The 72089-nt window shown below is 47.9% G+C and overlaps 1 long non-coding RNA gene across 2 annotated transcripts; it reads left to right on the forward strand.

The window, feature by feature from the left end:
• The first annotated feature begins 23479 nt into the window (after positions 1 to 23479).
• On the forward strand, positions 23480 to 56878 carry LOC147709656 (uncharacterized). 2 transcript variants are annotated; one of them, XR_015296712.1, is made up of 3 exons: positions 23521 to 23787; positions 50912 to 51093; positions 56627 to 56878. It is a non-coding gene; the product is annotated as an uncharacterized LOC147709656 (long non-coding RNA). The 2 variants fall into 2 exon arrangements; XR_015296711.1 differs by lacking the exon at positions 56627 to 56878 and having other exon boundaries at positions 23480 to 23787; positions 50912 to 56039.
• Positions 56879 to 72089: the final 15211 nt, after the last annotated feature.

Here is a 72089-nt window from a genome sequence, read left to right on the forward strand (position 1 = left end):
TGGGGCGAAATCACAGTTAGGTGATAGTCCCATTTGTCCAGCATTAGGGAAAAAATGCACAAAATGTGGAAAAATGGGTCATTTTTACAGTGTGTGTAAAAGTAAACGAATAATCAGAGTCAGTTCTCTAGATACTAAAGATATTTCAAATGTAAAGTGTACTGAGCATAGTCACATTCTCTCAAATAGTATGGAGAGAATGATGCTTTCTGTTGATACTGAAAATGTAGGTACTTCTGAGGAGAATGTCAAGGAACCACTGGGTGAATTTATTATAGGTGATCTAAAAATAGAAATGATGGGCGATTCTGGAGCACCAGTTACTATCATTTCAAACATACTATTTGAGAAACACTGGTCAGGTAAAAAAGTTGGAAAAATTAGACATTATTCCTAATGGTTATGGGGGTCAAAACATTCAAATGTATGGCTATTTTACTGAGTTTGTTTCATGTTTGGGAAGAAAAATTTCAACAAAAGTGTATGTAGCACATGAAGGTAAGCACATTATTGGCTGGCAGGATCTAGCTAAAATGGGGTTAAAGTTAGTTCCAGGTGCAGATAATCCTATTCAAATTAATAACGATGTTTCTATTGCCGTTATTGCTGATACAAAAGAAACTAATGTATCATGTTTTACAACAACAATTCTTAATGAATTTCCAGAGGTTTTTACAACACGCATTGGAAAGATTACAAAGGTGGAGCATTTCATAAAGTTAAAAGAGAATGCTATTCCCATTGTACATAAGGCCAGGCCCATTCCTTTAAGTGTAAGCAGTGATCTGAAAGTGTTACTTGATAAATTAGTGATAGTGAAAGAAGGGATCATAACTCCTACTGAGTCTTCTGAATGGGTAAGTCCTATTGTAATTGTGTGGAAAAAGGATAATTCGATTCGTTTGTGTGCTGATTTACGCTCACTGAACAAAAAAATAATAGTAGATTGCCATCCTTTACCGAAAATTCAGGATCTGTTATCTAATATTTCTGGTGCCACGTGTTTCTCCATCCTAGATTTAAAGTCGGCGTATCATCAAATTCCTTTAGTCACATCTTCCACTGACCTTACCACCTTTATTACACCTTTTGGTGCATACAAATACCTTAGGTTACCCTTTGGTTTGGCTTCTGCGGCAAGCGTGTTCCAGAGGTTTATGGATCACATGTTAGCAGGCATTGTCTCAGTTCAGGCTTACCAAGATGACGTGTTGATTTACTCAAAAGACAGAAGTGAACACATTCTTACTCTAAGAAAAGTACTTGAAAAATTCAAAGAATTTGGAGTCACACTAGGTGCAGATAAGTGCAAATGTATGGTACAATCACTTGATTATTTAGGGCACACCATTTCAGCTTCTGGAATCAGCCCAAAATGTTCTCTTACAAAAGCAATTGATGAAGTGGTAGTTCCTCAAAGCAAAGATCTACTTAGGTCATTTCTAGGTATGACAACAGAATACTATTCTAGGTTCATATCAAATTATGCACAAGTTGTTTAACCTCTACGTGTCATGTTAAAAAAAAATACTATTTTTCATGGAATGATGAAGCACAGAAAGCATTTGAATTAGTAAAAAAATTAATCCTTCAGGCTCCTGCTTTAGCTCCATTTTCACCTGGTCACAAATGTATCCTATCTGTGGATGCGAGCCAAAAAGGATTAGGGGCAGTACTATGTCAATGGGTAAATGGAAAGGAGAACACAGTGGGTTTCTCTTCAAGATCTCTCTCTATTGCGGAATCAAACTACAGTACAATAGAGAGAGAGGCTTTAGCATGTACCTGGGCTGTGGAAAAGTTTAGAACTTTTATTTGGGGTACACATTTTGAAATCTTTTCAGACCACAAACCTTTAATCCATTTATTATCAGGTAATGGCACAGGTAAAGCGTCATAAAGGTTGGTAAGATTATTGTCACGTTTGCATGAATATAATTTTAATATTAAGTATATACCAGGTGGTCGCAATGGAAGAACAGTCAAGGTTATCATTAAAGGATAACTATTTACCATCAAGATTTGATGATGTAGAATGCGTGGTTGCCACAAATGAGGATGTCATGACCTCTCTACCTCATGTAACAAAAGATGATTGGCTTAAAGCCTTTGCAGAGGACTCTACTCTTCAGGCTGTTAAAAACATGATTGTGTGTGGGTGGCCTAAAGAAAGGTCCTTACCTTCCCCTTTGAAGTTTTTTGCACAAGTGAGTGAGGAACGTTCTATAGCGGTGGGTTTAGTCATGCGTGGAGATTTGGCGGTTCCTCCATCGTCATTACGAACAAGCATTTACAATGCAACGGTTTCGCCTTTGGAAAAGTTAGAGCTATTGGCATTGTAAATGACAAAATTTGTATTTATGTGTTGGTTTTGAAAACAGATAAATAAATGGCATTGTCATTTACATTGCCAATAGCTTAAACTCTCGCAAATGTGAGAGTGAGATAAAGAAGCTGGGACTGCATGGTGGTGGATGAAGCAAGCATGAGGTTCAATCAATATGCAGCCTCTGTATTTGGTAATCTGACCTTCAATAGTACCAGACTAGAATTCTGAAGAAAACTTTGGGTTTCAGCACTTATTCTTTTACAAATATGCACTGAGTGAAAGTAGGAGTGGGACATAATATGTTGCTGAGCGGTAGAAATGATCGAAGAGGGAAAGATTTGTGAAGCTGAAAAGGTGGTGAACGAATGACAGCTAGAGATGAGAGAGGCAGACTCAGAAAGATGGAACTGAGAAGTTTGAGAGATAAAGGATGAGTAACAAGGTTCATTGGTGCATTGCGAATTGACTTTTCAGGAGCACAAAGGCGGCACTTTTGATCACTGCCATCTTTGATATTGTCATACACCTACGTCGGAGACTTGGGATCCCTCCAGATACAAGCAATGTGTACTTTTGGAGTACCTAAACCCACATTGTGTAAAGCAATAACACCAGATGACTGGATGACGCGTCAATGAAAATTCTGCTGATGCTGTGAGTAGTGTGCAAGAGGGGGGGGGGTGCTTGAAAGCGGTCGGTGGTGGGGTGATAGAATGTGGAGTCCCCCTCCAAGACCCTTCCAGGGGGCCTCATGAGATTTCGTTCATCCCTCTCAGGCCCTTGCGTGCACGCTCTCAAAGCGCCCTTGCCCCACAATGCTTCGCACACAAATTAACCTGACTTCATCAACCTTGACTGATACCAGTTTCACTTGACTGTATAAATGTCTCGATGGGCTACAGTTGGAGGTCGTCTCTGCAATTCAGTGCTACCTATATGCACGCACACATTGCGACCCCCCTCAATATAGCCCTAGTGCACTTCCTACCCGCAGATTCATGCCCTGATCATGTAAACCACCCCCCCCTCTGATACATTCCCCAGCAATGTCCCTTTTCCCAACAGCGTAACTATGCAAAGCTCTCACCCAACTCTGCATACAGGACTCACCAACCAAACCATAACATTTCCCACCCATAGATGGGTGCACCCGGACCTCGCTGAAGGCAAGGAATATCACTTCAGGGTAACACTAGAGGAAGCAATGTACTTCATACATGATGACAATCGCCTCTACCAAGGTGTGATGTACCCTAAAGTGGTGGAACTAATGCACTAGAGCTGATGTGATGCTACAGTATTATCATGTACATATGATAGCGCATCATTTTCATTTGTATGGCCTTCTAGCGCTTTTAGTGATCAAGTGGTGCCCCTCCCCTCCCCCGTGGTGCCCTCCGTGCAGATGGAAGCTTTCTCACTGACCGAAGTCACACGCATTACAGTACAGGTAATCGGATCATGTATGGGTGGGTCTCTTCGGTGACGTGGTATAGCTACTCTCTAGTATGTGTGGGATGCTACTGCCAGTCCCTATATGATAGGTGTGAAGTAGTAGCGCAGCGAGGCCCGGGGATAGGTGTGGGGAGTTGCAGCTGGTTGTTTCCATACAGGTGTCATGTGGCACAGGGGTGTCTTATGAGCAGTTCTGACGTGGTGCGAGCAGACCGCTCTGGACACGGATGATATGGTACAGCTAGTCCCTTCCGGGTAGGTTTGACGTAGTGGTGCTCCTGTCCAGGCACCTCTGATGAGGTAACACTGGACCCATCTAGTGTGAGTCTGGTGTGATGGAGCACAGGTGGTCATCGCTGGATAGGCGTGTGCTGGTACACGTTGTACCCTGCGGGAGGTGTGTTGTGATAGAGGTACCCGGTGTTGTGATGGGTCCTTTCCTCACACGCAGATGTCTGCCATGGTCATGCTGGTGCACTTCAGGTGTGATTAAAGCTTCTCGCCCGCAGACAGGTATGACCTGGTCGCGCTGGTTCCCTAGGGTAGGTGTGACGTGGTACAGCTGGTGCCCCAAGGTGACTGTGCCCTATGGTAGTTGTGGTATGCTATTGGTCTGACCTGGTCGCGCTGGTTCCCTAGGAAGTGTGTGATGTGTCTCCGCTGATGCTTGGGAGTGCTGGGGGGGGGACAAGCGGTCACAGTCCAAGCCGGTACACTGGTGGTGTGTGTCGGCCACCATCACCCCCTCTGTATCAATGCCCCCCTTCAAGGAGGGTCCCGTGCTCCAGGTTTGAGCAGCCTTCGCCCCGTGAGAACCTCCGATCCCTTTTAATATCGTCAGAATGAAGTTCGAACTCAAGCGTCCGGCACCAGAGAGAGGTCTCTACGGCTGGGTGGATGCAGGCACACCAGTCAATCCTCTAGCATAAGGGATGGATGCGGTCCCGATTGGCGTAGCTAGCAATAGTGCACCAGGTGCAGTGGCTCTGGGCTCAAGGGTATTGAGGGATTTACAGCATCCCGGTTAGTAATTGTATTTGCTACCAAACCAGGTGTGCATTAGGGCCACACACCCAGCCTCACCCTAGTGCTGATAGAAGTCAGGGCTTGACGCAGGTGATCTGAGAGCTCTGTTGCGGAACAAGGGCCAGACTGAGTCAACCATTTTGTTTTACCTTCACCCAACTCAGTGCGCTAAGTCCGGGGCGTCGAGAAATCCCAAAGCTGCTTCTCTGTGTACACCGCACCAGCCCAAGAGCTGGGTACCATGAATGTGGAAGAGCTTTGACCGATACTTTCTATAGGCCGAGGCTCACAGCTGAACATTCGTTAATTTAACTATTATTTATTTATAGCATTTGTCAAGCACAACTGTCAGGATCGAACACATAACGTTCATGATAGAATACACTGAGCCTCGCTACGCCAGACACCACATTCATAGACCGGAAAGGAACCTGGAGCAACCTCGTGACCCCCGCTGCGAGCTTTCTGCCCCGGACGCCCCCGCTGCGAGTTTTCTGCCCCGGACGCCTCACCTTTGTCGTCCACAGCTTGAGATGCGAGAAGTCGACGGGCCCCGGCGCCATCTTTGGCAGAATGACCAAAACAAACCTCTGAAGAAAAAAAAAAAAACAACCTCCCACCGCCGCAATGACGTGCTAAAAGGGGCAGGATGAGAAAAAAATCGCCGGAACGCCCACGAATCTCCTCGCACAATGACGGACGCCTCTCTCTTCCAATGGCTATCCTCAATTTATGGAGCTAGCCAATGGAAGACAGAGGCGGGACAAAGCCCACATACTATTCTCATAAGATTTCACCTGCGTGAAACGCTGCTGCGCAGCTTTCGACAGGCGAAACCTAAAAAGGATTTTTGACATAGCACATGAGGGGCATCTAGGCATAGGTGCGACAGTCAGGAGGTTAGAAGAAAGTTTTTGGTGGCCTGCTTTGGAATCAAATGTTACCAATTGGATAAATGAGTGTAGTACATGTCTTATATCAGACAAGCATGGAAAAAATTCCAAAACTTCCTTTATACAATGTACCAACACCAGAAAAAGTATGGACAAAATTAGCACTAGATTTTGCAGGTCCGTTTGATCTACTCACTAATGATAAAAAATAAATTTTGGTTTTGGTTGATTATTATTCAAAATGGGTGGAATTTGAATTTTGTTCTTCAGCCAATTCTACTTCTGTGATCAACTTTTTGTCAAGAATCTTTAATACTGAGGGCTTTCCTAAAGAGTTGGTCACAGAGAATGGTTCACATTTTACTTCGACAGCTATGGAGAAATTTTTCTTTACTCATGATATTAAACATTTAAAGGTTGCATTATACTCTCCAGCAGCCAACGGCTTAGTAGAACGAATGAATAGAGTCATCAAAGAAGGAATGCAGACCGCTTTAGCTGAAAAAGTACCTGTTGATATATTTCTAAAAAAGAAGCTTTGGGCATACCTTATTACTCCACACATGACATCCGGAATTTCTCCTTTTAGGCTTTTAAGGAAAAGAGATCCTAATGGTACTTTGTGTCCTTCATGGATTAAGAACTTAAGAAAAAGTGACAACTCATGTATGGTTTGCACAGATAAAGAGAACATGCTTAAAAGTGTTTCTGTTAAACAAGCTGTTCAGAAGAAAAATTATGATGGTAAGAATTGCAATAATTATTGTGATTTTGAAATAGGAGACTGGGTTTTGATTAAATCTCCAATGAGAGTTAAGAAAGGTTTGTCAAGGTTTTCGCTTCCTGTACAAGTTTTGAAAATGTCAAAAGGATCCTTATTCCTTGGTCAAAAAGGTTGGTGGAGCAAGAGAATGTTGGTGAAATTATCACCAGAACAAGCTAGAAAAATTAATGATAAAAAAGAAATGTTACAAGATGAGTTACACTTTTCACATTTTTTGGATGATTTGGGCGTGCAAAAAGAGTTTTCTATTTGTTTGGATATTCAAACTCAAAGTGGTCAAAATCAAGATTCAGAAAATTCTTTTACTAATTCAATAGTGCCAAGTAATTCGCTATGTGATGATGTTACATGCTCTAGTACTGAAACTGTAAGACCAACACGTAATTGCTCTTTTCCTTCAAGGTACAGACACTTTTATGTATCTTGATCTTGTTTATTTGTTTGAAAGGGGGAGGGTGATGTAATATGTTGTACTCGTGTTCACGCGCCTATACACGCGCTTACCTTTGATGCACATGTGCTCATTGCGCGCACTTGTTACCGCTCGCACATGTTATGTTATGATTTTGACTTCATGCGCACTCTCATTGTTAGGTGCGCATGGAGTCTAATGGTAGTTTACAGATTGTTATTTATTAAATGTGTATTCTCGTGGATGCAGCCTGACTCTCTTGCATGGACGGTTAAACATTTCAGTTTGCCGTTTATGCTTCAGAGAGGAAGGACGCACTCCTGTGGTGTTGTAATCTTTTACTGGAATAAATCTGGTTTCGACTAACGTTTGTTTCCTGAGGATTATTTATTCCCTTTTTACCAACTTTACAGCGCACTAACAGACAGTTGCCTGTGCAGGTAGCCCAGGGCTGCACTCACTCTCGGCCATGGCCAAGTGTCTCAGGGCCTGCGGTCCCTCTGGTCCCCAGAAGACGCCAGCCCTGGGGAGACGAGCTCCAGTGATGGCCTTTCTGCGCTTAGTGAACCAGTGATGGAGGAGTGGACCCGTGCTGGCCTTTCAGGGGCTGGAGGTATCCCACAGAAAGAGGGTGTTTTGCCAGCATTTTGCAGTCCTGGCTCCACAGCTCTGTGGGTCTGGGCTCTGTTCCTCGGAGTTCCATTGCTCTTGCCTTGTCTGCCCTGCTGATGCTGTCATGGAATGTTCTCGCCCCTGTCTGTGGAACGCATGGACGTCATCACTGGGTTCTGATCTTGGTGCAGCTGGTGATGAGTGAGAGGCTGATAACAACATACTCCTGGTGGGGCTGATAACAACAAGAACGGTGATGGATTAAACCAAGATCTTTTGACTGGGTGTGAGTGCTTGATTGATTCAGATGCTCCGTCCATCACCACCCCCTTTTGTACCGCTTTTGGCCGCCATAAGTGTGGCAGGGTATGCTCAGACGTGAGTCGCTTGCTCACTTTGCCACTGGATTCAAGCAAGCCTGGCTGAAGACGGCCGGAATGCCAGAAACCGGTCCTCGGAAGCTTGTTTCCGGTCAAGGGAAGACATGGCTTGGCAGTTCGGGCTGGACTGTTCCCATGAGGCACAGGGTCAGACTGATTTGCATATGGGCATGTCTGAGCTGGGATGGCAGAGTGGGCTAAAGAACGGTGATGGATTAAACCAAGATCTTTTGACTGGGTGTGAGTGTTTGGTTGATTCAGATGCTCCGTCCATCACCACCCCCTTTTGATAATGAGAGAGCGCAATTTGAATGAAAAGTATATCTGTACCATATTCACAAGCATATCGCATAAACGTAGCACTTGTAATGTAAAGTTAGAACTTGTAGCGTAAAGTTAGCCGATGTAACCAATGTAATAGGAAATGTACTTGTATTTACATTAGAATACATTAGTATTAGAAAGGCCCGTATACATATAGGATGGGCTAATATAGAAATGTGTAGAAATGTTTACGAACAGCAGAACGTGCTAAACGGAATATATGTGTGTAATTATAAAGTGGAGAAAGAAGACGAAATGCAAAGTAAAGAAATGTGCAGACTATATAGCACTGTATAAGAATAAGAGTATAACGTTGTATTTTATGGATTCAAGTATAATCAAATGATTTGCTAATTCAAATATATGTGTGTTAAAAGTCATACTGTGTAGAAGAGTTTGTAGGAATGTTAGCATAGTGTGGTCATGTGTGATTTTAACCTAACTGACCAAGAGTTCGCAGGAGTGTAGTCCGCTGTATATAATTTAGTGGGCTCACAGGAATAGGGGATAGCCTTGATCTGTACGTGCGAGCCAAGAGTCAAAGGTCTTGTTAAATTTAAGGTGACAATGCTAGACGAAGTTTATGGCCTAAGTGAGATAAGAGACGCTTGGAATTTGGAGTCTTGTTTTAAGTGACCATTCACAGGACCAAACGAGGTTATGATCACAAATGTAATGAATAGAGTTCTGATGAGGTGATAGACTTTGCTCTGAAAGTGTCAACTGGAATGTCAATGAGGTTACCAGCAAGAAGATGAAGATGGCGCCTGAGAAGCAAGGTCAACTTAACGGACGACGCAAAGAGACGAAGCTATGGAAAGAACTAGAATGAGATCATGTGAATGTGTATGTGGTGGGCGTCAAAGGGGCGTTCCACCTATACTGTGATTGTGTATTTAGGGACAGCACCCAGGGGAGAAGAGCAGCACAAGAGCTCAGCGCAGAACAGAAGAGAGATAGCAGAGCGCAAGAGAGCAGTAGGCCGAGGACCCTTAGAGAGCGGATGGGTAGGCAGAGAGGGTACTGCGTCTCGACATAGGTTACCATTAGAGGCTAAGAGAGTTTGAACTTCTTTTGGAAGTCAAACTGCTGACACCTTTTTAGGGTAAAAGGATTTGCTAGTAGGGATGTCACCTAGCATAGAGTAGGGACAGATTTAACTTGTTTATTCTCTTTTTGTAGATGATGCAACGGATCCACTTTGTGTCTATGCTTTTTAATCTGTTGATTCTGGAATTGATTTTAATCGTTTTCTTTTGTAGACTTAGGTTCTTTAGGGAATTAATGTTCCTTTTAGTTCCTGTATATTTGTTGAATCTTATCCTGAGAGGATTGTATATGCACTTGATTTTGATTTTATATTAAACTTTTAAACTTCATCAGTCGTAAGTGGTTCTTCAGAGTTGCGTCAGTCTATGGGGTTGATTTAACCTATGGGGGTTTGCCTTTTACTCAATGACAGATAATAATCGATCCAAATTAGAAGAATGAGATGGGTATCTAGGTAATCAGAAAAGGTATCAAAATCTCATTCCCCGCAGTTGGTAGCAGAGAAAGATGGTTTTCTTCTTGAGGAAGGCAACCTAGGTCAGGTCTAGATTACCCCAAGGCCCCTAGTCATCGACGACCAGAAGAAGAATTCCTGCCGAAGAAGGTGCTGACGGTGCGAGAGAAAAGCAGCAGAGTTGGTCGAGAGTGAGTATAAGGGTCATGCGTTGCCAGATTGCGGTGTTTTATGTTGTACCTGTGTTGTAATGTCAAGCGGAGTTGAATGCCTGTAGTGTGATTGAGGGAAGGTTGTGAGCGCGCGCAACCGGATAAAATCTTAAGTCCAGAGAAGGGCTTAAGTGGTTCGGGTGTATCGAACACCCAGAGTAATTGTCTACCATTGTAAAGGGGGTCATGAGGTACCATTGATCGCCCGCAGGACCGATGATAGGGGGAATGTTTGAGTGAGTGTATGAGTAACGGACGCTGGTCGTACGTTTACTGTGTGTAAGTAACCTATCAGTTAAGGTGAGCGTCTGAAGTGAGAGGAAGACGTCTCGTCAGTTGAGGTGACAATTACAGTTAGACTGTGGACGTACAGTCAAGAAAAGTGATCGCTTGGACGGAAGTAGTCATTTTTCGGTGTATGAATGAGACGTATGCAAGACCGCGAGGCAAGCTGAGAAAGGAGGGGAACTGCTGCAGAGGGGACGAGTGACGTCAGCGTAGAACCGCGCTGGGATTGGCCGGTCAGCGTAGAACCGCGCTGGGATAGGCTGGTTAGCGAGAGCCGCGCAGGGATTGGTGGTTTGTTATCGGGAAGTAAATAAGGAAGAGAAATAAGGAAAATCGTAGATTCTTGAAAATGAAGTGTTTTAAGCGTTTAAGGGCGATCTTTAAGAGAGATAGAGGAAACTCGTATGCAGGGGAAGAAGCCCCACCAGAAGGCACACCAGCTTATTATATGGCAGTGAATGTAGGCTTACACTCAATACTATGGATCTCCGAGTGGAGTAAGCTAACAGAAGGAAATGAGGAACTGACGTTCCCGAGATACGGGACGTTTAGGGTAGAAGCATTGAACCAACTGAAAGCGGTAATGCTCGCAACGAGACCTCTACCGAGGCCAACACAGTTCGAAGCCCTTAGTGCGTGGTTTAGAGTGGCACACGATAAGAGCTTGAATAGACGCCAAGAAAGAGTGAGACGATCGGTAAAAGCAGTGCAGGATGCTAAATGGGACGATGAAGCTAAAAAGTGGAGGGTGCAAAAGATAGAAGCAGACAAATTGTACCCAATGCTAGAGGCTACGGGAGAAAAGAAACCTCTAGAAGAAGATGAGGATAGCGAGCCGGATGAGGATCTGATAGAGAGGCTATTATTAGATAGACCACCTCCGTACAACAGAGAAGCCGAAAGTCCTGAACTACAGCAAGGGGACGGAGCTAGGTGGGGGGAATATAAACCGCTCCCCACATCAGAGTGGGATCCCAAGAAAGGTGAGGAAGTACCTCAATTTAGTCCCGTACAGAGAGTAGTAGGACGACTTGTGGTCCAGAAGATGCCAGAAACGGAGCATGCAAGGTCGTACCAATTGCCGGATGCTCTACAAGTACCTGTTACCATAGGTCCTATAGTGTCAATCTACAACCCAGAGGGAGCCCAGCAGGAGGAACAGGCACGATGGGACAGGGAAAGGGCAGAGATGGAAAGTAGGAATAATACGATCAATTCCCAAAGGCAGTTGCTAGCACCAAAGAGTAGGAGTACCCCATTGGATTCGGCAACGGGTCCCTGGATAGAACAGGGGGGTCAGAGAGGACATATGGATTTGAGGGGACCGAAACCGAAATCCTTTAAGGAACTAAGGGAATACTTGAAAGAATGGGATGCTGCCGTAGAGACTCAGAATAAAAGAATAGAAACAGAAGCAGAATGGAGAGATCAGGATAACAGGATCCTCTCTCACTGCGGAGCTGGCGAAAGCAGCCCGGAGTGGGAGGGAGGGAGTCAAGGAAGCAAAGGAGATACTTGCCATACCATCAGTGGCAATAGACAAATGTGTGAAGACAAGAGCACAGGATGTGGGGGAGTGCCTCGCCCCATCCTTAGTGAGGGAGAAAGAAGGACACAGGAGTACCGAGATAGTTACAGGTGCCCTCACCATGCCCCGGACGAAAATGTGCGACATTGGAATCACGAGAGTATAGGGAGTCGCGAAGGGTCTCGCCATACATCCGGTGATCACGGACGAGATCGCGGGAACATGGAGGACCGTGAAGGACCTTATCGTTTATTGAGCGACACCAGACAGCAAGGGAGTTGCAGTGATATAGAACAGAACGGAGGATCCTATCTCGCACCTAAGGAGTCCGAACCGAAAAGACAGGATGCAGTGATGGGAAATAGATCATTGTTCCACCATACCCCAAGGGAAGATGGGAAAGCTTGGGATCTAGAGTGGTGGGAACAAAGAGAAGCAAGAAGAACTCCTCATAACTCACCTGTACCTAGACGTAGGACTCGTAGTGGGGGTGAGAGGGATGTAAAAGAACCACCTAGGAGTGAGGTACTGAGAGCTGAGATAAAAGCAAAACGGCTTGATGTAATGAGTTTAAAATCAGATTTAGAGGAAATAATAGACGGCACATTACCAATGGAAAGGATAGAGCTGTACGAACCGGATGAAATACTGTTTATGTCTAAGGACGTTACTCGGAAAGCGAGGTCAGTTCATGAAAAATTATCTGAGTTGACAAACAGGTATATGATAGACCTATCACGAACTAAAGCTTTACAGGGTAACCATAGGCTAAATTGCACGGATCAGGATCTAGATGAGCGTAGGACGATTGGGCTGAAAATACACATAAAGGAACTGATCCTGAGTATCAGATTGTGGAGGAATTTGGATAAATGGGAGGAAAGATGGTCTAAGAGGGGATCCGTCAGAAGGAGTACACTTACGAGGTCCCCAGATGGAGAGCTAATGCGAATGGAAGCTTTCCCTTTGCGAGAAATCGCGAACGGAAGCTACGTGCATGTGCCCTGGAGTAGGGGGGATTTAGCGGCATTTACCAATTCCTTTCCAAAGCTAAGGGAGAACCCCGTTGAGTGGTATAAGCAGGTAGAGAGGTTCGTGAAGATCTCTAAGGTGCTGTGGGTTGACTTGAACACCCTGTTTGACATTGTAGTACCCGGAGATTTGTGGACGGCGTGCAAACTTAATGTCGAATGGCCCATTTGTGAACCCGAGAGGGATCCCCGGACAAATGGTCCATCAGAGAGAGTCATGGAAAAGTACGAGAGGGTAATTGCATGGTTAAAAGAGAAGGTGCCGTTGCAGGACATAGACTGGGTTAAGATAGATCGAACAACTCAGGAACCTAAAGAGACCGTTCACGAGTTCTATGAGAGATTGCTGAAAGCATTCAAACAGTACAGTGGATTGGACGTGATGGATCCTAAGGACATAGGACAGTTTGTGTCGAAGTTTGTCCTAGGATTGAGACCAGACATATGCTTAATGATTCAACAGCATTTGATCTGTTGGCAAAACAAACCTTTAGATGAGATTCTGAGGTATGCGAGGTACTGTAGCGATGAAATAGATTCAAAAGCAAAGAAACTTAAGGAGAAGCTGATGCTGGTGCAGATGCAATCAGCGGGAAAGGGTGGACAGCGACAACAGGGAACAGGAACACTAGGAAAGAAACAGAATAATCAAAGCAGAGATGAGGAGGAAAGACCGAGACCGAGGATAAATATCGCGACGCTGAAAAAGACAACGAGGTGCCATCAGTGTAACGAGGTAGGACATTGGAGACGCGAGTGTCCTTATAATGTCGAGACGGGGGAATTAGAACAGGAGGAGGATGAGGTTCAAACCAGCATGGTAAAGGGAACGGGAGTCCCGAAGGGAAAGTTTATCAAAGGGGGGACTCAGACTCCTCGAGCCCCATTCCCTCAACCGCCTCGCATTGCAAATGGAGGGAAAACCTATAGACAACTGCCACTGTTCGTAGGAGGAGAAGAATGCTACTACGTTGATCCCCTTACGGGACAACGAGTGAATAGAGAAGAAGACTGTACTCTAGGAGCAGCCCTGGAGGTAGATCAGAGAGGACCATACGTAGAAGCTGAAGTAGCTGGATGTCCTACGACCTTTTTGGTGGATACGGGGGCCACTCGATCCACTTTGAGATCAGCGGTAGTCCCAGGTCTGCCAATGTCGGGAGAGACGATTCAGGTGGTAGGAGTCGCAAATAGGAGAATGACGAATCCTCTGACAGAACCAGTGTCAGTGAAGATAGGAAATTACAGTGATGAACATCAGTTTGTGATTTGTGATTCTAGCCCTGTGTGTCTGTTAGGAAGAGATCTGTTGTGTAAATTAAACTGCACAATATATTGCACACCTGGAGGAGTAGAAGTGCAGACTAACGACGATGATGCCGATTTTAAGGTTGTAAACTCGCAGGAATGCGTGGAACTATATCCTACCTTAACGGTGGAGGAGCTTCCACAGGATTTGAAGGAGACTGTGTCAGCTGAGGTGTGGGATTTTACTGGAGAAGAAATAGGACTGATCAAAGGAGTAGAACCGGTAAAGATCATGGTAAAGCCCAACGCCGAATATCCAAGAACACCACAATATAAGTTGACACCGGAGACGATTGCAGGAATAAAGCCTGTGATCGAATCCATGATTAAACAGGGAATACTGAAGGAGATCGTGGGAAGTCCATGTAACTCCCCGATTATGGGTTTGCAGAAGCCTAGTGGAAAATACAGAATAGTGCAGGACCTTCGAAAGATTAATAATATCGTTGTTTCATGTTGTCCAGTGGTACCGAATCCATCAGTGATATTGTTTCAGATACCGTTCCAAGCTGAATGGTTCACAGTGATAGACTTGTGCCAGGCTTTCTTTTCGATTCCTTTAGATGAGGAGAGCCAGTATCTGTTCGCTTTTAAGCTGGAAAATCGCGTTTTAACATGGTGTCGTATTCCCCAGGGGTATACAGAAAGCCCATCGATTTTTAACCAGCTGCTGAAGAAAAATCTTGAAAGTCTAGTACTGCCTATGAACTCGGTTCTGGTCCAGTACATAGACGACCTACTTGTGGCGTCAGAAACTGAGGAAGCTTGCAAAACAGACACCATCACCTTACTAAATCACTTGGCCGAGAACGGACACAAGGTGTCTCCAAGTAAATTGCAGTATTGTCTGACCGAAGTGCAATACTTGGGCCATAGGATTGAAAAGGGAAAACGGAAGGTGTCTCCAGACAGAATAGAGGCGATCATGAAAATGAATGCGCCTAAGACACAAAGAGAAGTCAGGATGTTCCTAGGCATGGTAGGTTATTGTCGACAGTGGATAGCCAACTTTTCACTGAAGGCAAAATCTTTACTAAAACTGACGCACAAGGGGGTGAGTGATCCGGTACCATGGGACAAAGATTGTTTGATGGCATTTTTGCAGCTGAGGGAGGACTTGTGTCGTGCCCCGGCTTTGGGAATGCCTGACTATGAGAAACCATTCTTGCTTTACTGCTGCGAGAGAGAAGGTTGCGCTTTAGCAGTTTTGGCCCAGATACACGGAAATGCGCGTAGGCCAGTTGCGTATTTTTCGGCTACATTAGATCCAGTAGCCGCAGCGTTGCCTGGATGTCTCAAATCCGTTGCTGCAACAGGTGTCAGCATTGAAAGATGTGAAAATGTGGTTATGGGACATCAGTTAGTGGTGTACGTACCGCATTCTGTGGAATTGTTAATGACCAGGACCAAGACTCAGCATCTGACGAATAGCAGGCTCACACGCTACGAGCAAGTCATATTGGCTGCTGAGAATGTGACCCTGAACAGATGCTCTGTTTTGAATCCTGCTACTTTGATGCCACTTCCAAATGATATTGATGATGAAATTTGTACAGATCATGACTGCCTTGATGTGACTGAACTATGCACCAAACCGAGACCAGATATCGTAGATGAGCCATTGACTGACCCCGATGAAATATTCTTTGTTGATGGTTCATGCGTAAGAGACGATATCGGTCAGCTGAGAGCAGCATATGCAGTTTGTACAATTACGGGAGTTGTGGAAGCCGCCTGCCTGGAAGGAGTACATTCCGCTCAGGTAGCTGAAATCATTGTTTTGACCCGTGCCTGTTTGGCAGGCAACAAAATTCGAGTCACCATATACACCGATAGCCAGTATGGTTTCGGGGTAGTTCACGACTACGGGCAGTTGTGGTCTCAAAGAGGTTACATGACCTCCTCGGGTTCTCCCATTAGGAATGGAGAATTCGTGAGATTATTGTTAGAAGCATTACAAGGACCAACAGCTATTGCGGTTGTCAAATGCGCCGCGCACACAAAAAATAAAGACTTTGTGTCGCAGGGCAACCGATACGCAGACGAGGTAGCACGTTATTGTGCAGAACAGGGGTATTCTCACACCAATGTAGAAGTGGGGGGAATACAAGAAAGAACTGATTTGACTATGTTGTTAGACACTGTAGATACGTGGGATGAACTGAAGTGTGTTCAGGAAAATGCACCAGATGTTGAGAAGAAAGCATGGGAAACAGCAGGTTGTACCAAAAGTGAGATGAATTTTTGGATTTCTGCAGATGGGAGAGCAGTTTTACCAAACGAACTTGTTAGTCCAATGGCAAGGAGATTGCATGGACCAGCACACATAGGTAGAGATGCCATGGTGAGAGTATTCAGACAAACGTGGTATAATCCGAAGTTTAGAGTAGCGGCAGAAGCAGTATGTCAGCGTTGTGCGATCTGTCAGCAACTAAACGTAGGGAAAAGAACACCAGTCACATTGAGTCACATAGGGAGGTCTGGGGGGCCTTTCAATAGAATGCAGCTGGATTTTATTGAAATGCCCAAATGCAATCGACTCAGATACGTTTTAGTGATTGTCTGTATATTTTCCAGATGGGTTGAAGCTTATCCTACACGTAGGTGCGATACACTCACAGTAGCAAAATTGTTGCTTAGAGAGTTAATACCGAGGTTTGGGGTGCCATCCTCTTTGGAATCGGACAGAGGAACTCACTTCAACAGCGAAATAGTGAAGATGCTATGTTCAGCCTTGAGCATAGACCAGAAGCTCCATTGTAGTTATCGACCAGAAGCTTCGGGGATTGTAGAACAAATCAACAGCACAATAAAGTCCAGACTTGCCAAAGTTTGTTCATCGACATCCCTGAGTTGGCCTGATGCACTTCCATTGGTTCTTATGAGCATACGTAGCACACCAGATAGAAGAACAGGTCTCTCTCCACACGAAGTGCTAATGGGGAGAGCTATGAGACTGCCATCGGTTCCGACTGCAGCATTGTTGAACATCACCGATGATTTGATCTTGGACTACTGCAAGGGACTATCTGATGCCATTCATTCTGTGTCCCTCCAGGTCCAGGCTGCAGAGGTTCCATCAGCACAAGACCTGTGCCATGACCTGTGTCCAGGGGACTGGGTCCTTGTGAAGAAGCATGTCAGGAAGAACTGTCTAGACGTGCGCTGGCGAGGACCATTCCAAGTCATACTGGTTACGAACACTGCAGTAAAGTGTGGAGGCTTGCCCAATTGGATACACGCCTCACACACCCGAAGAGTTCCAGCACCTCTGGAAGAAACAGCTCCTCTCTCGGATGAAAATCCAGCAGAAAGCGGAGAAGCCACAGAGTGGGAAAGTCAAGCTGTAGAGGTGATTGAAGAGGCTGAACCTGTGTCGGAGCAGGCTGATGACGGTCAAGACACCAGTGAGACCGAAGCTGTCTCAGAAGAGGAAAGTAGCTGGGAGTTCGAGTCAGATACCGAACAAGCTATAAGTGATCAAGAGACGAGTCCAAGAACAAGGAGCAGGAGGACAAGGAATGGAGAAGCTAGTTGGCCGGAAAGAAGGAGAAGGTCAACCTTGAGAGCAGATCCAGAGAGCACCCTTGTCCCGATCGCTGAAGATTCAGATCAAGACGAAGAAGCTGCGGATTCAGGTTCTGAGAGTCCGAGAAGATCAAGGAGGGTACGTGTGCCCTGCAGAAGATACGCCACCCCAGAGTGGACTTATCTAGCAGATGTCTTGGGGACAGAGATCTGGGAGAGTGAGAGAAGTGCAGGTGATCAATCTCGATCCAATTGTGGCAGTGGAGATATGGATGTTGACGCCTGGAATCGAGACTGAGGGGTTACTGACTTTCACACTTCCCATTCCCCTTTACCTAAGTCGGATCAAAGATCTAGTGCTGAATCGATTAGAGTTTCCGACTTTGGGTCATCAAATACCAGCACAAGAAGAAAAAGTCATTCGTTTGGAACTATTGGAACATGTTATTAGAGCTGCAGGTACGAGAATAATTTTAGATGCATAAAGACTTTTGTGTTTAAGCTATAAAGAAGAAGATAACCTAGCGCCGAGTGGAAAGAAGAATAAAATTAGGGATTACATTTAGAGGACGGAGAAGGGTTAGGGTTGTCTGTTGCTAAAAGATAAAGAGACATTGTTGTGAAAAAGAGACTTTTGTTGATTAAGAACGCTTCACAGACTGAGAAATCAAACAAAGAAAATAAAGACTTGAAAAAGAAAACTTTTCTTCGAAAAAGAAAGAGCTACATTGTTTGATAACATGGAGAACGGCAACCCAAACCGAAAAGCCAAATGCATAATAGGTACACTAATAGCAGTAGTAATTTTTCTTATCATTACAGTAGTTACCATATCATACATAGTAGGACATACAAGCGTAAAGGAGACAATAGATGTAAAGCCTGTAACGACTTTGAAACCTGCTCTTGTTGAGAAGAAGGAGGAGAGCAATGTAAACCGTGAAAAGGCGTTACTGGCAGATGAAGTTCGTAGATTACACGTAGACGAGTCGCAGGGAAATTTTAGATCAAATGCATATGCCAAGCTATTGTATGAGTATATCGATGCCATGGAGGCCAAAGATTGTTACGTTTGTATGCAATTGCCGGCTTCTGTAGATGAAGGTATCAGATATCATCATCTCCCACTGACATATGGGATAACATGTAGTTTATTGCTTAGTATATTTTATGGTAGAGAAGGGTTTGAGTACTACTTTTCAAATTATGATTCGGTACTGCCTGAAGTCCCGAATTATAAACAAATGAATAAGTGGGACTATTATAAAAAGGAAGATAGACTAGCAAAATTCTTTCTTCCTTGGGATACGTTAGATACTTCATATGCACGCAGAAATAATCTGACTTGCAAAGTGTCAGAGATTGAGAAGAAATTCATTGGACAAGTAGATGACAGATATAGGAGGCAGAAGATTCTAAAAATGTCAGGACAATGGAAAACTGATTGGACCGAAGAAGAAAAAGCACATAAAAAGAAAGGTAGCAATGGTCCAATAGCTTTGGATAGAACGCAGAAAGGAAAGTTATGTTTAACTCGAAGCAAGACATATTATGAGAGTGTATTTGTAGGTGAAGTTAATTGTGAACATGCCTTTAGGTTAGAGTATTATACGAAAGATTTTATGAAAGAGATGCAAGCGATTCCTAATGTATATTTTGTATGTGGAAGAAATGCCTATGTAAAACTGCCTGACAATTGGTATGGTTCGTGTTATTTGGCAATTGTCTTCCCCAAAATATATCATGCAAAGGATTTAGAGATCATAGAAGGAAAGGCTTCGACAAGAGCGAAAAGGGAAGTAGGAGATGCTGAGGTAGTTGGAGACATATTTGGAGCAATGTTTCCTATTTTAGGTTTGGTACTTAACGATGTTAAAATCAGGAGACTAGCTACAGTTGTGGATAGACTGTCTGCAAGTACTGCAAGGTCATTGATGCTAGTAGAGGGAGAGATGCAGTCGATTAGAGCAATGGTTCTTCAGAACCGTCTTGCTTTAGATGTTCTGCTAGCAAAAGAGGGCGGAGTCTGCAAGGCTTTGAAGGTCCAAGAATGTTGTACTTACATTCCAGACAATTCAAAACCACTTGAGAAAGTCATACAGAACATTACAGAGATACATCAAGAAATCGAAGATTTAACAAAAGTAAATGTTTGGGAAAAAGTAGGTCATGGAGTGGGAAAGGTTGGAAGTTGGTTTGCCAATCTAGGTAAAAGTGTTGTGTGGTATATATTGAATTGTTTAAACAATTAGAGCCTCACCTATATATAAACACATCCACATCAAAAACCACCAGGAGTAGGGACCCCTCCTTGTTAATGTCCCCAGGGATTTGTCAATGACATAGATCCAAAGGTTAGGATGTGTGTAAATACCAAAAATCACACAGGACCACTCTTACTTCATCCACCAAAAAAGTGTGAAAGATAGAGAGAGTACCTCACGGTAGCACCACCCGAGGGGGTTCCCGGTTAGTAATTACCGGTATACCCACTTCTCATCATTGGCCACTCTCTCTATGTGAAAAGACAAAAGTGCACTAAGAAAGATAATAGTGCAGACGTGAGAATAGTGATGTGAAAAAACACAAATAGTGACAAACGTCTCACCACTAACACATAATTTGCAGTGTACAGAGAAGATGTACAGACCCCTAACCAAACACACAAATAATATATAAAAGTGTGGTAGGGTTATGCTTGCTTTACCGTTTTATTCTGATGCAGCAGAACCCCACTTCTTAAAAATGGTAAATATGTACCATAACTCTTTTCAATCTCAAGCCGACATGTTTCATCGCTGCTAATTTAGCGATTTCATCAGGGCAATGAGGGGTACAAAGTTCTCAGTCTTTTCATGAAGTTTATGGACCTGTGTGAGGAATAAAAAGGAGAGACGCAGAAAGTGCGTCATTCAAACCCCTACATATGGGGCATCACTGGAGCAGATTGTTAATGACACGCAATTTAAAGTAAATTTACCTTGAGGGTGCTACGTTAGCACATACCAGCACCACTCAAACGGGGGCACCGTGTTAAGCATCCACGTGTCCCAACATGTGACCGACAATAATCACAGCCACCTGTACACATGGGGAAACAAAGATTGCACACGTTCACCCTGATGTTTCCATAGATACAGGTTGCTGTCACGTTATAGCCAGTGTGGAATAAGCTACTCTAGTCTTAATAAACACGACCACTTGGTCCACCACCCATTCCAGGGGAGAAATATCCGTATGCCAACAAGGGTTGTTAGAGGGAAGCTCCCGCTTAATGCTCTATTTGAAATTAGAACTTCAATTGTGCGGTATATATTGAAACCTGTATTAATAATATTGATTTGCATAATTACATTGTTGGGGTTAGTGAAACTGTACAAATGGTATAGGACGAACCGGTTACAAAGATCCATGAGAGAGCAAGAAAGGAGATTAGCTGCTTTACAAGATCAACAGTATAAAAGTTTAAGAGCTCTCGAAACGATAAAAAGAGGGAAACTTGTAACTAGTTCTGTGTAATGCAACATTCAAATTGCAATTAGTGATGACCCCTAGAGGTCATCAAAGGGGGGAACTGAGAGAGCGCAATTTGAATGAAAAGTATATCTGTACCATATTCACAAGCATATCGCATAAACGTAGCACTTGTAATGTAAAGTTAGAACTTGTAGCGTAAAGTTAGCCGATGTAACCAATGTAATAGGAAATGTACTTGTATTTACATTAGAATACATTAGTATTAGAAAGGCCCGTATACATATAGGATGGGCTAATATAGAAATGTGTAGAAATGTTTACGAACAGCAGAACGTGCTAAACGGAATATATGTGTGTAATTATAAAGTGGAGAAAGAAGACGAAATGCAAAGTAAAGAAATGTGCAGACTATATAGCACTGTATAAGAATAAGAGTATAACGTTGTATTTTATGGATTCAAGTATAATCAAATGATTTGCTAATTCAAATATATGTGTGTTAAAAGTCATACTGTGTAGAAGAGTTTGTAGGAATGTTAGCATAGTGTGGTCATGTGTGATTTTAACCTAACTGACCAAGAGTTCGCAGGAGTGTAGTCCGCTGTATATAATTTAGTGGGCTCACAGGAATAGGGGATAGCCTTGATCTGTACGTGCGAGCCAAGAGTCAAAGGTCTTGTTAAATTTAAGGTGACAATGCTAGACGAAGTTTATGGCCTAAGTGAGATAAGAGACGCTTGGAATTTGGAGTCTTGTTTTAAGTGACCGTTCACAGGACCAAACGAGGTTATGATCACAAATGTAATGAACAGAGTTCTGATGAGGTGATAGACTTTGCTCTGAAAGTGTCAACTGGAATGTCAATGAGGTTACCAGCAAGAAGATGAAGATGGCGCCTGAGAAGCAAGGTCAACTTAACGGACGACGCAAAGAGACGAAGCTATGGAAAGAACTAGAATGAGATCATGTGAATGTGTATGTGGTGGGCGTCAAAGGGGCGTTCCACCTATACTGTGATTGTGTATTTAGGGACAGCACCCAGGGGAGAAGAGCAGCACAAGAGCTCAGCGCAGAACAGAAGAGAGATAGCAGAGCGCAAGAGAGCAGTAGGCCGAGGACCCTTAGAGAGCGGATGGGTAGGCAGAGAGGGTACTGCGTCTCGACATAGGTTACCATTAGAGGCTAAGAGAGTTTGAACTTCTTTGGAAGTCAAACTGCTGACACCTTTTTAGGGTAAAAGGATTTGCTAGTAGGGATGTCACCTAGCATAGAGTAGGGACAGATTTAACTTGTTTATTCTCTTTTTGTAGATGACGCAACGGATCCACTTTGTGTCTATGCTTTTTAATCTGTTGATTCTGGAATGGATTTTAATCGTTTTCTTTTGTAGACTTAGGTTCTTTAGGGAATTTATGTTCCTTTTAGTTCCTGTATATTTGTTGAATCTTATCCTGAGAGGATTGTATATGCACTTGATTTTGATTTTATATTAAACTTTTAAACTTCATCAGTCGTAAGTGGTTCTTCAGAGTTGCGTCAGTCTATGGGGTTGATTTAACCTATGGGGGTTTGCCTTTTACTCAATGACAGATAATAATCGATCCAAATTAGAAGAATGAGATGGGTATCTAGGTAATCAGAAAAGGTATCAAAATCTCATTCCCCGCAGATAACAACATGCTCCTGGGGCGTGAATGTGAGGCCGATAACAACATACTCCTGGTGGGGTGAATGTGAGGCCGATAACAACATACTCCTGGTGGGGTGGATGTGAAGCTGATAAGAGCATACTCCTGGTGGGGTGAATGTGAAGCTGATAAGAGCATACTCCTGGTGGGGTGAATGTGAAGCTGATAAGAGCATACTCCTGGTGGGGTGGATGTAAGGCTGATAAGAGCATACTCCTGGTGCAGTGAATGTGAGGCTGATAATAACATACTCCTGGTGGGGTGAATGTGAGGCCGATAAGAACATACTCCTGGTGCAGTGAATGTGAGGCTGATAATAACATACTCCTGGTGGGGTGAATGTGAGGCTGATAGCAACATACTCCTGGTGGGGTGAATGTGAGGCCGATAAGAACATACTCCTGTTGCAGTGAATGTGAGGCTGATAATAACATACTCCTGGTGGGGTGAATGTGAGGCTGATAGCAACATACTCCTGGTGGGGTGAATGTGAGGCCGATAAGAACATACTCCTGGTGGGGTGAATGTGAGGCCGATAAGAGCATACTCCTGGTGGGGTGAATGTGAGCTGAAAATAACATACTCCTGGTGGGGTCCTCTCACGTCCCACGCTACGGAGCACCTTCACGCTCGGGCAGACGTGTCAGGGGCTCACGTCTGCAGTTCACACTTGCACACTCCCCACCACTGCTGTGGGGGCGGGGCTTGTGAGCTGGCGGCCCGTTGTCACTGCACGCTGTACTCCTGTGTGTGCTGTACTCCTGCAGGGCTGGTGCCGCTCCCTGAAGGATTTCACTACACTGGGACAGCGCCAGGGCGGGCAGAGGCCCCGCCCACCCTGGAGTCAGGCGCTCTGTGAGGTGTGTCTGTCTGTCTGTCTGCCGAGAGAGCGCTTCCTGCTCAGACTTGCGGTACAGATACGTGAGAGGACCGCAGCTGCCCTGCCCCCCAGGATGAGGGTCGCCCTGCTCCTCCTCCTCGCCACAGCCGGGCTCAGCATCGCATCAGGTGAGTGCCGCCCCGGGGGTCTCTAGAGACAGCAGCGGCGTGGACCGGGTGAGGGACCCTCTGCTGGTCTGATCTGGACGGTCTGGGGGGCGGTGCTCGTGATCCGTGTCCGAGAACAGCCCTCCCCGTCACGTTAACACTTACACCCGCTCTTCAAAGCCTGCCTGATTGCAGACCCGGGCCCCTGCATGATACTGTGGGACCCCGCAGGCTTCACGCGAGTCTGACTGGGGCAGATCCGGGTAGAACAAGGGTCCCAGAGGGGACGATCTGTACTTATCGGCTCTTTGAGGCACAATCACGCAGAAGGGGCAGTAATCCATAGACAAAAGTGAGGGGACTAACCAAGTTAGGCAGTGTACGGTGACATCACAGCGTGTGACATCATGGTTCGTGACATTCTCTGCACATGGCATCACAGGAAGTGACATCACAAGCCACAACTTTACAGGTAGTGACATCACAAGAAGTGACATCAGATGCTAAGACCTCACACGTTTAGCGGGTCTATCATGAGTACATTTGAGCACATTACCAGAAGATACCAGAAACACTCCTGATTTAGGCAGAAGACTCACGCTTTTGTAAGCCACATTAAACAATATTGTATTTTGTAGGAGTAAAGCAAGGATTGAACAAGCTAACTGCCGCCGGCCTTCCCCAGCAGGCGTCATATTCCACGTGCAGCACATTTCCATGTGGATGTGATTGCTTCAGCTGCCTGCGCTGTCCGGAGGTGAGACCCCCCTCCTATGCCCACTCAGCCCTCCCCACCACCTAATGTGTCTGTGGTGGGCACCCGCACTCACTGCAGGAGATTGGGGCTCGTTTTTCTCCACAGACCATGACAAAGCCAGAGAGAGACAGAAAGGGAGAAACGAGAAACAGACATAGGAACACAATGCTGAAGGCAAAAGAACCAGCAGGAATAAGCAGGTGTAGTAATGAAAGAAAAAGGTTATGGCTACTCTGGCATTCAGCAATGGGACCCTAAGAAAAAGTTTAGGGCTCTGCATTTATGTTTTTACAAATGACACGCTGCCCCTCCCCCCCTGCCCCAAATGCCACCTCCACATTTAGCAGCAGGCATCTCGCATGTTCTTATTGTTGGCAGAACTATTTCTAATCACCCCCCCATTCACCAGCCCAACCTGCCAGCTCACCCTGGAATCAGTGCCACCAGACTGCCCACACCAAGAGTGGACCGTACACGTCACAGTACGAGGGATCGGCTCCACATGAAAAAAAGTGTTCGCTGCCGTTTGTCCAAGGTTGAGAACGAAATAGTGATCAAGCTAACTCGCAGGAAAAGAGAACTTGCGATTCCAGTCCCAACTGGCACTTTTGGGAAAAGATTGGCCTTTGAAGGGAAATATTTCTAGTTTGTATCAAAAAACTATTCAAGTGGGGATATGTCGGAGCATCCACATTTATAATAATCCACATTTGTAAAGCGCGAACAATCAGCCGTAGGGGTCTCTAGGCGCTGGGGGCCGTCGGGAAGATTAAGCAAGCTATTGCCCAGAGTCACATGGTGCTGGGCTAACCTGCCATGGGCAATCGAACCGTGATCCCTAGATTCCGGAGTCAGTTGCCCTGGCCGCGGCGCCACACCTCTTCCACTCGAGCTTCGAGCGATTCCACAAACTTTGTCCAGTATCAGAATGCACTCTAGACTACGCTCGCTAATAAGAACTTTGGGCCAGATGCATCAAGCGAAATGCGCTCGCAAAAGGGCCAGATTCTCACAATCTGGCCCTTTGCGAGTGCAATTTTTGCATTTGGGATGCATCATCCCAAATGCAAAAATCGCAAATAGAGAATTCGCTAAATTGCGATTGTTTGCATTTAAGGAATCTCAAATTGAGATTCCTTAAATGCAATGCATGAAAGTATCAAAAATAGCGAATTCGCTAATAGGGCACGCAAATTACCACGAAGTACAACTTCATGGTAATTTGCAAAAACTTTGAAAAATGCACTTTTGTGCATTTTTCAAAGTTTCATGTTGCGCACACACATGCCCTAAGGGCATGTGTGTGCGCAACATATGTGCACAGATCACATTCAGGGGTGTAACAGGGTGTCCTTTGGACACCCCTGCACCCTTGAACTCGCAATCTCAATTTGCGAATCGCTAATTGCGATTTGCAAATTGAGATTGTCTTCCCATTCATTCCTATGGGCCTCTAGGCCCATAGTAATTAACGGGGAGGTATTCATTAATTGCGACTCGCAATTTGCGAGTCGCAATTAAGGAATTCTAAGGAATCGCTATTTTTATAGTGATTGCTTGATGCATTCCATTTTGCTATTCCTTATTAGCGATTCCTTATTTTTCGCTAATAAGGAATCGCAAAATGGATGCTTGATGCATCTGGCCCTTTGTCTGCCCTAGACATGTTACACGGCCAACACGGTGCACAGGAGATGGCCTGCTTCACCGACTTGTTTACAATAACACTGGCCCGAGGGCTCGTCTATTCGCTGTAAACTCAACCTGCAGGAGTAAGCACACATGATCTTTCATTTCAGACATAGCATAACTCTGAATTACATCAGATCCAAGACCCAAGCGCATCATAACAACACAGCTACCCTGTTTTATTGGTTTATAACCAGTGGTCGAAGTGGGCGGAATCTGAGGGGCACGACGTGCCCATACTTAAACATTTTTAGACAAACAGTTCCTCTACGATTTATGAAAGGATAACCGTCTGGGACGGTTAAATCGACAGTTGAAATGCTTCAGCTGAGGTGCACGAGAGGGAGTCTCCTGTGGTTTGAAACCAATGGAGGGGCAGACCGCTAAACAAGCCTTCTGGCCAGGGTGCCTGCTTGCCTGAAAGAATGGTAAATGTGCGCAACTAGTCAATGTGCAAATGTAAAGGGTGCCCTGGAGGATTACTCTTTCGAGAAGTGGGCTGTTGCCCTGTGCAATGCTGTGACCTGAAGGTGGCGTTTGCCTATGTGCGCTGTTACGAACCCCACATGCCAGGAGGGGACCGTGGTGAAGTGAGATGCCTGTTGTGAAGGAGAAGCAAGCCATTACCCATGTGGAAAAGCAATGATTCAACTACCCAACAATCCAGGAGCACCCTGACCTGCCAACAGATTCAGGGAGGTTTACTGTAGGCGGAGCAGAGCCTCTACTGTAGCATCGAGACGTCTGCTTCCCGCCGGGCCGTAGATGTGTGCGGGGCTTTCCAAGCCGCCACACCAACAAGAGCGGGTAAGACTAAATACTGGGCCGCCAGGCCTCGGGCCATCTTGCTTTGACTGACATGTTGCAGGTGAAGGCACTATGACTTTCAAAGACTTCTTCTTTTTAAGGCTCACTAGCGGGGCCTAGCTGGCACATCACCTCATGTAAATGGGAAATAACCATGACTTTTTGACAGGAAAATGGGACTCGAGAGCTGACCCAGGGAAAGCAAGTGTCTCCACCCTAAGAAGGCTGTGTATATTATTTATTACCAGCCCGTCCCGACATTGTCCGGGTATGATTTGCTGCCGTCCAGTAGTATATTGTTTTGTAGGTTTTCGTTTTGATAGCATTTCTTATCTGTGACAGGCCTCTGAAACACTCCGATTCACAGTGCACTGCTGATGTACTTAAGAGTGCACGTTCAGTAGTGTGTGAACTCGAGTTTCCCTACTTTATTTTTCCTTGCAATATTATATAGCGCGAACTCGACAACACGGCATGAGCACAATTTACATTACAGAAGAACACATTCAATTGTGGTAGGCATGGGGAGACAAAGCGATTTGCCTGGAATCACAGGATGTTGAGCTGATGCAGAGATTCCCAGCTCTAAAGTTCGCAATTCTAGAACTTGTGGCGGTAGGTGTGTCTAAAAGTGTATGTCGGTGCTGGCCATCAATGAGAGAGACCTGTGCATTTTTCAAATCGGTAGTTAAAAAATATGAGTATGTTGCTGGAGATGTGGGCCACCGTGCCACCAATGTACTTGCCGGGGGAGCGTGAACACCCATCATTCCGCAACTTTCTTTCCGCATACTTACATTACGAAAGTACCATGACTCTGCAATGCCATTATAATGCATGGCATTACATTTTATGTGCTTTTACCACGCATACATTTACAACGAAATTCGTTGTAAATACATGAATAGTAAAAGCATGTTTATTTTTTATGTTTGGATAAGGTAAGTATGGGTATAGGGGTATATGTGTTGGGGTACTGAGGTATATGTTTTGGGGTGTTTGGGTATTTTAAGGGTTCAGATATAGTTTTGGGTTATGGGGTATAGGGGTATTTTAAGGGTTCAGGGCTAGGTTTGGGTTTTGGGGTACAGGGGTATTTTAAGGGTTCAGGGCTAGGTTTGGGTTTTGGGGTACAGGGGCATTTTTAGGGTTCAGGGCTAGGTTAGGGTTTTGGGGTACAGGGGTATTTTAGGGTTTAGTGGTAGGTTTAGGTTCTGGGGTACAGGGTTATTTTTATGGTTCAGGGCTAGGTTTGGGTTTTGGGGTACAGGGGTATTTTAGAGTTCAGGGGTAGGTTTGGGTTTTGGGGTATAGGGGTATTTTAAGGGTTCAGGGCTAGGTTTGGGTTTTGGGGTACAGGGGTATTTTAGGGTTCAGGGGTAGGTTTGGGTTTTGGGGTAAAAGGGTATTTGTAGGGTTCAGGGCTAGGTTTGAGTTTTGGGGTACAGGGGTATTTTTAGGGTTCAGGGGTAGTTTTGGGTTTTGAGGTACAGGGGTATTTATTGGGTTCAGGGCAAGGGTTGGGCTTTGGGGTACAGGGGTATTTTTAGGGTTTAAGGATAGGTTTGGGTTTTGGGGTACAGGGTATATTTATAGGGTTAAGATGGGTTAGTGTTTAAGGGTGTTGGGATATTTTAAGGAGTAAGGGTGGGTTATGATTATGGGGTGCAGGGGTATTTAAAGGGAGCAGGGTGGACACCCGGAGCTGGAATGTACAGAACCTGGGAAGAAAAAACAATGAAATATTGGGCACAACGTTCGCTTTTTTTTCCCGTAATCCCGCTCCCCGCACACGCCCATGCCCCCTGCACACGCCCACAGCACACGATATGAGACACGGCATGAAGGGCGGAACGTACCACACGCCCCCAGCGTTTGTTACGCCCCCAGCACATGCCCACAGCACAACGCAGACACGCCCACAAGGGACTACTTTGCTGGCACAGTTCTTTTACCTTTTAAATGTATATGGTGGGTGTCTGCATAGCCTATGTCCTTCTGCTGCAACTGCCCTTTCCAACTCTGTATTGGGTGTTGTGATTGGTGCTGTGGTTCCTGAGATTACCTGCCTCCAAGGTTTGGGCTCTCTCTATTATATTAGTATAGATACACACAATGCAAGGATGGCTGTATGGAAATGCTCACACACCAACCATGTAATCCCTGCTTGACTGACACACAGTAACACAAGGCAGCGCAAAGCGCTGCATGGCATTTAAAAAAAAAAAAATATATATATATTTACAAAGGCACACACAAACTATCAAATGAGGCCATTTCCCCTTTGCATGTGTGCTGAAGTATACATGTAAAGAGGAAATAATGAATAGAAATAAAGATATAACTCCTTGTTACGCCAGCCTCAGGTTTGGTGCAAACCCATGCTTACAAGTAAATATGGGTTTGCATCAAAGTACATGGGTGGATGCTTGGAAACGCCCAGGCACCACCCAGGTCATGCCAACATTTCACAAAGCCGCACAAACAGGATTTGTGTAGCACTGTAGATCCCACAATAGATTTTGCTTCAGAGTTGTGCCAGAAAAGTGACGCAACCCTGATGCGAAATCTGGGCCTCAACGTACACATTTATTTTTAAAACTGTGTCACAAAGAAATTGGCAACAAGGGGAAACGTGACGGTAAAGCTGCTCTGCTGTATTGGTTGAAAAGTCTGAATTACTGGGATTTCAAGTGTTATTTGTAGTGGGAGAGAGCAACACATCTGACATTCTTACAGTGCGCGCATACCTCATATACACAATCTCGCCCCTCTTAAGGACCTGTGAAGTGCGACCAAGCGGTGTGCTTTTGTTTCCCTTCTGCTGCATTACATCTAGATGTGAGGCTACAGGCAGCTACCAGCCTGGATATTCGAATAAATGGAGGTCTTCAATGGCCCCTTAAATTCAGCCTTTGTTATGGCCCAGCTGGAACTTGAGATACCAAAGGCCCCTCCCCGCCTGCACGTTGCTGCTCGGAACAAAAGTAGACAATGAGCAGGCGCTGCTGAATGTGTCCCGGTGTTTGGAAATTGCACTAGCTTGAGTTCAGATTATTTTTTAGTGGGGCCTACATAGCTGCCAAGGTTTCAGATTGCTTATGTGTGACATTTTCCTGATTTCATTGTAATTATGAGTGACATTCAACGGCCACAAGTGACATTTTCTTGTGAGCAAAATCAAGAAATGAAGACAATGGAAACATATAAATATCAGAAATCACACCCATTTGGGCAACAAGAAACTCATAACAAGATCCTAAAACTGCTTTAAAGCACCAGAAATTGATGGACACTAACCTAGTAAAAGCAGTAACTGTCACTAAACAAAACGCTCCAGCACTCCATTTTTTCGGATGAGTGATCTTGCCATTTTTATTTTGCATGAAAACTCTTGGACACACAAATAATTCAGCCCCAGAATTGTCATACTTGTAGGAGTGCGATGGTCAGTAGTTCCGTTGCCACTATAATTGGCAGCATAGTAGGAGCAGTGTGTAGTGTAAGCTGCTGTGGCCTCCTGACGAGAGCCCGGACACAATTTTTTTTTTCTCCAAAAAAAGTTACTTTTACAGAATAGGGTTTTTTATGGGAAGTTCCTCTCTACCTGCCTGTTGTTTTTGGCACTGCTACTGGACTTGCTACAGCCGTTCAGATGGTTCGTGTCAGAGGTGGGGACTGGTTCATACAATGCTGGGCGAGCCGTCACTCTTACTAAGCCCCATCACGCCAACTGATCATCACACACTTACACCGGCCTAGTTTTTTCTAGAGCCGCTCAATTACTGCCAATATCCAACCTGCTGAATCCTAGTAAAACGCAGGTAGTGTGACCCTTGACCCGGTCACTCTACTACCGCACGGCCCCCGTGTGCCCGGATTCTGCTGCCGCTGCCTGCTTGGCCCTCTTGCTGCCGCCTCTCCTTAGGGCCCCTGCTCTCCAGGCTTGCCCTCGCTCCCCAGGCTTGCACAGTCTTGCCCTCGCTCTCCAGGCTTGCCCAGGCTTGCCCACGCTCTCCCCGCTCCGCTTTCCCGCTCTTTCCAACACCCCCTCTGCTTCCCGCCGCTGCTCTCCTGCGGCCCCGCCCCCTTCTCCTGTCTCCCGCTCCCCATTCGCCGCCCCGCTCCCGCCTCCCAGCTGCTCCTCCCTCCCACTTTGGCATAAATGGAGGGGACCGCGCGTACGCGCAGCGGGCGCGCCAAGGGCAAGCCCGTCTACGCCCGTCCGGGCCTGGACCGTGCCCAGCGCCAGAACCCCTGGACCCCACCAGAGCCTGCCAATCCGACTAAGCTACGCAGCCGCCACCCTCCACGCACTCAACACCGGCCGACATCCAGCCTGCTACCAAGCCACCCCAAAATGCACCCACGGAGCCTTCACCTGCCACGCCTGCTATTTCACCTGCACTCGGTCCTGCACTGCGCCAGCCAAAACAGCCGCCAACAGCAACCACCTCAAGTGCATCCTGCTCAACACCCGCTCCATCCACAGGCACGCCGTCGAACTATGGGACCTCCTGGACAAAACGGCACCAGACGTCGCCTTCTTCACGGAAACCTGGATGAACGCCTCCTCAGCCCCCGACATCGCCATTGCCCTCCCGGACGGCTCCAAGATCATCCGGAGGGACCGCATCAACCAGACCAGAGGAGGCATCGCCACCGCCCACAGAAACACTATCCACATCACGATCAACACCGACGACACCCTCGCCACCGCAGAGCACCTGCACTTCCAGATTCACACCAACCCCAAGACAACCCTCAGAGGAACCCTCATCTACAGACCCCCGGGACCACGCTCACACTTCGGCGAGGCCATCGCAGACTTCATCAGCCCACTCGCCCTCGCCTCCATCGACTACATCCTCCTAGGAGACCTCAATTTCCACCTGGAGAACGACCAGGACAACAACACCACCGCCCTACTAGATAACCTCGCCAACCTCGGATTCAAGCAACTGGTCAACACCCCCACCCATTACGCCGGCCACACGCTCGACCCTGTCTTCTCCTCTAGCAACCACATCTCCTTCAGCCACACCACCGAGCTCCAATGGACCGACCACAGCTGCGTACACTTCAACTTCAGGAAAACAACGTCCCACCACCGACCTCAACAACCCCCCAAAGATGCTGGAGCAAGATCACCACCGACCAACTCACCACCTCATTGCGCCTAAACCCTCCCACCAACACCACGGACCCCAACGAAGGAGCCCGCAACCTCACACAGTGGATCACCGACTGCGCCGACACCCTTACTCCACTGAAAAACCCTCCCAGCAAACTCAACAGCAAGAAAGCCGTGTGGTTCACCAACTATCTCAAAGACTCCAAGAAATCCTGCCGTGACCTCGAGAAAGCCTGGCGCCACAATCAGTCAACGGACAACATGACAGCCCTCAAGAACGCCACCCGCAAACACCACCAGCTGATCCGCACCACCAAAAGGTCATCCTTCAGAGAACGACTGGACAACAACACCCACAACAGCAAGCAACTCTTCAATGTCGTGAAAGAGCTCTCTAACCCCAACGCCAGGAACAACAACATCACTCACGCCTTCTCAAGACCTCTGCAACTCTCTAGCCACCTTTTTTCACCGTAAGATCGTCAAAATACACGACAGCTTTGGCGCTCAGAACACAAACCTACACCCCCCACCACCACCATGTGCGCCTGGACTCAGGTCAGCACGGAAGATACCACCCACACGATGAACACCATCCACTTGGGCTCCCCAGCTGATCCTTGCCCACACCACATCTTCAACAAAGCCGACTCCATCATCGCACCCAAACTTCGGGACATCATCAACAACTCCTTCATATCCACCACATTCCCGGAGAGCTGGAAGCACGCAGAGATCAGCGCCCTCCTGAAGAAACCCACCGCAGACCCCTCAGACCTCAAGAACTTCCACCCCATCTCGCTCCTCCCCTTCCCTGCAAAAGTCATCGAGAAAACCGTCAACAAACAGCTGACAGCCTTCCTGGAGACGAACGGCTCCCTCGACCCATCGCAGTCTGGATTCCGAGCGAACCACAGCACCGAGACCGCCCTCATCGCGGCCACCGATAACATCCAGACGCTGCTGGACAACGGAGAAACCACCGCCCTCAGCCTGCTCGACCTTTTGGCTGCGTTCACACGGTCTGCCACCGCACCCTGACAATCCGCCTCCGCCACGCCGGGATCCAAGGAAAGGCCCTGGAATGGATCACCTCCTTCCTCTCCGACAGAACCCAAAGAGTCCGTCTCCCGCCCTTCCTCGCAGAAGCCACCAAGATCATCTGCGGCGTACCTCAAGGCTCCTCGCTCAGCCCCACCCTCTTCAACGTCTACATGAGCCCCCTCGCTGCCATCGCACGCAAGCACAACCTCAACATCATCTCCTACGCCGATGATACCCAACTGATCCTCTCCCTCACCAACGACCCCACCTCCGCCAGAGCCAGCTTCCAGGACGGAATGAAAGACATCGCAGACTGGATGAAGCTCAGCCGCCTGAAACTGAACTCAGACAAGCCGGAAGTCCTCATCCTCGGCCCATCCATCTCCGCCTGGGACGACTCCTGGTGGCCCCCTGCTCTGGGCCCCCCACCCAAGCCCACGGACCACACACGCAACCTGGGCTTCATCCTTGACTCCTCCCTCACGATGGCCAAGCAAGTTAACGCCGTTACCTCCTCCTGCTTCAACACTCTCCGCATGCTCCATAAGATCTTCCGCTGGATCCCCACTGGAACCAGGAAAACGGTCACCCAGGCCCTCGTCACCAGCCGCCTGGACTACGGGAACGCCCTCTACGCTGGGACCACCGCCAAACTACAGAAAAGACTCCAGCGCATCCGGAACGCCTCAGCACTACTCGTCTTGGACTTCCCCCGACACAGCCACATCTCCGCCCACCTGAAGGACCTGCACTGGCTCCTCGTCAGCAAAAGGATCACGTTCAGACTCCTCACCCACGCACACAAGGCCCTCCACGACTTGGGCCCCGAATACCTCAACAACCACCTCACATTCTACATGCCAACCCGCCAGCTCCGCAACGCCAGCCTCGCCCTCGCCACCGTCCCACGGATCCGCAGAACCACCACCGGAGGAAGATCCTTCACCTACCTGGCGGCCAAGACCTGGAACACCCTCCCCACCCACCTACGACTCACCCAGGACCATCTCTCCTTCAGGAAGCAACTCAAGACCTGGCTTTTCGAGCAGTAGCAGCCCCCCCCACCCAGCGCCTTGAGACCCTAGCGGGTGAGTAGCGTGCTTTACAAATACTCTTGATTGATTGATTGATTGATTGACAGGGACCACTGTGTGTGCTAGCACTATTAAATAAAATGTAACCGCACATGATTTTGTAGAGTGATACCTCACAAGGTACTACTTACTAACTTTGCAACACAACTCTTCATACAGGCCGCACCTCACCGCAAAGACTCCCTCCCCACAAACACTGGCCCATGATTGTGCGTCTCAGCAGCCGCTACACAGGAGAGGCCGGTGTGCTGAGGAACAATTTCAGCGGCCGCCGCGGTCCATGCGGGGGTCAGCTGAGCCACCAGATCGTTCCATCGCATGTTTGATTATATAACCGCTGCACAACTTGGTGTTGTTGTGAGCAGCGCTGCCATTGCCACTGCCTGCAGCCTGACACTAGTTTATTCCAACTACAGGCACGTGCCACCTGCTCACCACTCGCACAGAGCGTCATAATATATAGTCATTAATCATGCTGCGGCGAGTGTTTGTGAATTCTGTTAGATTGTATCAGCTCATTGCTGCAGACTCGCCCTCAAGCCTACCCGAAGCAGCGCGCACGGCACGCTGCCACTCCAGACAAGGTTGGAAGACCAGCTTTAGCTTTTCAGTATTGGTGCATGATTTACTTAGCGCTGAGGAGACACTATTATGAGTGACTTTGCTTTTCAGTGCGGCGATGCGGACCACCACATTGAAATGCGTTAGTCTAACGCCTGATGCGCGGTACTTACTTGTGATAAGTTATAATGTTCTTGCAGTTCTTGAAAGGACATCAAGAGCCCCCCCTTTACGAATGTCACCCAAATAGGTAATGCTAAAGCGGTCCCATTGACAGAACCCAGCAAGGCCAGCCACCTGGTTTAGCTAGATGCCCTGCACAGGGTGTCACATCTGTGAGGTGGCGCGCCCAGTGGGTGAGGCATAAGGCCATCCTCCATCAGACCACTGTCACCTGAGTGCAGGACGGAACCATGGAGGACAGGGGGGTGCCATAAAGGAGGCGGTAGACAAGGTCATCCCATCCCCCAGTGAGCCCCTCATTCACCGGGACCAGGTGAGCAGCGAGCTAGTAGGCGTAGAGGTCATTGGCACCAAGCCCTCTATCAAATGGTGATTTCTGGGCCGATGAAAAGGCCTCACAGTGTCGCACACTCACCCACACACCCAGATGAAAAAAGTTCAAAGTGAGGGAGCGGACTCACACACGGGGAACAGGATCAGGATGGTTCGCCATGACATATATGTATCGGGGCAGGCACACCATTGTATCTAAAGAAATTTGTCCCATCAATTTAAATCAATGCAAACCTCAATCAAATGTCAATTGAAGAGGACAAAAAGAGGCCAAGCCAGGTCCAGAGGGCAGGAAATGTGGCCCCCAGAGTACATAAAGGAATTCTATCTAGTAGGACAAATTTGCCTCGGCATATAACCAAAGGATCTCGAGGCACCTTGGACCGGTTGTCTGAGGACTGCTGAGAAAAAGCAGGACATCGTCCCCATATAGAGCAATGCGGTCTTCCATATCTCCCCCCAAGTGCCAGCCCTCGAGCCTGCGCATCACATTGTATCAGGCGGGCCAGTGGCTCTACGGCAAAAGTGAGGAGCAGCAGGGACAAGGGACAGCCCTGACGGATGCCCCTATGAATCCAAAATGGTGGAGAGAGAATCCCATTGACCCAGACCTGCGCATAGGGGGCAGTATACAATTTCACTAGCTTACAGAAAACAGGGCCAAAACCAGCACGCTGAAACACCGCCTCAAGAAAGAACCAAGAGACCGTATCAAAGGCCTTTTGAAAAAGTCAATCAGGAGGAGAGCCAGTTCTCCTCCCAGGGAGAAGATGTGATGTACCCTTCAAATACAATGACAGGTGCTCCTGCCCTGCATAAAGTCACACTGGTCTGGGCACACCAGATATGACAGAGTTTGGCTAATCTTGGTTGCCAACACCTTTGAAAAAATCTTAATATCGGTGTTGATGAGGGAGATCGGGCGGTATGATAAACAGCGCTCTGACCTGCTGGCGAGCTTTGGGTAGGACAACAATTGTGGCGATGTCCAGATCTGGGGGAATGAAACTGTGCTTTCAGGTGTCTGCATAAAAACCTATAAATGTAGATGTAAGAGACCCCGGTATCTTTTAAAAACCTTGATAGGTAATCCATCTGGGCCAGGGGTCTTCCCCAATTAGAGATCAGTTATTGCCAGATCTATCTCTTCTACCGGGAGCAGCAGGTCCAGTTCACACACCTAGGAGGGGGGAGTAGCCGGGAGGGGCATATCCCCACGAAGGGGACGGAAATGCTCTTAAGGAGGAGGTGGGCGTGCCACATACAAGTCCTGATAGTAGGTCGCGAATACTTGGGCAATGGCAGGCAGTTCTTCCCATAGGGTACCAGAACTATTTCCGATAGTCTAAATACCCTACTGGAAACCTCCTGGGCTACCAACCAGTACAGTAGTTTACCTGGTTTGTCACTCAAGGCATATACCCTTTGGGTGGACACCCTCCAATATTGCTGTGCCTTCTCCAATGAGATCTGGCAGAACTTCACTCGCGTCACCTCCAAGGATCAGCCAGCGGCCTCTGATCAGGGACCATTGGCCCCATGCTCCAGTTCAATGATCTGGGTCTCAAGTTCAGTGATTTGAGCCGCAATCGCTCACCATGCCGCACAAACCCCTCATCAGATCTTAACACCTCAGACATATGTTTAGCAGGCCTATCATCAGCGCCTTATGAGATTTAACATATGATAATTTGCGTCTGGGTTATGCCAAAAGAATAATGCAACCCCAATGCATATTCTGGGCCACAACGTATACATGTATTGCTTAAAAACTCTGCCACAAAGAAATTGGCAACAAGGAGAAACATGGCAGTACATCTGTTCTGGTTGATTGGCTTCAAAGTCTGCATTTTAAAATATCTTATAGGGTTAATGCACCTGCTGCAGAGATCTCGGTGTGCCCAGTGAATCTCAGGGAATAATAATAACAGTACGATAACTCTAGAGCTTAATGTATTTGCTGAAGATATCAGTGTTTTGTCTAGTCCCAGATTTCAATCAAAGTTGCATTGAAGGTTATTGTGTCTCCTGCAAAACACATGTAGGATGCAAACGACAGATGGTTATTTTATGTAGATAGGCAAGTGGGTTAATACTCTTAACACAGAGATCCCTTTGGCCATGTAAAAAAGAGGAGGTGCTTAGGGTATAGAAACTGCCTTGCCGCTCGCTTGCCTGACTCCAAAATGGCGGCGCGTTATGGACCTCGGCGCCAACGACTCCCCGGACAGACTTACAACAAGCCCTCGATCGGCTGCTGCCAAAGCATCACCTGAAGAGCTTGCCCTCCTCCTGTGCCCATTAAGCTTCAGCGTTGCTCCAGCTCCTCCATATGGCTCCAGATGATGTGGGACGGCTGTGAGGCGTGTTCTCCCTCCTCCAGGGACAGCGAGATGTCTTTGTTTTTTTTGGTTTTTTTTAAAAACTTTATTGTGCATGTAAATATGGTTACACTTACGGGCCTACAACCACAGGGGCCGGCTGCTAGACAAAGCTATAGCAATCAACATTTACCACAATTCCATCGCCGACATCCTAGAGGTACGGCAGTAGTGCAAGATAATGTTCGTAGCAACTCAGGATGGAGCCAGAATACAATAGTATTTTGTTTTTTATAAAAGAAGAACAAAGAGAGGAAACAAAACAAGTCTCAAGGCCAAAGACATTGAACATGAAGTTGCGCCTGTGCGGGGGGGGGAGCCTCAATTGCAAGATGAACAGATATGTAAACGGTGGAATTGGTCGGGGGGGGGTCAGTGGGGAGGATCAAAAGGCAGTAACAAGTAAGAATTAGACAAGGAATGTCAGATCAGGGGGAGAAGGAGGTGTCTGGAGTATCTTCGAACGGGGGTGTAGATATGTTCCCTCGATAGGTGTTCCACTGACTCCAGATTGCAGTCCATGCCCTAGGCTTGCCCCTAGCCATATACACAGTCTTCTCTCTGAACATACACCAATCCATATTTTCCTTCCATACTGACACGGTGGGCGGCCGCCGGGAACCCCACAGCCGCGCAATATCTCCCTTTGCGACCATGTTCGCAAGGGCCGCCCACCGAGTCTGGGCGACATTGTAATCATTCGGCTCCCACACATTCAACAAACATCTCCGGGCCTCAGGCAGCAAAGCAATCCCAGTGACACATTCCATCACAGCATGCACTCGATTCCAAAATGCGGCCACCTCCCAGCATTCCCAAATAATATGGAGGAAACTAGCACTCAATCCACAGCCACGCTTACATAGCCCATCCGCAGATAAACCCATGGAGACCAACCGAGGACCAGTGACATACACACAATGAAGGATCTTAAGCTGGACAAGGCGGAGACGGGCAGGAATGGCCACCTCCTTAGGGGAAGATAGTGCGGACTGCCAGTCCTCATCATCCAGTTCCAGCCCGTCTCCAGTTCAAGCCTCCCTGAGGCGTACAAGGAGATCCGCCCGATTGTTAATCAATTTTTTATATATTAGTGAAATCGTACTATCGGGCAGATGACCATCAAGTATACGATCTTCCAGCGGGGAGGACTCAGGAATGTTGGGATCGGAGGCGAAGACCGCGGTCAAGGCATGACGAACCTGCGCATACCTAAAAAACTCCCTGTCACTCAGTTCATATTCATTCTTTAATGTCTCAAAAGTCTTGACTCTATAACCAGGACAGTGGTCCCTAGACAAGGCAAAATTTGACAAATAAGTAAATATAGGCTAAATAGACACTATATTCTTTGTCCAGCCGGACCGACATATTTTTGATAAGTACATTTTTGAATTTTTAAAAGGAGTGTTAACAGCAGGACACCAGCCGATGTCAACTGACACACTAAGGAAAACGACAGACAAGGCAACTAAACAGTCTGTGTAGTTAATTCACAGTCAGACGATGGTACAAACACACTATTGCTGGCATCCATTAATACATTTCATTTGCATATAGTGTGACACAGTCGACGACGTTTCGAACCTATGAGTAATACAGGTTCATCCTCAGGACATTCATTATATGCCTTCCACTTTTCAAAAAAAGTCAAAATTAACTTGCTCAGCCCTTACTAGGGACAATAATTGCCAAACCATATATTTTAACATCAAGGAAAAATAGATGGGAAAGAAGAAGAAAAAACAATTACATAGATTAGGGCATTTTAAGAAAACTGTACATACAAAACATTTTTTATAATAATAGCCACTTAAGTGTTGCAGTTACCCTCAATAAAAACAGCCACATACAGATCTAACCGTGGGTTCAAAAAGTATTAATTAACCAGAGCATGACTCTTCCATGCAGAATTAAACCGACATGAATATGGGAATACACAACCTATTAACAGCACAAAGCTTAATCCCAAAATGCAGCCCTCTACCATCGTGAATACGGCACATATTAAGCAGCTGGCGATTATTGTGCACAAAACATTGTTATGGGGAACGCAAGGGAGTGTGCTTAGAGATCAATTATAACTAGTGAAGGTAGTTTGAGAGCCCATCACCTCACCTCATCGCAAACAATTGGGAATTTAATTATACCTGCAAAAATGGCGCAGATTTCAATAGCCTGAGTGTTTTGGGATTGCCTAAAATAGGAAGGTGAAATAAGATAAAACACTGGCAAGTAGAGTGAACCCTTTCTTAGCTGATGCTTAATGTAGAATCAGCTTACCAGCTTCAAAAGTCTTGACAGCACCTTTAGCCCAAAGGTCACCCACTCTACTAATTCCAATCATATCCCATTTCTCAAAACCTTTCGTTGTCCAGAGGCATCCCAATCTCTCCGACGCATATAATGGAGTCGCACGTGTCAATCGATCCTTCAAACCCAAGGCAGCAGTTGCGTCACACCAGACTCGCACAGCAATCTTAGTAGGTCCTGTTAAATTTCTCCCTGCTCCCTTAGAATAGAGCGCCCTTTTGTAATTCCCACCCGGCAACTGATACTTGTCCATCTCAAATGCCGGGTTTGAGGTTGGGTGCATACGTCGCGTGATTAATCGCGCTCAACTGGGAGGCCCAATAGTACCGCCTGATATCTGGGAGCGCTATGCCCCCATCATACCAGGGGAGGGTTAGCTTAGCGAGAGCAATTCTAGCGCGCCAATCCCAGATAAGCCGCCTCTGTAAGCTTTCCACCTCCCGGAAGTAACTCGCCGGGATGGTGTCGAGCGAGTTCTGAAGTGCATACATAAACCGTGGCAGGGACATCATTTTAAAGAGCGCGGCATGACCGAGCGCCGACAATGGCAATTTACGCCAACGAACCACGTCAAGCTTCAGCCTCTGGAGAGGGGGGAGCAAATTACGCTCGTAGCGAGCAACAAGGTCTAATGACATAAAGATCCCTAGATATTTGAATCCCGTGTGTGATACCTGAATGGGAAATCTACGCGGCAAGGGGGGAAGACCACCCGAAATCACATAAATGCAGGATTTGGTCCAGTTGATCACTAGACCTGAATTGTTGCCAAACGAGGTAAGAACATCGAACAAGACGTTAAGCGATTTTCGGGGGGAAGTGAGGTATAAAAGGATGTCATCCGCGTAAAGCGAGATCCGATCTTCAAAATCGGGAGTCCACTGAATACCTTTTATCAAAGGCTCCCAGCGGAGCCAAGCCGCGAGGGGCTCCAAGGCTAGCGCAAAAAGCAAGGGAGACAGCGGGCACCCCTGTCTCGTACCCCTCCCAAGAGTGAAGGAATTGGATACCCGGCCGTTAACGACCACCTGAGCCAGTGGTTCCTTGTATAGCAGTTTCACCCACCCGATAAACTCCGAACCGAAACCAAATTTCGCAAGGGCAGCCCAGAGATATGGCCATTCGATAGTATCAAAGGCGTCCAAGGAAGCCAAGATGGCCGACTCTTGAAGTGACCCTGCCCCCGCGAGAACACCATGCAAGCGCCGCTAGTTGAGTGCGGGCTTACGGTGCGGGATAAAACCAGATTGGTCCCGATCGACCAGGTCAGCAATCACTGTAATCAAACGGTTAGCCACAACTTTAGCTAAAATTTTTGGTTCAGCGTTCAACAAAGAGATGGGCCTGTACGAGGAGCAACGATCCCGAGGCTTGCCCTCCTTGGGAATTACCACAATTGTAGCCAATCGCTGATCACAAGGGAGGGCGCCATGGTCTCGTGATTCCATGAACATTTCTCAGAGATATGGTGCGACTTTATCAGAGCGCAATTTATATAATTCGATGGGCAAACCGTTCGGGCCCATGGCCTTGCCAGAGCGAACAGAACTAATAGCGATCGCAATCTCATCCGCAGACAAAGGAGCTTCCATCAGGTCACGGTAGGTGTGGGCGGAAAATCCGTTCCGCTCGCGGATTTTGCGGATTTTCGGGAAATTCGCAATCCGCGAGATTCGCGAATCTCCCGCAAAATCCGCAAATCCGCGAGCAGCGGATTTTGCTCGCACTGTTCGCGTGAGTTCGCGTGAGTTCGCGCCCCGCGAATAAGTGCAAAATTGCAGAAATACGATTTTAGCAAAACTGAAAGTAACTACTTACCAGGTTCAAAAGTTCAGGCTCATCATTAGTAGCCATTTCCTGTAGTGCTTCCTGAGGGGCCCCTCCAGAGTTCAGTTGCCAGTTGAAACTATTATGTGACCCTGCTCTGAACCTCAGAATAGTTACACATATGCCACAAAGGTCCTGAATTACAGCTAAGGGAGACAAGCAGGAGCCAGGCTGGAAGTTAAAATCCATTAATCAGCCCCTAATTCATTATTGTCAGTTGGGGCAGGGCAGGTGTTGTAACTAATTTTGCAACAATGAAAGCACTTAGCAAGTGCAAAAGATCACTAATCAGGGCGCACTAAGGAAGCAGGTGCCAGCTAAAAAAATATTCTGTGACACATTAATCAGCCCCAAATTAATTCAGGTCACTTGAGGCAGGGAAGGTGTGCTTTGCTTTGCCGAAAATAATGTACACTGGACAACCAGAGGGTGTGGTGATGAAACAGAGGGTGGCATGGGTGGGCCAGAGGGTGGCATGAGTAGTCAGAGAGTGGCAGTGGTGACAGAGAGTGGCAGTGATGAAGAAGAGTGTCCTAAACAGGCTGGACACGTAGAAACAACAAGTTCGCAAAACTTGCGACCCGACAGGTAAGTTCGCAAATTGCGAAATTGTAAAAACCCTCGCGAACTGGCAGAAACACGGGCGAACACAAAAAAAAAACAAATCCGCAAATTCGCGGGAATTCGCGGATTTTGCGGATTGCGAATCCGCAAATCCGCAAAATTCGCGAACGCGAGATCCGCAAAATTCGCCCATGCTTAGGTCACGGTCCACCTCCGATAGGCACGGCAACGTAATATCGCGTAGCAACAAATGGTAGTCTTCCTCATCCCTATCAGACACTGGGAAATACACAGTACGAAAATAGTCCGCAAAACACTCCAGAATCTCGCTCGGTTCAGTCACACACTCGTCATTCAGATCCCGAATCACGGGGACCACACGATTCGCCCTTTCTGTCTTATCAAGCCACGCAATCAATTTACCCGCCTTGTCTCCGACATCATACAACCTGCCCTGTTGCTCCCTGTGCATTGTTTTGGCAGCATCCGTGACAAGGGACTTATAATCCAGCTGCTTTAGACCAAGGGCGTGGAGTCTATCATGGGTAACACCTGATTCTAAGTCATTCTCCAATTCGACTATTTCGGCCTCAAGACGCACAACCTCCTGATTCTTAGTTTTCTTTGCGTCAGAAATCAAGTATAAGGCCTGCCCATGAATGACAGTATTGAAGGCTTCCCATAGTGACACAGATGAGGACACAGACCCCTCGTTGTCAAGGAAGTATTGATCTAGGGACTTTATCAAACTGGCGCGGGTTTTGGGATTACGCAAGTGCCAGGGGTTCATGGGAGCGACTCGCCCCGCGCTACTCACTCCAGCATCAATGCGAAGCCACACTGGGGAATGGTCTGAAATACCCCGGGCAAGGTGTCGAATCTCTCTAATTGAAGGGGACTGGGCAGCAGGCATAAGGATGTAATCGAGTCTAGAAAGACTTTCATGAGCCCCAGAGTGAAAGGTGTGCTGACTCTGCGTTGGATGCATCAATAAACAGCTGTCTACCAGACCAAAAGTGTCCAAAAATCCATTAAGCCATAACTGGGATTTGAGAAGATCCCTGGGGGGATGACGATCTACGGTACCAGAAACAACAGAGTTAAAATCCCCACCCATAACCAAAATACCCTCAGGAAGTCCCAGCAAAACTCGCCCAATATCTGAAAAAGTGGAGGTCTGGAGGCCCGGGGGAACATATATGGTGAGCAACTAAATAGTCCTACCCTCCCATCTGCCAGTGAGGGCGGCGTAGCGCACCCTGTCGTCAAGAATTACATCGTCTATATCCAGGGGGAGAGAGGACCGAACGAGAATGCCCACCCCCTTAGAGCCAGTGGTGAAACCAGAGTGTGCAGCAAGGCGATAACCCTACCTATTCATGGCGTGACACGTGTTGCCCACCAGATGTGTCTCCTGTAAAAGAACCACATCGGGGGACAGGCGACGCAAAAATTGTAGCACCACACCCCGTTTTATCCTGTCACCCAACCATTAACATTCCAAGATATTAACCTCAACCCACTACCCCCATCCCAACAAGTGATGCAGAACTCACCCCACAAAGAGCACAACATTCGAGTCATAGAGAAAAACAATACGTTGCCTTGAGGAAGAAAATCAAACTTACAAACAACCCACCCAACCCCCCAACTGAATCCTGTTACAACTCCCCCCTCCCTGCACCCCTGCATTAGACTAGAAAGCCACCCCAACTTGCAGTGTGCCTGTCGCCCTACCATTACCCAAGCTACAAAAAGACCCTGGAGGAGGAAAGAGACCCCCCCACCCCGCCACCCTCGGGCACACAACAATGAACTACACAAATAAGGAGATTATAGAACCCAGCTGGACAAAGTCAAATGTTCGGAGATCAGGGGCCGAGTCATCGTTTCTGCTCCGGCTCACCACCCTCGGCACCACCAGGGCGCTCAGTTCTGTCGTTCCGGGCAGGCAGAGAATCCAGCCAGTCACTCACATTCTCTGGTCGGTCAAAGAAAAATGTCCGGTCCTCGTATTCCACACGAAGCCTGGTAGGAAACAGCATAGCGTATTTCAGGCCCAAGTCACGGAGACGTCGCTTCACACCCTGAAAACCCATCCTTTGCCTCTGGACAAGTTGAGTGAAATCCGGGTAGAAATTGACTGTAGAGTTTTCGAATTTTACCGGGCCGCTCACCCTCGAGGCCTGCAGGATAACATCCCGGTCTCTAAAGTGAAAAAGCTTGGCAATGATAGGCCTTGGAGGGGCGCCCGGTTTTGGCTTTCCATCCGGAACGCGATGGGCAAGCTCCATTGCAAAGAACTTGCTCAGTCCCGTAGGGGCAAGATGGTTCAAGACAAGGTCTTCCACCAGGAGGTCCATCGAATGGTTCTCGGGGTTTTCCGGGACACCTATGACGCAGATGTTGTTGCTTCTTGCCCTATTCTCGAAATCCTCCAGTCGATGAGACATGAGATCATTGGTTGACTTCAGGTTGCCAATCTCAGTTTGAAGTTGGGACACATCGGCCGTGAGGCTAGAGGTCTTCAAGTCCAACAATTTCACCTTCTCGTTGGTTTTAGACAAGTCGGCTCTGATCAAGGTGACATCGATAGCAACCGTGTCAATTTTGTGAGCTAGAGCCTCATACTGCTGGCCGATGGTCTCCTTCATGCCAGCAATGGTGCTCATGATGTCGTGAAGAGACGGATCAGTAGGCACGGTTGAATCGTCCTTGGCGTCCTCCGGGGTACGGCTGGCGCCACCAGGGGATCCTTTAGGTTGTGTATACCGATCCATGACATTGGTTTGAACCGACCCCCCGCGAATGGGCGCCTTAGTTTTCCGTTTCTCAGCGTCGCCCCTCGCCGCCATACTGGGAGATAAGCCCCGGAGGGGCCCGTGAGACCTGGTGAAAATGGCCGCTTGCGGGCAAGTCACCAAAAGTCAACCACAGCAGGCTCGTGCGGCCGAGGTGAAGATGTAGTTCAACACAGCTGCGTAGAGGAGAGAGGGCACACTCTGGTACAACAGAGCCTGGGTGAATTTCCAACAGAACGGAACTGTCGCGCCGTCAAACAATGCCAGGACCCAAAAGTGAAACCGAAAGTCGATGCAGGCGACTGGGGGAAGACCCCTCAGCCGTTGTTGTTCAACTCCGTCCCGGCTTGCCAACTTGCCAAGTCCCCGGCTTATTTATTTATTTATTTATTTATTTAATTTGTATAGCGCGTTATAACCACCGGGGTCTCTAAGCGCTGATTGTCCAGGTTACATAGTGGGGCTTGGCATTTTACTTGATCTTAACAGTTCACCTAGTGGCTGCTCCATGCTTGCTTAAACAAAACAGTTTTTAACTTTTTTCTGAAGGCTAACAAATTACATTCCTTCCTTAGTTCTGTGGCCAGTTTGTTCCACAGAGCTGGGAGTGTTTTGGAGAAAGCACGTCCCCCCACCGTGGCCAATTTAAACCAGGATTGGGATAGGAGAGTAGCATCTGATGAACGCAAAGTCCTGCTCGGCGTATATAGAGATAGGCGGGACTTCAGATATTTTGGAGCATTCCCGTACAGCGCCTTGTGTACTATACACAGTCCTTTGAATACTACTCTCTGCCGAATCGGGAGCCAATGAAGCTCCTGCATCAAAGGGGACGAGTGGGTCGTCCTGGGTTTCTTGTAAATCAGCCTGGCTGCGTCGTTTATAACCCCCTGTAGCTTATCCAGCAGCCGCTCGGGTAGCCCTATATACAGAGAGTTTCCATAATCCAGTCTGGCCAGGATTATAGCTGAAACCACATGTTTCAGGGTGGAAAACGAAAGCAGTGCCGATATTTTTCTCAGTTGCCGCATCAAGCCAATACAGGTACCCACTACCGTCGTGACTTGTTTTTCCATGGAGAGTTTTCCATCCACGTACAGACCCAGACTTTTAACTGCGGTCGCTGGTTTCGGTGGTACACCCAGCTCTACAGGCCAGAATTTCTCGTTCCAGGGGTTGCCCGTGATGGAAATGGGCAGCACTTCCGTCTTGTCCGGGTTAATTTTTAAGAAGTTTTTGGACATCCATTTAACCGTGGCTTTAAGTATATCCTGTAGCCTGGTAGACGCTCCTGGACCTTCATCCAGCCGGATGATTATCTGGGTGTCGTCGGCGTAGTTATATACTAGGCAGTCCATCCTATTCAGGAGTGCGATCAATGGCTGCAGATAGATGTTGAAGAGTAGGGGTGACAAGGCAGAGCCCTGTGGGACCCCGCAAGTGATGGGCGCGGAGGTGGAAAGCAGGTCCCCCAGCTGTACTCTTTGTGTCCTACCCTGCAGGAATGATGCAAGCCATGCCAGAGCTGTGCCCCTGATACCAAAAGACCTCAAACCGCGACAAAAGTTGTTCATGACACACTGTATCAAAAGCCGCAGAGAGATCTAGTAGTACCAGGGCGCTTGGTGTTTTTATATCAGCCCGACTCCTCAATTCATCCAGAATTGATAGCATGACTAGTTCCGTGCTATGGTTAGCACGGAACCCTGCCTGATTGGCCACCAGCAGGTTATTGCTCTCTAGATGTTTTGAGAGCGATACCAACACATGCTGCTCAATCACCTTAGCCAAAAAAGGCAACTGGGAGATGGGACGAAAGTTCTTTAGGCACTTTGTGTCCGAACCAGGTTTTTTTAATAGAGGGATCAGGCGAGCCTCTTTAAAAGCTAGAGGGACCTGTCCTGTGTAGAGAGAAGTGTTCAGTAGGTGCAAGACTTCTTCCTCGATGCCTGGTAGTGCCAGCTTGAATACTTCAGGCGGGCATGGATCCACCAATGAACCGGATTTGACTCGGTCCGTGATCATGAATAATTCCTGCTTTACAATTGAGGGGAACTCAGCTAACGGAATGAGATCCGGCGGAACAGTGTAGTTAGGTGGGCAAGGACAATCGAGGGGTATAGTTGCAGCGATTTCTCCCAGAATATCGGAGATCTTACTCACAAAGAAGTCCTGGAACCTCTGGCAATCCTGCTGGGTGAACTCAGTGCTTTGCTCTTTGTTTGTCCTGAGCTCTGACAAAACCCGAAAGATTTCCTTCTGTGGATTCCTAGCTGCAACTATTCTTTCCTCAAAGAAGACCGCCTTGTTGGTTTGGATGGCTAATTTGTAGGTCGCCAGGGAAGACAGATAGTCTTTCTTGGCAGTGGCGTCGTACTCCTTCCGCCATGCACGTTCTTTCCTCCTTACCCCACGTTTCATGTCACGTAGGGAGTCATTATACCAAGGGGCCCCAGCTCCCCTATCCACCTTCTTCACCCTACGAAGGGGTGCCACCAGCTCAATGGCTCTCCCCAATTTATGGTGGAGATGTCCACAAAGGGCATCAACGTTGGCGTCCTGCTCCTTTATCGACGGAGACTGTTCTAGGAAAGACATCATTCTCTCTCCATCAAGGTTTCTCCATTTCCGGGCCATTTTCCAACCTTCCCCCGACTTGGGCGAATGGCCGTTCAGAAGAATTTTACTTCTTATTAAAGAATGATCAGACCAGGCGCATGGCAGAATCTCTGTAGCACCCTGGACTGGCATAGTGGTCCAGATTAAGTCAAGCATATGTCCCTTCTCATGTGTCGGTCCATTCACCTGCTGAGTGAAGTCCAGGGAGGAGATTGCCTCCTCAATTTGTAGTGCTTGTCCCTCTTTAGGGGATTTCTCCCAATGGTAATTGAAGTCTCCGGCAACAATCATTTTATCGTATCTAGAACGCAAATCCTGAATCAGTCTGGTAAACAGCACCGGGAAATCTGGCAAAGCCCCAGGCGGGCGGTATACCACCAGGAACACCACGCACGCCGCCCCCTGTCCAAGTTTTACTCCCATAATCTCTGCGCCCCCCCAATGTTTCTGATAGGAATCTTTCGGCGCGGAGACGTGCCTGATAGAGAAGAGCTACTCCCCCTCCTTTTTTGGCTCCCTCCCTATTGAAGTGGAGTGCCAAATAATTGTCTGGTAAGGCCGCCACTAAATCTGGCACCGAACAATCCTCCAACCATGTTTCGGTAAGTGCAAGGGCATCCAGCTCCCCGTCTTCTAATAATGAGAAGACCTCCAACTTATGTCCCTGCAGAGAACGCGTATTCAGCAGACCGACATTTAGAACATAGGCATTGGAAAGGCGCGGCCGCACTATGGAGCTCTTTGGGGGAATCAGCAAGCCCTCTCGAGCCAACAGGTGTAAACAGCCCTGATCAAGTTGGCTTACCGAGAGGTGGGCCTCGAAAGTTCGGATAAGCGTAACTTCGGTTCCCAAAGTCCAAATCTGAATTTTAAAAGAGCAAAGCGATCAGCAGAGGTTCATCTTCAAGAGCCCATCTGAAAATTCAGGATAACGTGAGGATAAATTGCAAAGAGTGGCGAGGGTCCCGGGAGCTCTGTGCTCACGCAGCCATCTTGGACGCTCGCGTAGCTCCTCCCCCCCGAGACGTCTTTGTTGATGTGCCCCCACTGGCTGCCTGACGCCCCGATGCCTCCCCATGCAAGCTATCTTCCTGGATTTTGCCTTGCCTCCTCATTAACTTTGGGGACCCCAGTGAAATTCTTCCAGCTATGGGGGCGCGGAAGCCAAAACCGGCTGATGGTCTTCGGCGTTGATTCAGTGGACCCGAGCCCACGCGCCTCCTCTCCCTTCCCTTCCTGACTTTGATTTGCTTTAACTATGTACCGCTCGAACCTCTCCTGGCACTTTGGGTCATACTCACTGGCTTACTCTCATGGACTTCTTTACTTTTTTCTTTTGTCCTGGCTGCCATTTTGCTGCTGCTCTCGGCTGCTTTTTTCCCCTGATCCATGCCCGCCATCTTGTCCGTTCCCTCGGCCTTTACCCTTCTCCCTCGTTTCCCCCTTGACGATCCTCCATACCCCTGTATCCCTCCCACCCTTCCTACTCCCACCCAAATCTACTATTTGTATACATATGTATATAGAGATAACTCTAATCACTAGTATATGCTCTAGACCATTGTACTCTCTACCATTCCTATGTGACGCTTAGAGTTTATCCATTTGTATCGCATCCTTGAGTGACTCTCTTCCTTGTGTGACTTTACAACTTGTACACTTGCAATTTTTCCTTTCTGTATCTTTTATGTAACACAGGTAATCCTAAGTCCTTATGTTTTGAAACGGGTGAAGTTTGCGCTATATAAAATCGCATTAAATAAAATAAAATAAATAAAGTACTGGCAGTTCCTAAATTGTAATCCTTCTAATATAGCACAGTGAGGTATAAAGAATGCTATGTGATTCCTACACCTTGTAACCCTCACTGTCTTCTGTAATACATCCTGTACATTGATTTACACACTTACATGACTTATTGTCACTATAATGTCCACGTTTAATGTAAGCAAAAGACACACAATTGATGGACGGAATGCTGAATAAATCAAAGCATTCACCCCCAGTCAAGAGATTTGGCTTAAATCCATCATTATTTTGCTCATTATGCCACCCCAGTTTAGACCTGGCCATATGCAAATCAGCCTTGACCCTGTGCCTCATGGTAACAGTCCAGCCTGAACTGCCAAGCCTGGTCCTCCCTGGACCTGAAACAAGCATCCTAGGACCCATTTTGGCCTTTCAGCCCTCATCAGCCAGGATAGCTTGATTCCGGTGGCACAGTGAGCACGGGACCCACGTCTGGGCATACCCGGCGCACAAGCAAAAGACACACAATTGATGGACGGTCCTGTGCTCTCCATGCCACTGGAATCGAGATATCCTGGCTGAAGAGGGGTGAAACCCCGAAACCGGACCTAGGATGCTTGTTTCCAATCCAGGGAGGACCTGGCTTGTCAGTTGGGGCTGGACTGTTCCCATGAGGCACAGGGTCAAGACTGATTTGCATATGGCTGGGTTCAAACTGGAATGGCATGGTGAGCAAAAAAACGATGGATTTAGGCCCAGATCTCTGTACTAGGGTGAATGTATGACATTGTCCTGCATTCTGTCCATCAACTGTTGTTTTTGCATTTGTCACCACGAGGCTGATGGGTAAGCCCAGACGTGGGTACCGTGCTCTCCATGCCACTGGAACCAAACAATCCTGGCTGAAGAGGGGTGAAACCCTGAAACCAGTCCTAGGATAGTCATGTGTGGAGTCTCTTTTGTGGTGTATTCATTGTGTTGCTGTGCCTCTGATGATAAGCCTGCTTGCGCTGCGCCAAGCTACCAGAGGGTGAGCACAAGTTGTCTTTGGAGTGTAACTGTTTGCCCTTACTAGAGTGGTGAGTTCTGCTTGGCTTAGGTGCATATCCTAGCCAACCTGAAATCCGATTTCTAGCACCTTTTTTGTGTTTGTATGGTACATCAGTTAACCCGTGAAGTCTAGGAAGAGGGACGTGCCCCAGCTCTCGTGTTTTGTGTTAGTTCGGGCACTCCATGGAGTCTCAGAGGAGGGCGAGCCCAGCTTACTTGTTTTGTGTTTTTTTTGGCAGGTGCTGCAGTACCAAACAAGGATAGGAACTGTACGCACTTCAATGGGCTCTGCCTGGAGACCTGCCCGAGCCCAATGGTCTCAATGGGTCGGAATGGATTGTGCCAGAAAGGCGTCTGCTGCAGCATCATACTTGGATGAAGAAAAAGCATGCTGTAACACCTATTAAAAAGAACCAAGACTGTACAAAAATATTGTGGTACCTTTATTAACCCCTTGGGCGCGGCCGCGATTCTGCCCCTGTGCAGCGTTTTTTGATGTGGGCGGGTTTATGACGGCCCCCAGCCGTCATCAGCACACGCCCACCGTAGTGCATGACGGCTGGGGACCGTCATCAGCATCGAAGGGGTTAATCAGTGCCTCAATCCGGGATCCTTCTAATGATTATAGCCATGTGTTCCTCCACCACGTGTGACATTAGTTACAGAAACACCTTTGTAAAGTGCTATACCATATACCCGGGCCGGTAAATTAAATGCTGCTATTGGGCCTGCAGCACTGTTTGTGCCACCCAGGAATGTAGCCCTTCAAACCTGTCTCAGGCCTGCCACCGCAGGGTCTGTATGCACAGTTTACTGCCACTGTGACTTGGCATTTAAAACTACTTGGCAAACCTTACAACTCCCCTTTTATTACAAATGGAGCACCCCTAAGGTAAGCCCTAGGTAGCCATAAGGGCAGGGTACTGTGAAAGTAAAAGGTACGACGTATGACTTTGGGCCAGATGTAGGTAATTCCGATTTACCGACTCTTAAATACCGACTCATACCGATTCGGTATTTAAAAGTCGGTAAATTGGAAGGAGGCAGATGTAGGTAAAAAATTACCGATTCTGTAAGAGTCGGTATTTACCGATTCTGTAAATACCAAATCTGTATTTCCCATTGATTCCTATGGGCCTTGAAGCCCATGGGAATCAATGGAAGATACAGAATCGGTATTTACAGAATCGGTAAATACCGAATCCTGCAAGGGTGCAGGGGGTGTCACTTTGACACCCTCTAGCACCCCAATTCTGGACTTGTGTGGCATGTGGCACACAGACATGCCCTAAGGGCATGTCTGTGTGTCACATTGGACAGGTGTGCATGCACAGATGTGCATGCACACCTGAATTCGGTATTTTACCAACCAATAGGATTGGGTGGTAAAATAACGATTCTTAAGGGCCTGTGGCACTCTTAGGAGTGCCACCTACATGTGGATTTTCCAAATCGGTAAATATACCGATTCGGTATTTTACCGATTCTGTAAATTTACCGATTCTGTAAAATTACAGAGTCGGTAAAATATAAGCCCCCTACGTCTGGAAACCCTAATACCGGTCGGTAACGGCCGAATTCGGACGTTACCGACCGGTATTAGGGCTCCTACATTTGGCCCTAAATATGTGGCATGTTCTAGTAGTGACAAACAGCCTATTTCGTTTTTCACTGCTGTGAGGCCTACTCCTCTCCTAGGCTAGCATTGAGAGTTCCCTTATATATATATTCAAGTGTTAATTTCTGATCAGAAAGGAGTGGCATTGCCATGTTTAGTAAGTTTAGAATAGTGGTGATAAATTCTGCTCACTGGTGTAGTTGGATTTTTCATTACTATTTTAGAAATGCTACCTTTAGAAGGTGGACATTTCTGTGAGTTTATGACTCTTTGTGTTTTGCAGCCTTTCTCCAATACACATCTGGGTGATAGCTACACTGGGGCATACCTTCCAGACAGCCACAACACAGGAATGGCTGTGTCTGACAAGGAATACATCTGCATTCACCTGCATACTGATAGTCTTCCTGGACTGGGAGAGGGTGAGGTGGTTCACACTTTAGTTTGTATAGGTCTGATCCTGCCCTCACACAAAGGGCTGATTTACCCCCTACTGATTGCCTGGAGCTAGGGCTGGGTTGAAAGGGATTGTTGCACACTTCTAAGGGTTCCTTTGAAGTCACCCCTTCATCATAGACATTTCTGAGTTAAGTACTGGGGCTCTGACCCAATGTTGATAAACACTGCATGAGACTTGTAACCGGACACTGCTGGTTCTACAATCTGTACATTGACAGAGGGCTGCTGTGCTTCCAGGAGGAACTGCCATTTGGACTCCTTACTTGTTGTGCAGGCCTGCCGCCACTTGCTCGGCTGCAGGAGGGACTGCCACTTTGCAATCTGCCTTATGTGCTGGCCTGCTGCCTTTTTGACTGTGCCCCTACAAGTGATTTCCAATGGGCCTGCTGGTTGCCCCCGTTTTCAAAGTCTCAGAGTTCTTAAAGACTTCCTCATTACTGTGGGACTCCAATCTGTGAGTCCAGCAGCCGTCATCGACAAGATCTCTGCCTGAGAAGATCGAGCGCTTCTAACTTCACTCCGGCAGCATGTGCCTGATTACCAGCATGTTGAGGAAAGATCGAGAGCTGTTTGCCTTCCCGAGCCTGAGTCTTGACAGTGCGTTCTAACGCCGCCGCGTTGAAGTAAAACCCTTTCCAACATGCTTGCCTGGTTGCCGTAGCAGCACAGAGGCTTCAGACGCTGCAAGCTGCTTGCGGCATACTGGAGGAAAGGTCACTGCATCTGTGCGCTGAGCCCCGACATCCGACGAGCACCACACCACCAGGCCACCTTAGAGAGCTCAGGGAGAAAGATACTGTGATTTGACTTTGGACCCGCGGGGTCCGTGATCCTGCCTGCTTGTTCGCAGGCACCCTTTGCTGCACTGAACGTCCCGCTCCCAGGGGGGCCTGTGCAGCTTTCTTGACAAGAGCTGTTTGGGAGTGATTTGCGACCATACCTACATGGCAATCCACTGCTTGGATCATTAACATTTCAGACAGTATTTGCCCCAGTACTACTGGAAGGAATCTGACTGCAGCAGACATACCTTGGTGCTCTTGTTCTTATGTTTTTGTATTGTGGGTAGAGACCTTGAAGGAAACTTCCATTCTTAACAGTGCATGTTTTTACCAGAAACATGCCTTTACAATGCATGCCATTACCACACCCTGTTTTTAAATATAGAAACACTGTATTTGTGGGGGGAGTTCCCCCAACTAACTTTAAATGTGTTGTAAAGGCATACATTATAAAGGTATGCAAATGGTAACAATATGTGTGCTAAAAATGCGTGGTAAAGGCACAACGAGGTAAAAACCTAATTGCAAAGGCTGTTTCCCATGTAGGAACTGGCCAGAATTATTGTATTATGGGCAGTAGGTGCACAGGGACTCCTGCGACCTATGGGTAAGACACAAATACCATATAAAGTTTAGTAGCAGTGCAGGTGCGCTGCCCCCTCTGGGTTTTATGATAATGTACTAGTTCAGTTGACCAGGTCTTTTTTTTCATAGCTCTCTATTGGAGGAATGTGACCTTAACTAACGGGACACTCTATGCGGTGTTCGTAGACCTGAAATCAGCTTTTGATTTAGTTCCCCGTCTCAAACTTTGGAGTGTTCTAGCTGAAGCAGGGATGGCCCCGGAACTGTTAGCGTTACTTGTCCGCTTGCATGAGAACAACTATGCAAGAATTAGATGGGGGGCATAGGGTGAGGTGACCGACTCATTCCCTGTTGAACGTGGTGTTCGGCAGGGGTGTGTCCTGGCGCCCACACTGTTTTCCCTATACATCAACGGCATAGTAGACCATCTAAGCCGCTCCCCCACCGACGCTCCTGTATTGGCCGGGGCACGCGTGCCAGTTCTCATGTTTGCGGACGACACGCTGATAGTTTCTCGGACTCTGAGTGGGCTCCAGAAGGCAGTAAATGCATTTGGAGAGTTTTGCAAGATGCGTGGACTTGAGATAAACACCTCCAAAACCAAGTTCATGTCCCTGAATCAGCGGAAGACATTCAAAGGCACAATTAACTTTGATGGTATTCCACTGGAACAGGTTGAGGCTTTTACGTATTTAGGAATATCCCTTCAGAGTAATATGAGCTGGAAAAAACACATTGGTATGGCTGTTTTAAAATTTCACCAGCTGGCGGGTGTAATAGCCCTTAAACATAAAGCTTCTCTGACCAAGCCAATCACCCCGGCCCTAGAAATATATAACATGAAGGTGATAAGTGCCTCTTTGTATGGTTCGGATCTGTGGGGATTTTCCAATTTGAATTAATTAAATTTAGCGGAGAATAGGTTTCTACGTTGTCTAGTTGGGGTCCCCCAAAGTACCCCCACTGTACCGCTTTTATATGATCTTGGCAGGAAAAAAATAGAGGATTTGGCACGGTTACGTCCCCTATTATATTGGAGACGGATCATGACAACTCCTGAACTAGCTCACTATGCCACCGCCCTGAAGGACATCCCTAGGGCAGATCGATTTCATTCTATCCTGTGGCTCAAAGAAATAAGGGGCTTATTAACAAAGTTGGAACTAGATCACCTGTGGGGCGACCCAAATGCCTCAATTTTCCCGTCAAAGATAACCTTGAAAAAAATTTACTGGGACATGGTTTGGTTGTCTGCCCTTAGTACTGGATCCAACACAGAGCTAACTGGTCGTTTTCTTGATATTAAATCCCTACCATTGTGTGAGTCTTACTGGGACATTATAGAAAGGCCCTATGAAAGAAAATTGGATTTTCAATTTAGAATTGGGACCCTTCTTGTAAAAGCTTTTACTTATAAATGGTCGGTAAACCAGAATGACAAATGTCATTATTGTAAACATATGATTGAGAATGCACCCCACCTGCTGTTTGTATGTCCCCTTTATATAAGCCCCCGTCGCAAGTGGATAAAACCTGTGTGCACAAACCTGGGGACACGCAGTTTTGTAGAGGCTCTAAGAATACTTGCATCAGATTGCACACCCCCCATGGCGATAGCCGTTGCAAAATTCCTAGGGTGGGCCTGGACAATACGCACCCGCTCCTTGCAGTCCCTAGAGGCTAGCCAATGAATTTTTTCACATCGAGTAATGTACGATCAATCTTTTAACCAATGTTTAACCAAATTGTTTTAATTCATTTTGTATAAATTGTTTTTAATTCTTGTAAGCGACAGCACCATGGTTTAATGAGTTTTTAAAAATGATGATTTTAACTTTGTAGTATTTATAGTGTAGTCTTAGGGTGAATAATTGCTTTGATGACATGCTGTCGAATAAAGCTTTGAAATTTGATTTGATAATATTATGATTCATGTGTTTGTTTGTTCCAAAACTGGTTGACATCCCTTGCAAAGCATTCACTGATGTGTTTTTCCGCTGCATTACATGCCCTATGTATTTACTCATGTATGTCGGTTTTTGCCTTGCATTGTTCAAGATAATGAGTACTAGCTAAGTAATTGCATTGAATGCACAATATTTATGAGTCATGTCATTTTAGTCTTGTTTTAGCAATAATATACTATATATATTTTTATATAGTCATGTGTGGAGTCTCTTTTGTGGTGTATTCCTTGTGTTGCTGTGCCTCTGATAATAAGCCTGCTTGCTCTGTGCCAAGCTACCAGAGGGTGAGCACAAGTTGTCTTTGGTGTGTAACTAACTTGCCCTGACTAGAGTGGTGGGTTCTGCCTGGCTTAGGTGCATGTCCTAGCCAAGCTGAAACCGGATTTCTAGCACCTGATTTGTGTTTTTTGGTACGTCAATGACACCGTGAAGCCTAGGAAGAGGGGCGGGTCCCAGCTCTCGTGTTTTGTGTTAGTTTGGACACACTATGGAGTCTGAGAGGAGGGCGAGCCCAGCTTACCTGTTTTGTGTTTTTTTTGGCAGGTGCCGCAGTACAGAGACAGATTAGGTACTGTGCGCGCTTCAGTGGACTCTGCCTGGACACCTGCCGGAGCCCGATGTACTCAATGGGTCGGAATGGATTGTGCCATAAAGGCGTTTGCTGCGGCATGATTCATGGATGAAGAAAAAACATGCTGTAACTAACACCTATTAAAAAGAACCAAGACAGCACAAAAATATTGTGGTACCTTTATTGTGACATAAATGACAGGAACACCCATCATGCACTGGGCTCCAACTCAATACCTCCTTTTTCTCAACGCGTGTCATTGGCCAAGCCTTCGTTACCCAAAGAACACTTGTGCAGGATGATTGTGACACAGACGCTGCCGGACCATCCATGGGGAGAGAGTGGACCTAGGTTACGAAGAGGCTGCTCACTGTGCAATGCTTTGTGTCTTGCTGCACACAGCCTCGCCGTTTGCGCAGAGGAGGATTCAGTAACCCTCCCTGTGCAAGGGGATGCACTCAGCTCATAGATATGAATGAAGTGATACTCACCTGTGTGCGCCATTAAACACCGCTACAAACACTATGACAGAGCCATACATGCATCAGTAGACCTGCATCTCAGCCTCCAAGTTTAAATATATGCCAGCACTGCTACCCTTTTCCCATGAAACCATAGGGGTCATATGCCACAGAAAATGGTAGATTGTGAATAGTGGGGGCAATGGACTCACCCACTGCATGCTGCATGCCAGTCATTAGGCATCGGCCCTTAACATACATAGAGTAAATTATTTTGGTACCTTCTGGCTGAGTTTTCCACTCGGTGACTGAGTATGTTATCTAGGTAGTGCTGGCCCCTAGGTGAGCCCAGCTCAGGTGAGTCCAATGCAGGTGCACTCATATCTTGGCGTAGGGATTTTTCCATCAAATACACACACTAATATGTATACTTATGGCCTATCTCTTGGGGAGCTTATCTTCACCCATGTGTGCAGGTTCCCATTCTATCCATCTCATCACCTGCCTTCACTTCCTTTTCTTCCCTAACCTCCAGAAAGTGGTGTCCAGCATCTGGAGGAGAGACCTGTGCACAGGATGGCTACAGGGTGATAGGGCCCTGCTTCCTACATCACATCTGCTCCTTCCATGAAAAACAAACACTGGCCAAGCCAATAGGTCTGGCCTCAAGCCATTAATAGATGTCCCTCTAGAGTCCGATCCATCAGCTTGAAGTCTCCACAGAGGTGCAGTGCTTCATCATCACCAGATGTTCCTCTAGAGACAGATCCAACAGCTGTAGGTCTTCAGAGGGGGCAGTGCTTCATCATTAGATGTCTCTCTAGAAAGAGTCTGATCCCACAGCTTGAGGTCTTCACGGAGGTGCAGTGCTTCATCCTCACCAGATGTCCCTCTATGCACAGATCCATCAGCTCGAGGTCTTCACAGAGGTGCAGTGCTTCATCATCGCCAGATGTCCCTCTGTAGTCAGATCCATCAGTTTGAGATCTTCAGAGAGGTGCAGTGCTTTATCATCACTAGATGTTCCTCTAGAGTCAGATGCCACAGCTTGAGATCTCCACAGAGGTGCAGTGCTTCATCCTCACCAGATGTTCCTCTAGAGTCAGATCCCACAGCTTGAGGTCTCCACAGAGGTGCAGTGCTTCATCACTAGGTGTCCCTCTAGATAGAGTCAGATCCCACAGCTTGAGGTCTTCAGAGAGGTGCAGTGCTTCACCATCACCAGATGTCCCTCTAGAGTCTGATCCCACGGCTTGAGGTCTCCACGGAGGTGCAGTGCTTCATCCTCACCAGATGTTCCTCTAGAGTCAGATCCAACAGCTTGAAGTCTTCAGAGAGCTGCAGTGCTTCATCATCGCCAGATGTCCCTCTAGAGTCAGATCCCACATCTGGAGGTCTCCACAGAGGTGCAGTGCTTCATCCTCACCAGATGTTCCTCTAGAGTCAGATCCAACAGCTTGAGGTCTTCAGAGAGGTGCAGTGCTTCATCATCACCAGATGTCCCTCTAGAGTCAGATCCCACAGCTGGAGGTCTCCACAGAGGTGCAGTGCTTCATCCTCATCAGATGTCCCTCTAGAGTCAGATCCATCAGTTGAGGTCTCCACAGAGGTGCAGTGCTTCACCATCACCAGATGTTCCTGTAGAGTCAGATCCAACAGCTTGAGGTCTGCACAGAGGTGCATTGCTTCATCATCACCAGATGTCCCTCTGTAGTCAGATCCATCAGCTTGAGGTCTCCACAGAGGTGCATTGGTTCATCCTCACCAGATGTTCCTCTAGAGTCAGATCCAATAGCTTGAAGTCTTCAGAGAGCTGCAGTGCTTCATCATCGCCAGATGTCCCTCTAGAGTCAGATCCCACAGCTGGAGGTCTCCACAGAGGTGCAGTGCTTCATCCTCACCAGATGTTCCTCTAGAGTCAGATCCAACAGCTTGAGGTCTTCAGAGAGGTGCAGTACTTCATCATCACCAGATGTCCCTCTAGAGTCAGATCCCACAGCTGGAGGTCTCCACAGAGGTGCAGTGCTTCATCATCATCACCAGATGTCCCTCTAGAGTCAGATCCCACAGCTGGAGGTCTCCACAGAGGTGCAGTGCTTCATCCTCACCAGATGTCCCTCTAGAGCCAGATCCATCAGTTGAGGTCTCCACAGAGGTGCAGTGCTTCACCATCACCAGATGTTCCTGTAGAGTCAGATCCAACAGCTTGAGGTCTCCACAGAGGTGCAGTGCTTCATCATCACCAGATGTCCCTCTGTAGTCAGATCCATCAGCTTGAGGTCTCCACAGAGGTGCAGTGCTTCATCCTCACCAGATGACCCTCTTCAACATTTATGTGGCACCCCTGGCAAGAGTGATGCGTAGGTACGGGTTTATCCCAGTATCCTACGCTGATGACACCCAGCTCCTCTTCCCCTTCAAAACCCTCTCCGCTGAAGTAAGAAACTCCTTCTCACTAGGCATGAAAGCAGTGGCGCACTGGATGTCCTCAAACTGCCTTCAGTGCAACGTCAGCAAGACGGAAGTCATGCTGTTCGGAGAAGCCAGGATGCTATGGGCCCCGGATTGGTGGCCACAGGACTTGGGAGCAGCCCCAGAACCCAAGCAGATAGTGAAAAACCTGGGGGTCCGTCTGGACCAAGAACTATCATTAAAACAGCACTCCAATTTCATCTCGGGTTCTTGTTTCCATACCATCAGCCTGCTGCGCAAAGTCTTTCCTTTACTGCCAGATTCCTTTAGGAGGACGCTAGTACAGGCACTCGTGCTAAGTCGGATCGATTACTGTAATGGCCTGCTGCTTTCTGCCAATGAAGGCGTGTTGGCTAAGCTCCAGGTCATTCAAAACACAGCGGCCCGCCTGGTTCTGAATGCTCCGCCAAGAACTCCATCTAAACCCCTTCTTGAGCAACTACATTGTCTCTCGATCCGGCAAAGAACAAAATTTAAGATAGCCTGCCTGATACACAAATGTTTCCATGGACAAGGGCCTGCATATCTGGAAAAAAAATGTATTCCCTACATTCCATCACGGACACTAAGATCAAGCAACAATCTGCTCCTAGTGGTGCCCCGCGCTAAGAAAGCGAGGCATGGGAATAAAGCGTTGTCAATTGCAGGACCTACATTATGGAACAAACTCCCTCTGTCCCTAAGACAGTGTACTGAGCACTTAAAATTCAGAAGGCAACTGAAAACTGTCCTATTTAAAAATGAAATCTAGCATCTGCTCCAATCTACATCTTCTGTTTAGTCGGCACCATAAGCGCAGAGATACTCCATCTGGAGTTGATTCGAGCGCTATAAAAACCAGCAAATAAATAAATAAAAATAAATAAATAAAGAGTCAGATCCAACAGCTTGAAGTCTTCAGAGAGCCGCAGTGCTTCATCATCGCCAGATGTCCCTCTAGAGTCAGATCCCACAGCTGGAGGTCTCCACGGAGGTGCAGTGCTTCATCCTCACCAGATGTTCCTCCTCTAGAGTCAGATCCAACAGCTTGAGGTCTTCAGAGAGGTGCAGTGCTTCATCATCACCAGATGTCCCTCTAGAGTCTGATCCCACAGCTGGAGGTCTCCACAGAGGTGCAGTGCTTCATCCTCACCAGATGTCCCTCTAGAGTCAGATCCATCAGTTGAGGTCTCCACAGAGGTGCAGTGCTTCATCATCACCAGATGTCCCTCTAGAGTCAGATCCCACAGCTGGAGGCCTCCACAGAGGTGCAGTGCTACATCATCACCAGATGTCCCTCTAAAGTCAGATCCCACAGCTTGAAGTCTTCAGAGAGCCGCAGTGCTTCATCATCGCCAGATGTCCCTCTAGAGTCAGATCCCACAGCTGGAGGTCTCCACGGAGGTGCAGTGCTTCATCCTCACCAGATGTTCCTCCTCTAGAGTCAGATCCCACAGCTTGAAGTCTTCAGAGAGCCGCAGTGCTTCATCATCGCCAGATGTCCCTCTAGAGTCAGATCCCACAGCTGGAGGTCTCCACGGAGGTGCAGTGCTTCATCCTCACCAGATGTTCCTCCTCTAGAGTCAGATCCAACAGCTTGAGGTCTTCAGAGAGGTGCAGTGCTTCATCATCACCAGATGTCCCTCTAGAGTCTGATTCCACAGCTGGAGGTCTCCACAGAGGTGCAGTGCTTCATCCTCACCAGATGTCCCTCTAGAGTCAGATCCATCAGTTGAGGTCTCCACAGAGGTGCAGTGCTTCACCATCACCAGATGTTCCTGTAGAGTCAGATCCAATAGCTTGAGGTCTCCACAGAGGTGCAGTGCTTCATCATCATCACCAGATGTCCCTCTGTATTCAGATCCATCAGCTTGAGGTCTTCAGAGAGATGCATTCCTTCATCATCACCAGATGTCCCTCTAGCGACAGATCCATCAGCTCGAGGTCTTCACAGAGGTGCAGTGCTTCATCATCTCCAGCTGTCCCTCTGTAGTCAGATCCATCAGTTGAGGTCTTCAGAGAGGTGCAGTGCTTCATCGTCACCAGATGTCCCTCTAGAGCAGCAGCCTTCAATCTGTGGGGCGCGACCCCCAGGGGGGCCGTGGAGGCATGGGAAGGGGGTCGTGCTCTACACTTCCTAAAAGGAAACGTCCCAGGTGGTTAATTCCGGTACTTAAAATGCTTTCCCTGGAATGCTGGTTTTTAGGGACTCTCCAGACTCCTGTGCTGGGAAATTGAAGACAGGCAGACTGCTAAAGATGCCTTTCTACCAGTGTGTTGCTGGCCTGAAAGAAATGCAAATGTGCACAACGAGTTAAGATGCAAATGCAAAGGATTTTCAGATTTAACTCGTTGTGCACATTTTAATTTCTTTTAGGCCAGCAGCAAGGCGTGTTAAGCTGTCTGCCTGGCTTTGATTTTTTCAGGCCAGGATAGTGCTGTTGCAGTTACTTGATTAGATCATTTGAAGCTTTTTGAATGGTAGTGCTCAGAGGTAACGAGCTGTCAAGTGCTTGCTTTTAATTGTTGTTGTATTTACATAGTTCTTACTATCCCTGAGAAAGTGTTGAAGGGAGAGTTCTGTAAAATAAATTACGTCCATAGAGTCTGGATGTCACTAAAATCTACGGGCCTCATTTATAATGAAATGGTGTAGGGCAGCTCCGCAAGTGTTTTTGCTGCGCTGCCCGATGCCAATTCAAAAGTACAGGAATGGACTGTATTTAAAAGATACGGCGCACTCCTGTCCTTGCTGCCAGCACGCACTTTGGTGCCTAGCACCAACGTGGGCACCCTTACACCATGGTGCAAGGGTGTTTGCATTGTTGGCAGGATTGGTTTTGCGCAAAAACGAACCATGGAGGCTTTTTTCCCTTTCTACGTGTGCTGCACATGAAAAGAGGAAACAATTGAGGAGAAATACAGAGGTTTCTCCTCATTAAGCATCTCCTCGGGCAGCGTACAGTTTTGATGCATCCTCAGGTTTACCGATTTTTTTAATCTGGGAATGTGTCAAAACCCATAGGAAAGCCCACGGCAACGCCCATGGAAGGCCCCCCTGACGCGGTGTAAGGCAATGTATCAACTTGAGCTGCAATGCCTAACACCATATCTAGGAGGCCATGAAATGCCATGCAAAGTGACTTTTTGTGGCCTCGTAGATATGCCACTGTACTCTCCTCAACCAGAGCGTCAAAAATATGCCGCTCCGGCAGCTCAAGGGGCTTAAATTGTTGCTTATTGCTATTTGTGGGTGTTACACTGGTACTAATAAGGTGCAACCACAGATACACCATTTCTCCGGCGAACATTTATGTTTGTCCATGATAAGTACCAGGTTCTAGACATATTAGTAGGGAGGGGGCGCTTACGCCTAAAAAGTTTTGTTAGGGGGTCTCGGCATCAAAAAGTTTGAAGACCACTGCTCTAGAGTCAGATCCATCAGCTTGAGGTCTCCACAGAGGTGCAGTGCTTTATCATCACCAGATGTTCCTCTAGAGTCCAATCCATCAGCTTGAGGTCTTCAGAGAGGTGCAGTGCTTCATCCCCAGATGTTCCTCTAGAGTCCAATCCATCAGCTTGAGGTCTTCAGAGAGGTGCAGTGATTCACCATCACCAGATGTTCCTCTAGAGTCCGATCCAACTGCTTGAGGTCTCCACAGAGGTGCGGTGCTTCATCATCACCAGATGTTCCTCTAGAGTCCAATCCAACAGCTTGAGGTCCCCACAGAGGTGCAGTGCTTCATCATCACCAGATGTTCCTCTAGAGTCCAATCCATCAGCTTGAGATCTCCACAGAGGTGCAGTGCTTCACCATCACCAGATGTTTCTCTAGAGTCCGATCCAACAGCTTGAGGTCTCCACAGGGGTGCAGTGCTTCATCATTACCAGATGTTTCTCTAGAGTCCGATCCAACATCTTGAGGTCTCCACAGAGGTGCAGTGCTTCATCATCACCAGATGTTCCTCTAGAGTCCAATCCATCAGCTTGAGGTCTTCAGAGAGGTGCAGTGCTTCATCCCCAGATGTTCCTCTAGAGTCCAATCATCAGCTTGAGGTCTTCAGAGAGGTGCAGTGATTCACCATCACCAGATGTTCCTCTAGAATCCGATCCAACTGCTTGAGGTCTCCACAGAGGTGCGGTGCTTCATCATCACCAGATGTTCCTCTAGAGTCCAATCCAACAGCTTGAGGTCCCCACAGAGGTGCAGTGCTTCATCATCACCAGATGTTCCTCTAGAGTCCAATCCATCAGCTTGAGATCTCCACAGAGGTGCAGTGCTTCACCATCACCAGATGTTTCTCTAGAGTCCGATCCAACAGCTTGAGTTCTCCACAGGGGTGCAGTGCTTCATCATTACCAGATGTTTCTCTAGAGTCCGATCCAACATCTTGAGGTCTCCACAGAGGTGCAGTGCTTCATCATCACCAGATGTTCCTCTAGAGTCCAATCCATCAGCTTGAGGTCTTCAGAGAGGTGCAGTGCTTCATCCCCAGATGTTCCTCTAGAGTCCAATCATCAGCTTGAGGTCTTCAGAGAGGTGCAGTGATTCACCATCACCAGATGTTCCTCTAGAGTCTGATCCAACTGCTTGAGGTCTCCACAGAGGTGCAGTGCTTCATCATCACCAGATGTTCCTCTAGAGTCCGATCCAACAGCTTGAGGTCCCCACAGAGGTGCAGTGCTTCACCATCACCAGATGTTCCTCTAGAGTCCAATCCAACAGCTTGAGGTCTCCACAGTGGTGCAGTGCTTCATCATCACCAGATGTTCCTCCAGAGTCCGATCCAACATCTTGAGGTCTCCACAGAGGTGCAGTGCTTTATCATCACCAGATGTTCCTCTAGAGTCCAATCCATCAGCTTGAGGTCTTCAGAGAGGTGCAGTGCTTCATCCCCAGATGTTCCTCTAGAGTCCAATCCATCAGCTTGAGGTCTTCAGAGAGGTGCAGTGATTCACCATCACCAGATGTTCCTCTAGAGTCCGATCCAACCACTTGAGGTCTCCACAGAGGTGCAGTGCTTCATCATCACCAGATGGTCCTCTAGAGTCCGATCCAACAGCTTGAGGTCCCCACAGAGGTGCAGTGCTTCATCATCACCAGATGTTCCTCTAGAATCCGATCCCACAGCTTGAGGTCTTCACAGATGTGTATTGCTTCATCATCTCCAGATGTTCTGTAGAGTCTGATCCAACAGCTTGAGGTCTTCACAGATACCCACAGCTCTGTGCTGTATTTGGACGAACAAAAATGTCAATGCCAGTTGAGCAAAACAATAAAGATATTTGATGAAAGGTTCTTTTATTTATGCATTTGTTGGTGTTATTTGTAGTTTAAATTATATTTGCTTAGTAATATGAAGGTTTGGCAATTGAAACAACAATGCTGTGATGCTCAGAATGTTTTTCTTGGTAAAGGCCGAACTAGGCCTCAATTAGGCCTCAACTCCATCTTAGAAATAGTTATATTTTTATTTTTCACTGGCACCGCACAGAGTAAAATGTGCACTGATGCTTTGTGTTGACACTCAGTTCCTGAAGGCATGCAGAAGGCACCACCGCAATGCCGCACCGCGACCCTGGTCTCACCGACGACACCTGCTGACGCCGCCACCGAGCTGCTGCTCGCACTGCAACCTGTGAGCCCCACACTCCGCACCGCTTCGCTTCAAGACAACACCTTGGTATCCCTGATGCCGCTGCTCCACCCCAAAATCGACACCGCTGCTTGCACCATGGTTCGAGGGCACCGCTCATAAAGTTACACGACGCATCGCTCTCATCCCAACCCGCCACCTTGACCTACCGACTCCGGCGCCATTGACTCCAGTTCATCAGTGCTTCAGCAAGGATGACGCCTCTGCTTGCACCGCAACCTGCCCTCACCGCAGCGAGCACTGCATTCGCTTCTCACAGCAACCCTGGTCTCACCAATTATGCCATCTGATGCCGCCACCGAGCCGCTGCTCGCACAGTGACCTGAGGGCACTGCATCCCGCACCGCAGCACCCGATGCCTGCCGATGCCAGTGCTCCTGACTTCAACAGAGAAGAGTTCGTTCTGCAACTTGTGTGACTTTGAGGGCACTGACGACTTTTGCACCGACCTCCCAGATCGATGCTTGCAGACGCTGTGCTTTCATAAGCTCCACAAGAGATCGCCGACGCCTTTCATTTCTAAAAGGTACTGTTTGCTGGTCTTCCCGACACCGTAGCTGGCCCGCATTCCAAGTTCAGCCAGAACTGTTTGGATTTGGTTGTTCACAACGACGTGATAGCCCCGGATGGAGCTATCGACATCAAGGAACTGTTTTTCAAGCTTGTTTTGATAAACGAAGATTTTTAACTACTGTATTGTCGATTTTATCATTTTTGGTCTTTTCTTAAGTATATAAAAATAGTGGAAATTTTTCTAAAATGGTGTCATGTCCTTTTGTAGGGCTTACACTGGATTACTTTTACATTTACATTTACATTACTGTTGGTTATGTGCAAATGCTTTACACACTGCCTCTAAGATAAGCCTGACCGCTCGTGCCAAGTGTTAGACCTGTCAGCCCTAGGGTGGTCTTTCCCTATTTTTTTTTTGCCTTGGCCTCATTTTTCCCACCTACTTTTTGTTGGCCTTAAGGCTCTGGGCACCTTCCCATTGTTTCCCAATGTTAAGGTGCAGGTGCTCTCTTCCCCTAACATGGCTGCCACGGACCCCTGCTACTGCAGCGCGGTCTTTGTAGGCGCACTCTAGTAGCCAGGAGCTGGCTGGAACCCTTAAACAATGTTGCGATACCAGCCTGCCAGCCTGCTCATAGCTAGAATGAGGGAAGCTCCTGGAACCTTCTAGAACAGGGAAGGTGACACCAACTGCCACTGCCAACTGCCAACGGTCGCTATATAAGGAAAGGGAGGGAAACTTTCCAGTCAGTTGGGGCATCACTGACCTGGGGGACCCACGCAGGAGATTTAGGTGGTAGGGCCTAGTCAGGGGCCTATGCCACTGGGAGTGACAGGGCTTAGGTGCTGCCTTCCAAGTAGAGTGAGGAACCCTGAACTAGCCCACTGATCTGGCCCGGCAGGAGGGGAATCCAGGAACCACCTGAAGTGACCTGCTGACAAGCCTCCAACTCAACCCCCCCATCAAGCAACCAAGAATCTGCTGCAATAGAAGGGCCCTAGAGACACCCTGCGCCAAGAAGAACCTTCTTAGCGCTGTCCTGCCTGGCCTGTCCTGCTGAGCGCTCTCATCGCCTGGCGCTAGCCCCTGAACTTTCCGATTGCTGAGACTGAGATTGCCTGCATAAAACCCCCCTCAGCGCTACCCAGGTGCCATTGAGCAGCACTGCATCTGGCTGACCTGCGGCCTATGCCCCGAGTGCTGGACTTGACCCCCGAACGCTAGATTGCCTGGCGCTGACTGAAACTGCCCCTGTGAAGCGCTGACTAAAACTGCCCCTGCAGCGCTTTGAAGTCCGAGTGCGCTGGCAGGCCCCTGCTGTCCTGTACGGGCCCCCGCCTGCTGTTTGTAGCCGCCGCGCGCTGCGCAGCCTTTGGTCCTGGCTGGCGCACCCCAAGGCAGTCCCCTCGATTTGCCGCTGTGGCCAGGCCCCTCCTCTCTCAGCCCCTGATTGGTTCCCGGGCAGTGGGAGTTATCGAAGGCCCGGGAACAGCCAGCAACACTGCCGGAGGGCCCTCCCTACACCATAATCCTCCGCAAGGGCTCCCTGAGGAGCCGAAGACAGAAAGGTAATCCGGGGGGAGGAGGGTGGCCGCAGAAGTGAACATGGGCCCCCAGGGAGATCGAAGCTGTTAATGGGCCCCGTTGGCCCAAGTTGTATATGGAAGGATCTATGGACTTGGCCGGTGCCCTGGAGTAATTGGAGAGCCCTCGGTGAGGGCTCAAGGACTGCCAAATTAAAATGAGTACCCCCTTGCTAGAGGGGATGACATTAGCTGACGTGCCCTGTTCAGTGAAACGGTTCTTTCCGCTTCCTACAGAGGTTAGCAAGAGGAAGTGGTTACTGAAATATTTTTCCAGTAATGAAATATTTTACCCTTATTCAAGGCACTATTGTTAGAAATGGAATCCCTGGCTGGCCAGGGCTTGCGCCAATATCAGGGCAAGGGAGTTACACGCCAAGATAACCCCTGCTCACCCTCTAGGTAACGTGGCGCGAGCAGCAAGGCTAAACTTGGAGGCGATGTGAGTTAAGTATTTGCGCACGCACCCCAGCAACAACACCCAAGGCCCACCACAAAGGAAACTCCACACAAGGGTATATATAAAAATAGCCTTTGTATTATACCCAAAAACATTAGATAAAACACACACTTTACAATGTGCCAACAGGCACGGGCAGAATTTACAGTGGATATGTACAAGACAGGGCCACCTGGACCAATGTCTGGAATCAGCACTTTTAGAACTTAGCACTAGGTAGAATTACCACTTAGAACATAGAATATTAATCACTGTAGCAAAAAATAGAACATGAAGCACACAACCAGTAACTACTGGTAACCGGTAAGTACCACCTACGCAATCCTAACCACCTTAGGAACAGGTCACGCAGGAAACCAGGACCTCACTAGCACCACCTGTACTAGGAGAAAAACAACCACCTAAGTATCACAATACCTATAGGGGTATAAGCACATTACACATGATGCATCACAACACATTCAGAGGTGTAGGGAAGGAAAACACATGATGCAGAACTTACATTCAGCGGTGTAAGGAACAAGGCACATGATGCATCTACAACACATTCAGAGGTGCAGCAAAGAACACTTTGCATAAATCACATTAACACAGAACTTACATCAAAAGTCCAGGGTCCAGGTTGGGCCACTGCGCCAAAAACCTAAACGTAGCAGCTGCCCACGAAGTGCTGGGCAGCTGTAGATGATGGGGGGCCAACTTGGGAGCCTCGCAGGCTCTGAACATATACTTGACCCCTTTTTGGAGCCTCGCTGGGCTCTGAGTAAAGAAATGGCCCCACGAGCCTCTCTGGGCTCTCACAACACACCTAGAACCATGGTGCCCCCGGGGAGCCTTCGTGGCTCGAACAAAAATATGGCCCCGTCGTTGGAGCCTTGCTGGGCTCTAAGGAAATACAATTATGCCCCCGTGAAGGTGGAGCCTTCTGGGCTCGAGAATCAAATGCCCCGATCGTTGGAGTCCCCCACTGGGGACTCTGCAAACAATGGCCCCTCTGCTAGAGCGGCCCGCAACGGCAGGCCCGCTCAGAACTGGAGCCGGGTTGGGGCCGGCTACTCTGCGGCACTCGTGAAACCCCCACCAGCCCTGCTTACTCACCGGGCGGTTCGGGGACTCTGCTCGGGCGCTGCTCCTTAGACTTGGTTGGCGGCCGGGGCTGCAGGAGGGCTCCCGCTCCTCGGGTCTCTTGGCGGGGAAGGCGCTGCAGCTCCTCTGTGTGGCTGCGAGGGTACGGGGCTCTCCTCACGCCCCGGGCGCCCCGCTAGCGCCAGCAGCCCTTCTCCTTCGGCACAGGGACATCTCCTGTCTCCCTCTCCATACGGGAGACCGGAAAAAGCGGACATGGCTTCCCCCAGGCAGGGGGAAGCGGAAGTCAGTCCCTCCCGGACCCGCCCACAGTCAGGTGGGCGCGGGCCGGACTTCCAGTTTCGCGGCCATGGCATCAATGTGGCTCGGGCCGTGGCGGTGATTACTATGCCGCAAATGAGGGGTGGGCACCCTCGGTAGGCAGCAATCCGGGGCAAATGCCGGGTGGGCACCGGCCTTTACAAATAAAGCGCTCCCAGCACTATAGTACGATTAAAGCGCTCCTTGCGCTTTGAGGACAATAAAGCAGCGCTCCCAAGCGCTATGACAGCAATTACAGCGCTTCCTGCTGTATGTGAAAATCATATTTACAACAAGGGGTGGTGAGGGACAGAGTCTCTGAATTAAGCAGAAAGCTCTCACCCAGTCAAGAGATCAGGGCTAGATCCAACACCATTTTTTAGCTCACTGCACCATCCCAGTTTCAGAACCTGAAACTTTTCTGAATCGTTTTTGGCCACTATAGGTGTGGCAGGGTATACTCAGACATGAGTCCCTTTCTCACTGCTCCATCAGGATTCAAGCAAGCCGGGCCGAAGACGGCTGAAATGCCAGAAACCGGTCCCCGGTAGCTTGTCTCCTTTCTGGTGAAGAATTGGCTTGGTAGTTTAGTCTGCCCTGTTCCCATGATGCACTGGGCCAGGGACAGACTTATTTGCATATAGCCAGGTTCTGAGCTGGGATGGGGCAGTGAGATAAATAACGGTGATGGATCAAGCCCTGATCTTTGGACTGGGTAAGAGTGGTCTGCTCAATTCAGACACTCTGTTCATCACCACCCCTTTTTCTGAATCGTTTTTGGCCACTATAGGTGTGGCAGGGTATACTCAGACATGAGTCCCTTTCTCACTGCTCCATCAGGATTCAAGCAAGCCGGGCCGAAGACGGCTGAAATGCCAGAAACCGGTCCCCGGTAGCTTGTCTCCTTTCTGGTGAAGAATTGGCTTGGTAGTTTAGTCTGCCCTGTTCCCATGATGCACTGGGCCAGGGACAGACTGATTTGCATATAGCCAGGTTCTGAGCTGGGATGGGGCAGTGAGATAAATAACGGTGATGGATCAAGCCCTGATCTTTGGACTGGGTAAGAGTGGTCTGCTCAATTCAGACACTCTGTTCATCACCACCCCCTTTTCTGAATCGTTTTTGGCCACTATAGGTGTGGCAGGGTATACTCAGACATGAGTCCCTTTCTCACTGCTCCATCAGGATTCAAGCAAGCCGGGCCGAAGACGGCTGAAATGCCAGAAACCGGTCCCCGGTAGCTTGTCTCCTTTCTGGTGAAGAATTGGCTTGGTAGTTTAGTCTGCCCTGTTCCCATGATGCACTGGGCCAGGGACAGACTGATTTGCATATAGCCAGGTTCTGAGCTGGGATGGGGCAGTGAGATAAATAACGGTGATGGATCAAGCCCTGATCTTTGGACTGGGTAAGAGTGGTCTGCTCAATTCAGACACTCTGTTCATCACCACCCCCTTTTCTGAATCGTTTTTGGCCACTATAGGTGTGGCAGGGTATACTCAGACATGAGTCCCTTTCTCACTGCTCCATCAGGATTCAAGCAAGCCGGGCCGAAGACGGCTGAAATGCCAGAAACCGGTCCCCGGTAGCTTGTCTCCTTTCTGGTGAAGAATTGGCTTGGTAGTTTAGTCTGCCCTGTTCCCATGATGCACTGGGCCAGGGACAGACTGATTTGCATATAGCCAGGTTCTGAGCTGGGATGGGGCAGTGAGATAAATAACGGTGATGGATCAAGCCCTGATCTTTGGACTGGGTAAGAGTGGTCTGCTCAATTCAGACACTCTGTTCATCACCACCCCCTTTTCTGAATCGTTTTTGGCCACTATAGGTGTGGCAGGGTATACTCAGACATGAGTCCCTTTCTCACTGCTCCATCAGGATTCAAGCAAGCCGGGCCGAAGACGGCTGAAATGCCAGAAACCGGTCCCCGGTAGCTTGTCTCCTTTCTGGTGAAGAATTGGCTTGGTAGTTTAGTCTGCCCTGTTCCCATGATGCACTGGGCCAGGGACAGACTGATTTGCATATAGCCAGGTTCTGAGCTGGGATGGGGCAGTGAGATAAATAACGCTGATGGATCAAGCCCTGATCTTTGGACTGGGTAAGAGTGGTCTGCTCAATTCAGACACTCTGTTCATCACCACCCCCTTTTCTGAATCGTTTTTGGCCACTATAGGTGTGGCAGGGTATACTCAGACATGAGTCCCTTTCTCACTGCTCCATCAGGATTCAAGCAAGCCGGGCCGAAGACGGCTGAAATGCCAGAAACCGGTCCCCGGTAGCTTGTCTCCTTTCTGGTGAAGAATTGGCTTGGTAGTTTAGTCTGCCCTGTTCCCATGATGCACTGGGCCAGGGACAGACTGATTTGCATATAGCCAGGTTCTGAGCTGGGATGGGGCAGTGAGATAAATAACGGTGATGGATCAAGCCCTGATCTTTGGACTGGGTAAGAGTGGTCTGCTCAATTCAGACACTCTGTTCATCACCACCCCCTTTTCTGAATCGTATATGAAAATCAAGCGCTCCCAGGCGCTTAGGGGGGAAATTAAAGCGCTCCCAGGTGCTAGGGCAACAGAAAGCAACAAAGTCCTTCAGGGGTCCAAGACCTCAGCAGTCCAGGGGCTGGGCAGGGCCCAGGGAGGCAAGCTTTCCCCTGGGCCCAAGCAGCAGCATGCCCCTGGCAGATTCAAGTAGGCACACAAGAACATTTTCATGGGGTCACAGCCCCTCTTTTATACACCTTTTCCCATTGTCTTCAGGTGCAGGGTGGGGGGAGAACCAGTCGCAGCTGGTTTTGGAGCACTGTGTTTACCTCAGCCACCCTTTCCATTCACCAGGCAAGCTAGGGTCATCAGTCGCACCACAGGGGGCGGAGATAGCATTGTGTGGGGAAAACCGAGCCCCATGCAGGACCCAGGTGCACTCCTCC

Source organism: Lissotriton vulgaris, chromosome 6 (assembly GCF_964263255.1).
Source record: "Lissotriton vulgaris chromosome 6, aLisVul1.2, whole genome shotgun sequence".
Classification (NCBI taxonomy): domain Eukaryota; kingdom Metazoa; phylum Chordata; class Amphibia; order Caudata; family Salamandridae; genus Lissotriton; species Lissotriton vulgaris.